The 72089-nt window shown below is 37.7% G+C and overlaps 2 protein-coding genes across 2 annotated transcripts; one reads left to right on the top strand and one right to left on the bottom strand.

Annotated features, from left to right (window-relative positions):
• The first annotated feature begins 24520 nt into the window (after nt 1-24520).
• LOC145053966 (gamma-glutamyl peptidase 5-like) lies at nt 24521-33067 on the top strand. The gene is made up of 4 exons (XM_079002096.1): nt 24521-24986; nt 32130-32285; nt 32398-32568; nt 32697-33067. Exons 1-4 carry the CDS (start codon nt 24687-24689, stop codon nt 32793-32795), a joined length of 726 nt encoding a protein of 241 aa, XP_078858222.1. The 5' UTR covers nt 24521-24686; the 3' UTR covers nt 32796-33067.
• Nucleotides 33068-33324: 257 nt separating this feature from the next.
• LOC145053967 (uncharacterized) lies at nt 33325-34861 on the bottom strand. The gene is made up of 4 exons (XM_079002097.1): nt 34713-34861; nt 33953-34081; nt 33667-33833; nt 33325-33564 (listed from the first exon to the last, which is right to left on the bottom strand). Exons 1-4 carry the CDS (start codon nt 34732-34734, stop codon nt 33472-33474), a joined length of 411 nt encoding a protein of 136 aa, XP_078858223.1. The 5' UTR covers nt 34735-34861; the 3' UTR covers nt 33325-33471.
• Nucleotides 34862-72089: the final 37228 nt, after the last annotated feature.

Raw genomic sequence — 72089 nt, 5'->3', positions numbered from 1 at the left:
AATAGCCAAGACAGGAGCAGCGAGCGGATTGGGAGTAGGTGCAACAGACTTGTCTTTGAAGTTGCTCTCAGCAACCCTCAAGAGACCTTGGAGCTTGCTTAGGGTGACCTCTTCTTTGTTCATGTGGTAGGTCATCCTAAATTGATTGTACATCGGAGGCAAAGAGTGAAGCACCATGTCGATCGCCAAATCCTCACCGAAGTCAACATTTAACTTGCGAAGGCGGTCGACATACCTTTGCATCTTTTGCAAGTGCACGGTAAGAGGTTCTCCATGACCCATCTTCGCGGAAATCATGTTAGTGAAAATCTCGTACCTCTCTTGTCTCGCGTTTTGGTGGTACCTTTCCAATAAGTCTTGGTGCATCTCGTACGGGTACATGTCCTCGTAGGACTTTTGGAATTCGGAGTTCATGGTGGCGATCATGATGCAATGTACCTTCGTTGCATCTCGCTCATGAGTTTCAAAGGCGGTGATTTCGGCTGGAGTAGCGATTTCGGTGTTGATTTTCTCGAGCTTCTCATCGAGGACATACTCTTTGTCCTCATAGCAAGCAATGGTGCGAATGTATCTTATCCATTCGCTAAAGTTCGTTCCATCGAAGGTGACCTTTTGGCATAGGCTCATCAATGTGAAAGAACTAGCAGCAGCGTTGTTTGCGTTCGACATCTACAATTAGAAAAAGGACAAAGATAGATTAGAATAAGAATCCCTAATTATCACCCAATAAGAAAATTAGGGCTAGGATCCAACAATAACATTTACATACTAGAAAAGGGATGCCGTAATCTAACATGCAAATAAATTGAAGGTAAGTGAATGACGATTCACTAATTCTCCATTACGAAACTTAAACTATTAGTCCTAAGTGTTTTTGAGAATTCCTAGGTTCGGATGAGATTCATTGAAACTATTCAATGGCATGTTTAAATCTCGATATGCCCCTCTTGTTTGTGACTGGGATGCCGAGGATCACAAAGCGGGTGTGAATTACCATGCAAATTCACATGGCGCCTTCATTGTAACAATCACCTATTCGATGTGCCGGTAAACCACACACGCTCCATCGAACTATGATAAACAACGAATCACCCTCTGCCACCTTCGCTTAGAACCAATTAGTGTGTCGGTAAACCACACGCGCTCCACTAACATCTTAGCAAGGTGCAAAGTGTAATTTCATGGGATTGCATCAATTCACTTTTCCTAAAGTAACTAGGATTGGGAAATTTTTTAAGAAAATGTGTAGTTACTTTATATTTCTTATTATACTTTTAATGAGAGGATGAGGTTGCCCTATCCTACCCGTTCGGCTAACGACCCTCCACCAATCAAGCAAGCGGTAGGTGTAAGTGTACACCTATTAAGCGCCATTTTATAGGCCGCAACCTTATACCCACCTTATAGATCGGCTTCGTGAATGAGGCCTACTAACGGTAAGACTAGCATTTAGTTATACATATATATATTATTCTAGTAATATCATATTAGTATAGGGTTGTATTTTAAAACTTTTAAAATCTAGGGTTTTTGAAATTTAAGTTGTCTAAATTAAAACTTTTAATCACAAAAGTAAATTTCAAAACAAAAAGGGTAGGTTTTAAACATTTAAAACATGGAGGATCAAATAACAAATAATTCCAATTAACAATTAATATCCTAATTATCTATATTTGATTTATTCAAGATTTCTTTTTGAGATAATTACCAAAATAATCAAAATAATCAATTAATTATCATATAAGGAAATTAAATATTTAATTAGTTGATAATTACCTTTAACTAGATCAAGATAATAGTTATATTTATCAGAAAAACGAATTAATATTGATCTAATTAGTTTATGGTAAGTTAAGATAAGATAAACACAAAGAAATCCCGAATCTGGCCATTCCTGACGCCTGGACTCGCCGAATGCACAAAGGGACTCGCCGAGTCAGGCCTACTCGCCGAGTCCACTTTGAGACTCGCCGAGTCCATGACTCAGAAACCAAAAAAATCGAATTTTGCAGGTTTGTTTCAGTTAATCAAGCAACAATTTACAGAAAACCAAGCTAGGCTCTGATACCACTGATGGGTTTTAGCCATAAGAACTTTCCTATGTGCGCATGCAAAACCCTAATGCTTGGATCTAGGCTTTCTAATAAACATGCTTTGAATCCAAGACTTCTAATGACTAATTAGGCTAAATAACAACATTGAAACAGATCTAGAATCATACCTTTGAGTTCCTTGTTGATCTTGAGGTCTTGGAGCTTCTAGAGTCACAAATGTCACTCCTCTAATGGCTTACAAACACCAAAGCAAGGAGGATGATTTGGGACAGAGGAGAAGGGAGGAATTTCGACCAGAGTTCTCTTACTTAATCAGAGGTGTCGAATTCCCTATGCCATGGGGTCTATTTATACTTGTAGACTCCTTAAGGGTTACAACCTAAACCCTAATTGGATAATCTTCTCTTAAGGCTATCCAAATCCATTCCTAGATAAGCATATGGACGATTTTAGCTTTCCTAAAGCTCTTAGAATCCGTCCAAACCATATCCTAATGGATTTACAGTCTAAAGCTTAACTATCAAACAATTGACAGTTTATACCCCTTTATTTAATTAATCTCTTTAAGTCACCAAATTAATTCTAATTAATTCTATGACTTATATTAATCAAATAACAAATATATTATTCATTATATTATTCCCATAATATATTAATAATATTTACTCTCTCTTATTAAATCATCCTATCAAGTTGCTATGGTGAAGGCAACCCAAAAGGACCATGCACAACCGGATATAGTTACAGCCTTAGACACTATTCCAATAGATACATCCCGCTCCATTCATGGCTACCCATAATTAGGACAAATATCCTTATACATCTTCGTCGCCTCGGGACGGATGGAGAACCTCGACTTGTAGGCCTCCTCCATCAGCACTTGGCGCACATCGTCCCAATATGGAACCCAAACCCTCCGATTCAGGGTTAACAATCTGCAGCTATCAAAATCAAAGGAAGCCACCTGACCCACAATGCGCTCACTCTTCCGATCTTTTCCTTCATAACATCGATCCGAGCCTCGTGGATTTGCTCCAACAATAGAGTAATCACTATCATCCTCAAAAATATATCTCTGATCGAAGCCGCGATTGCCTTGTGGGTGAGAGCACCAGCCACCACATTGGCCTTCCTCGGGTGGTACAAGATCTCACAATCATAATCCTTCACCACATCTAACCATCGACGCTGCCTCATATTCAGATTCAGCAGGTCCATCAAGTGCCTCAAGCTCTTGTAATGTGTGTAGATGGTACATCGGACCCCATAGAGATAATGCCGCCAAATCTTGAGGGCAAAAACGACAACCCCTAGCTCCAAACATGTGTTGGAAAATTCGCCTCATGAGGCTTCAGCTGCCTCGAAGCGTAAGCAATCACGCGACCCCGCTGCATCAACACTGCCCCCAAACTTGTGATCTAAGCATCACAATAAACCACAAAATCATCAACACCCCCAGCAGGGTCAGAATCGGTGCCTCACACAACCGTTGCTTAAGAGTCTGAAAAGTTGCATGCTACTTAGGCCCCTAGCAAAAATTCACCGACTTCTTCGTCAGTCGGGTCAAGGGAACAATGATCATGGAGAAAGCCTGAATGAACCTCCGATAATAACTAGCTAAAAAGCTCTGAATCTCAGTTGGAGACCTCGGAACCTCCCACTGCATCACTACCTCGACTTTGGCCGGATCGACCAACATACCCTTCTGGTTGACAAGGTGCCCAGAAACTACACTTCGCGTAACCAGAACTTGCACTTGGAGAACTTTGCAAAAAGTCTCTCCCACCTCAAGGTCTCTGACATCTCCCTCAAGTGCTCCTCATGCTACTCATGAGTCTTGGAATAAACCAAGATATCATCAATGAATACTATCACAGACCAATCCAACATCGGTCTGCACACGCGGTTCATGAGATCCATGAACACGGCTGGAGCATTGGTGAGCCTAAAAGGCATCACCACAAACTCATAATGACCATATCGAGTCTGGAAAGCCGTCTTCTGCACATCCTCATCTCGGACCCGCATCTTATGATAACCCGATCTCAAATCAATCTTGGAGAACCAAGATGCACATTGGAGTTGGTCGAAAAGATCATTAATCCCCGGGAAGGGATAACGGTTCTTCACTGTTACCTTATTCAACTCCCAATAGTTGATACGCATCCAATGCGGCCCGTCCTTCTTCTTCACAAACAGAATCGGGGCTCCTCAAGGCGAACTGCTCGGCCTAATAAATCCCTAGTCTAACAGCTCCTATAGTTGCGTAGACAACTCTTGCATCTCAAGAGGAGCCAACCGATATGGTGCTTTGGCTATCAGAGTCTTACTTGGAACAAAATCAATCTTGAACTCCACCTGTCTCTCCAGAGATACCCCAGGCAAATCCTCCAGGAACACATCCGGATAATCCCGCACGATCGACACATCATCCACGGTCGCCTTACCCTTATCCCGAGTATCCATAACATAGGTAACAAAACCAGAACAACCCTGATGAAGATACCATCTGGCCCTCGCTGTAGAACACATAATTAGCCCACGCTGCAGTCTCTCACCCTCAATCACCAACTCTCCCCCACTTGGGGTCCGAACCCGAACTAACTATTGATCAAAGTCGATTACTACCCCATTAGGGCTCAACCAATCTACGCCCACGATAACCTTGTTCCCACGCAGAGGAATGGGAACCAGAACAACCAGATATTGCTAGCTGAATAACTGAAGACTACAACCTCGATGAACCCTCGCAACCTGAATAGACCTATCATCAACAATCTCAACACGTAGAGGACAATCCAGCTTCCTCGGAGCTCTAACAAATCTCTTGCTAAGCGGAAGAGATACAAATGATCGGGTATCCCCCGAATCAAACAATACTAAAGCAGATATACTGTTCACCAGAAAAGATCCTAAAATAAAACACATAAACATAAGCAGCAATTCAATATAAATAAAGAGATAAGGAGAAGATACATACCCATCACCACATTGGGAGATGCACGCTCCTCCTTTGCCGTCAGCTGGAAAGCCTTGCTCTTCGCTACAGGCGCATCCGCCCGGCCTTGACGGTCGTCAATAATCCTCAATGTTATAGGAGTGTGTGCTGAAACCAGTCCTGCTGCAGCCAAACATGAACATTGGGCCTTCTTGTGGTTCCTCTAATTATACTGGAAGAAAATCAGATCAGATATCGGGGTGATGGTGGTGGTAGCAATACAATCCCTACTGATATGACCAGTTTGGCCGCACTTGAAGCAGCCAGAACCAGCCACCTTTCACGTCCCCTCGTGCGGCCTGCCGCACTTGCAACAACGGCCTCAACCCTGTTGGCCCATCCCCCCCGTGTCAACTACCTTGGGCCTCTTGCCCAAAACCTCAACACTGGACACATAATCTAGCTTCCTCTTCTTCTCCATTTCCAAATCAATCTCCCTCTCCATAGCCCTTACTATCATGTCTTCCAGTGTCTTGCATTTGGATCGGCTAACAAACTACCAAGTGTCACTCCTCAATATCTCATGGTACCGGGCCTTTTTCATCTCCTTGTCTGACACATATTTTGGAACCAGAAGTGCCCTCTTCCTGAACATAGCAGTGATATCAGCAGGCGTCTCAGTAGTCTGACGGAGATCCTGGAACTCTCGCCTCAGTTGCTGCACCTCAATCACAGATGCAAACTCAGCTTGGAACCTGGTAGAGAAATCACTCCAGGTCATCGAACCAATAGCAACATCATCTCCGATAGCACGCCCTACCCCCTCCCACCAATCACGTGCCCTATCCTTCAATAGGCAGGAAGCTAGTCTGACTTTGTCCCCCTCGGGACAACGGCTGGTGCAGAAGGCGTTAGCAACATTTGCCAACCACCTGCTGCTCACAATGGGGTCCCTCACCCCATGATAATCTGGCGCTCCATATGGATGAAACTCCCTGAAAGTCAGAGAGCATGTCCCGACCAAATCCATAATCTTAGCATGAAAGGCGCTCAACCGTTCATCAAGAATCTCCAGAATGCCCTCCTTGACCATGCCAAAGATCACAAGAGTCTGCTCAAGGATACTACACGTAATCTCAGACGAGATGAACTCCCTCGTCTGGTCATTGAGCTGCCCGAATCCAAAACCTAAGCCCGAGCCCTCCCCAACACCGGAACTGCCCACTGTTCTACCTCGAAATACCACCATACTGAAATAGACGATATAAACCATCAGAATACGCATCAATATACACACCGAGGAAATTATAACTCTATAAGCTCCCCGGCTTCATTGAAACCCTCATTGAATTTAGTACGGATCCTCTGCTTCCAGTAGTACGGGCCCATACTACCTTCCACATATATCCGTACTTTCCTCAAGAAGTGCCTTGACTTAGGCAAGTTACTTTATATCCAACAATTCCCTCACAAATAAGGCTCCCAACACTAAATCTCATCCTAGGCTTTTCTAGGGATACTCCACACCACTCTCCGCCATCAGGTGCAGAAGAAAATCCCACTAACTTCCTATAACTGTCTCACGAATACAATTACATATGACAAAAACTAGATAATTCTTCGAATAAGAGGTCTCACACTACAACGGTTGGAATCAAACAAGCTGCACAATAGAGTTAAAACGTAACCCTCTAAAATTATTTAGTTCCTATAATATGTAACTTAGCATATTGGATTACTAGTTAGATAAAGCTAGTTATAACTCCTAAAAGCACAAAGCAAGCAACATTCAAGCATCAAGTAATCAGAACCAACCATACTCTAATCATGCCTTCCTATTACTAACTGATTAGTACTAGCATGCAAATCTATAAGCTCATACAATAGGCATACAACAACATCTCTCCTAGTTCGCTTAAACTAATGCTCTGATACCAACTGTGACATCCCCATTTTTACGGCCAGAAAATACCGATTTTTTTTATGCTTTATAAAAATCAGAGTACCTCTTTTAATAAAAATGTTGCGGAATTTGTTCCCAGTAAAACATGATAAATACGTTATCAAATCATTTCCAAAGAAAAGTATTTTTATTCATTTTAAAACATTTAGGATGTCATCGTCAATATAGAAACATAAGCATAAACAGAACTTACATTCATTATCACTAGTGATTTAAATCTCCATAATCTCTCAGTGTAATGTGACTTCATATCAACACCTGTGATATTAATAAACTGAGTGGGTTAGGTTGGGAAACCTGGTGAGTACATAGGGTTTTCAACCCACAATAATATAATTATCATGTTAAACATCAAGCAATCAACCCAATTACTCATCCCCATTATCTTCTTTACTCTTAAGGATCTGCCCTAAGATTCAGCTATTCCTCGTTCGTTCATTCCTAAGGAGTATCCTAAGGAGTCGACACTAAATCTGCATAGTTGCCAGGGTTTATCTCCTTTATTGACAGTATCCTTTTTTGAGAGTCCACTCGCAATACCTGTCAATGGGTTTTAAGAGTACACCGGGTGAACAAATCGTTCACAACACCTACAGATTGTGAGCCTGCTAGTGTTCCACTAGACTGTCTAGAATAGTCCGTGGTTGTCATCCATACTCTGCTAAATGACGGGGCCATCGCTTGGCTCATCGTTTGGCTCATCGTTTTGGCTCATCTCTTTGGCTCATCGATTAGGTCATCGCTTTGGCTCATTACTAAGGTCATCGCTTCATACCATATTTTATCACTCATATATCCTCGCTCATCATTCATCTCATCTTTCATCGCTCATCATTTATCTCATATTTCATCGCTGATCATTTATCTCACCTCTAATCTACCCATGTTTTACCCTAACACATTTTGTAGATATAAAATACATATACAGTTTAGATCATTTAAAACATGTATAAAACATTTCATCTAGCATAGACAACAAGTATTAAGACAGTATACACACATAGCATGTAATTTATATAAAATACTTCATATCTATGTGTAAGATGAAAGTAACCATGCACTCACGGCATGTAATTTATATTAAATACTTCATATCTATGTGTAAGATGAAAGGGACCATGCACTCAGTTGATAAGGTGGCGACTCGGCACTCGGACAGCACTTCGTTACTGTTAAAACAATTTCCCTCGGACAAAACCTAGTATCTTTACCACTAGAGTTTAGTCCAATGTTTGACGAGACTAATTAATAGTCTAGCTATTATTAATATTATATCAACGTTAAACAATACTCTTCACCCACTATGTACAGACAGAGCCATACATGGAACACCAGAGGGCAGGATCATTTTGGCATATAGCACTTCTGAAATCTAGCAACCCAAGCGGCCCTCCAAACCAGATTCCCCGTACCGCGAGTGGTTAAAAAGATATTATAACGACACTTATATAACTCATAATAATAGCCCAAATATTTATTGTAAGGTCATAATAACATTACTATATTGAAACACAAGCTATACTAAAGATATGTTAGGCGTAGCTCACTTACAACAGGTTTTTCTCAAACCGGGCTCCACTGGAGCAACGATCCCAAGCCGAAAGGCTCTTTTTCTCGGCGTTGTCGGGCACTCTGGGTCTTTCGCCTCGTGCTAAGGAGGTTCCCTAGGCTTTTCGGGGGGTTTTGGGGATTAGAGAGAGGTTCTAGAGAGAGAGGGAAGTGATGGGAGGTGTAAGGAATGAAGAGGGCTTCACCTATTATTTATAGGGGGCTAGAGGGTCACTCACATTGTGATTTTTATGATGCTCGCGTCGTGAGCCAACTTGGGCTCCAAGTCTGAGCCTGGTGCTGACAAGTGGCATTGCTCACATGGTGGAAATCAGTCGATTTTAAAAAATTCATAACTTTCGCATATGAGCTCCGTTTTCGACGTTCTTTATATCCACACGAACTTAAAATAAGATCTACAACTTTCATTTTGACTCCATTGGCTAATTCTCGACCGATCTTAAATTGAACAGTCGGAGGAGTTTAGACTGTTAAAGGACCGCGAAGAATTCATAACACCTTCATACGGACTCTGTTTTCGTCTGTGTTTTTATCTTTAAGTTCCTATTAATGAGATATTCAACTCTCATTTAGGTCGCGTATGCCAAAAACCACTCGAACTAAAATTCGAGTTTCGGGTCGTGCACTGCTATGCTAAATCTTAGAAAATTCATAACTTCCTCATACGAAGTCAGATTTGGGCGTTCTTTTTTTATATGTTCTCGGTTTAACGTATACTACAACTTTTGTTTAGATCACTAAGGTTAAAAAGTCCTCTATCGTAAATTCACTATTTACGTCTCCAAGTGTTGTGTTGGTTTTGCCGTAAAACTTCGTCGGGCCATAACTTCTTCGTTATAACTCGGATTTCGGCATTCTTTATATGTAAGGAAACCTTGTAACATATACTAACACTTGGTTAAGATTATTTCTTCTAAATAATCTTCCATCAAAAACTCATTTTTGATGCTCATTGTCTCTAAATTGGCTATCCCGGCTCTGCGGGCGTTACAATTATCTCCCCCTTAGGATGATTATGTCCCGAAATCATCAACGAAACAGGGCAGTATAATGACTCCATACGTTATCTCTTCATCATAGGTAATAATCATAACTTCTTTGTTCCTTCAAATGAGTATCTAACTCTTGGACTCCTTGACTGTAGGCGGTGCTCGATCTTGCACTTGCTCCCTATCTCACGTTAGACTCCAAATTATGACCTTCAAGTCACAATCTCGATCCTCACTGGATATGAACTTAAGATAAGTTCTTTTATTACTACAATGGAACGATGTGTCATATTCTAATGACCTATCATCGTATGTTGCAACGCTTAGACTTAGGTCTCTTAGAGTCTTCCAGAACATATTATACCTTCCTTCATGTTCTAATGTGATATAATCACATCTTAAAAGGTAGCATTTTTAGCTACAAGCAACTATCACGATACCTCTACTGATCGCTTTGATTATCTTGTTTTTCCAATCTTCCGGCTTAAGTCAGATGCTACATCGAACTTGGTTTTCTGAAACACGTAACATACTCATCGTAGTCGGAATCAATTTGATATGACCACTAGGGTCAAAATAACAATCATCTTCTTAGTCATTACTGAAACAATGGTAATGACATACATGAACAAAACGGAATCAACTACTAGCTTCATGGTAACCTTGTGACTTTCCCCGATCCAAGTGTGAGTCTTGTGCTTCCGGTAGTATAGGCCTCTACTACCATTCACACCTACTCATACTCTTCCCAAGTATTTTCTCGCAGTTCTCCAAGTCAATATAACAAAAACAATTTTAACACATACAAATGTGTCCAAACAATCATATAATTTTCCATAGAATTTACTAGGAATTCTTCCATGCGTATCTTCAATTATTAATTCGTTAACACGGTCGGTGATGGAAATGTCAGACAATGGGATAACTTCATGGATTATATCAAAATTCTTTCTTTCCGCCAGTCAAAAGTGTACTTCTCCTGTACTGGAGGTATTACCTATTTAGATGCATTCTAAAGGCAAGATATCACTCTTACGATATCTTCCGATAGGTACCACTCAGTATCGTAAGCCTTCTCATTTCCTCCATTTACTCAATTCACTACGATTCTTCACCATGGTGTTCCTCCTTATTACTTCGAAAAATTACATGACATTTCTAATATCGTAATTAAACATTTAGAAATCTGAGCACATAAAGTTTCTAGATCTGGTTGGCAACAAACCATAGATCCATTCAAACAATAGCATCATAAAGCATCACAAATTATTTAGCACATAAAAGCAATTTATACATCTTCCCTAAATGAGCTAGTGCCCGTGTCTATTCAGGTGCACTTCCTAAAATATATTATACACACTCCTCACGATCATCGCTTAGCATTCTAAGTTTAAGTCTAGAAATCAATCCTTATTCCTAGTTCACTTAAACTAACGCTCTGATACCAACTGTGACATCCCCATTTTCACGGACAGAAAATACCGATTTTGTTTATGCTTTATAAAAATTAAAGTACCTCTTTTAATAAAAATGTTGCGGAATTTGTTCCCAGTAAAACATGATCAATACGTTATCAAATCATTTCCAAAGAAAAGTATTTTTATTCATTTTAAAACATTTGGGTTGTCATCGTCAATACAGAAACATAAGCATAAACAGAACTTACATTCAATATCACTAGTGATTTATATCTCCTTAATCTCTTAGTGTAATGTGACTTCATATCAACACCTATGATATAAATAAACTGAGTGGGTCAGGTTGGGAAACCTGGTGAGTACATAGGGTTTTCAACCCACAATAATATAATTATTATGTTAAACATCAAGCAATCAACCCAATTACCCATCCCCATTATCTTCTTTACTCTTAAGGATCTGCCCTAAGATTCAGATATTCCTCATTCGTTCATTCCCAAGGAGTATCCTAAGGAATCGGCACTAAGTTTGCATAGTCCCCAGGGTTTATCTCGTTTATATTGTTTTCAAGAGTCCACTCGCAATACATGTCAATAGGTTTTTAGAGTACACCGGGTGAACACATCGTTCACAACACCTACAGGTTGCGAGCCTGCTAGTGCTCCACTAGATTGTCTAGAATAGTCTGTGGTTGTCATCCATACTCTGCTAGATGACGGGGCCATCGCTTGGGCCATCGTTTCGCTCATCGTTTTGGCTCATCACTTTGGATCATCGTTTTGGCTCATTACTTTGGCTCATCGCTTAGGTTATCGCTTTGGCTCATTACTTAGGTCATCGCTTCGCACCATATTTTATCACTCATATATCCTAGCTCATCATTCATCTCATCTTTCATCGCTCATCATTTATCTCATATTTCATCGCTCATCATTTATCTCACCTCTAATCTACCCATGTTTTACCCCAACACATTTTGTAGATATAAAATACATATACAGTTTAGATCATTTAAAACATGTATAAAACGTTTCAGCCAGCATAGACAACAAGTATTCAGACAGTATACACACATAGCACGTAATTTATATAAAATACTTCATATCTATGTGTAAGATGAAAGTAACTATTCACTCACAGCACGTAATTTATATTAAATACTTCATATCTATGTGTAAGATGAAAGGGACCATGCACTCAAGGTGGTGACTCGACACTTGGACAACACTTTGTCACTGTTAAAACAATTTCCCTCAGACAAAACCTAGTGTCATTACCACTAGAGTTTAGTCTAATGTTTGGCGAGACTAATTAATAGTCTAACTATTATTACTATTATATAAGCATTAAACAATACTCTTCACCCACTATGTATAGACAGAGGCCAGACATGGAACACCGGAGGGCATGATCATTTTGGCATATAGCACTTCTGAAATCTAGCAACCCAAGCGGCCCTCCAAACCAGCGGATTTTTTATAAGGTCCTAATAACATTACTATATTGAAACATAAACTATACTAATGATAGGTTAGGTGTAGCTCACTTACATCGGATTTTTATCAAAACTGGGCTCCGATGGAGCAGCATTCCCAAGCCGAAAGGCTCTTTTTCTCGGAGTCATCGGGTACTCCGGGGCTTCCGCCTCGTGCTAGGGAGGTTCCCTAGGCTTTTCGGGGGGTTTCGGTTCTAGAGAGAGGGGAAGTGATGGGAGGTGTGAGGAATGAAGAGGGCTTCACCTCTTATTTATAGGGTCTAGAGGGTCACTCACGTCGTGAGTTTTATGATGCTCACGTCGTGAGCCAACTTGGGCTCCAAGTCTGAGCCTGGTGCTGACACGTGGCATCGCACACAGGGTGGAAATCAGCCAATTTTCAAAAATCCATAACTTTCGCATATGAACTTCATTTCTGGAATTATTTATATCCACATGTAGGTAAAAATAAGATCTACAACTTTCATTTTGACTCCATCAGCTAATTCTCGACCGATCTTAAATTTAACAGTAGGAGGAGATTAGACTGTTAAATGACCGCGAAGAATTCGTAACTCCTTCATACGGACTCCGTTTCCGTCTGTCTTTTTATTGTTGAGTTCCTATTAATGAAATATTCAACTCTCATTTAGGTCGCATAGGCCAAAAACCACTCGAACTAAAATTCGAGTTTCGGGTCGTGTACTGCTGTGCCAAATCTTAGAAAATTCATAACTTCCTCATACGAAGTCAAATTTGTGCGTTCTTTTTTTTGTATGTTCTCGGTTTAACGTATAGTAAAACTTTTGTTTAGATCACTAAGGCTAAAAAGTCCTCTATCATAAATTCACTATTTACATCTCCCGGTGTCGTGTCGGTTTTGCCGTAAAACTTCGTCGGACCATAACTTCTTCGTTATAACTCGGATTTCGGCGTTCTTTATATGTACAGAACCCTTGTAACATATACTAAAACTTAGTTAAGATTATTCCTTCTAAATAATCTTCCATAAAAAACTTATTTTTGATGCTCATTGTCTCTAAATTGACTAGCCTGGATCTGCGGGCGTTACACAGTTGAATACATTAAGCTACCTTCATCGAATATAAGAGCTCCAAAGCTCATATATCAACCAAAATGATATATAAAATGGTAAAGTTTCCAAATTTACCCTAGGAACCACCAAAATGGGTCCAAAACCCAAACCCTAGTCTTACTAGAGTGAGGGCTTAACCATTAAGCACTTAATCTTCAAAGTCATAGCCCCAAAATGCAGTTCTGATACCCTAGATCTAGAAGACCACGTAAACTTGTCAACTATACATTCATGCATACCAAAGAGAAGCTCTACAATTCAAGAAGGGCTTAATAAAGGACTTAATGCATGCATAAGACCTAGAATCTGATAAAGCTTGCACCTGTAAGCCAAAGGAGGCCACAAAATACTCAGAGCTAACAGGACGACCCATGAAATAACTTAACTCCTTAGACAAACCAACAATGAGCCAAAAATCATAACAAAACCCCATAAGAGATGATCTAATTAACAACAAAGCAAGGTATGAACTTGATACCACAAGGAGACTACCACAAGTGGTGAGATTCTGGATCTATGACCTTCATTCCAAGCTAGGCACCTTCAAACTTCAAAGCTCCTTCAAATGAGCACCAAAATCCACAAGAATCCACTTAAAACTTCAACAACATCACCAAGAAAGCTCAATACTCGATTTACGGTTTTATATAGCAAATGAGGTTGGTAAGGAGGCCGATCAAGGGGACTTAAGGTCTTTAAATAAGGTGCAACACCCTAAAAATTAGGGTTTCCTTTCTAGTTCCCAACACGCCGTGTTGAGGCACCTCAACACGTCATGTGGGCTCATCAAACTCTGCGGCCAAAGACATATCGACACGCCGTGTCCCAAAACAGAAGCATAACAACTTGGAAATATTTTCATACCATAAAATCAAGCGTTACAAGTAGCCGAGCAGTTAGTATTTACCAGTAGACCGAAGTGAGTCTCCTCCCTATATCCATGGGTCGAAGGCACCAATGTTGCCCATTATTCGGTTATGCAGAATGCTAGTTGTTGTGTGATATATATATATATATATATATATATATATATATATATATATATATATATATATATATATATATAGTGTTTGCATGATCGGGTTGAAATATTCGCCAGGGCGGGGACCATACTTGCTTATTGTGTTAAAATATATCCCAGGGCTAGGCCCAATTGTATGTTTGGTACGTGGTACTTTGGGAAAACTCACTAAGTTTTTGCTTACAGTTTGTATTGTGGATTTAGGTACTTTCGGTACTAAGGGGAAGGGCCCGACTTGATGGTTCAACATTCACTCCCCACTATTTTCCGCACTTATTGATATTGTCACTATGATGATTTGATATGATGATTATGTAATGGATTTTGGAATCAAACTTATGATTGTAAATCTTAATTAAAAATGAAAAATCTTCTCCTGGTTTTTGGGATGTTACACTAACAAAATAAGTAATAAATATAAAACCTTGACATATTCAATCGTGTAAATATTTAAATCATCATATATCATAATTTTTAGACTAATTGAAGATCTTTTACACAATTTAAGTCATCAACCATCATAAATTAGTCGTCGATTATCACAAATTTGACTAATTGATGAATTTTTTTGAAAATTTTGATTGTTTGACTTTTTAACTAGCTAAGACTCTAGACCATCCAAGCCTGCCTAGGACCGCCCACGACCGACTTCGATTAAATCGAGCGACTAGTAATAATCATAGACAATAAGAAGCTGTCTGGCACTTAGGCGGCCACTTAAAGTGTTTTTTACAATATATATATATATATATATATATATATATATATATATATATAGAGAGAGAGAGAGAGAGAAAGAGAAAGAGAGATGTTGGGATTAGGACGTCCCAAATGCTTATTCCTTCGGATCTAAAATCTTCCTGGACTCCTTTGGCATAAAGGTGCAAACTTTATGGAGTTTAAGGGCTTCATGCATTCATTATGTCCTTTTTGAGCTCTAGAGTTTCTTATGGTCATGCATGGACGTAAAGTTTAGGTTAAAGGGGCCAGATCTGCATTCTAGAGCAAAGTCTTAATGGATTATGAGATTAATCTCGAAGTTGGCTGAATTGGTTGAGTACGTTGGGCGTATAAGCCTGTACGTGCAACGTACATGCCTTCGATTCAGTACGCTTAGCGTACCAGTTGAGTACGCCCACCGTACTCAGTCTGATGGCATTTCGATTATGGACTTTCGATTTGGGCTTGGAAGGTTAGGTTTTAGTTGGGCCATCTATTTTCGGTAGTTTTTGGGCCAAATACGTTATTTGGCCTTGGGCTAGGGCCTATGTGGAAAGATGGGGCCCGATTGGGAATTGGGCCATATTTTGGGCCTTGTTGGATTATTTAGCTTTGGGCCATTAGATTGTGGTTGTGGACTTCATTCTTAGATCAAGCTAGGTTAGGGGTAAAATGGTCTTTTTACACCAATTATGGATTCTTGGTTATGATGTAGATCCCAAATGTTAATTAGCTTTTATTTGGTAATTGATAGCTCGGGGAACTATAGGACCAACAGTCAGGGATCATTTGTTTCATTCAGCTTTTCGAGGTGAGTTTTCCTCACCAGGTTTAACGGGTCTAAGGCACCACGCCCGACCCTTATTGATTATGTTGATATTCTTGTTGTTTGTGTGATACTGGTATGTGCTTGTATATGTATTCTTATTGGGCAGGGCCCATATTTTGAGTGTGGGCGGGGACCATATCTCATTGGGCGAGGCCCGTTATGCAAGTGTGGGTGGGGCCCATTATGTGATATGTTTGGTATGCGGTATCTTGAGAACTCACTAAACTTTTTGCTTACGGATTTTAGTTTGTGTTTCAGGTACTTCCGATTCCAAGGGGAGCCCGAGTTGACTACATCACACATACCATTGGGATTCCGCATTTGATATTTACTCTGATTTTGATAACATTTGATACATTGGTTTTCTTGAGATGTATGGATGATATTTGAAAAATACTGTTTTAACTATTATAAAAGCGAAATTTTTGGGACCATATTTTTAGATGTTACAAAAAATCATTCTTTTGGAGGAAGGATAGTTGGAAGATTAAGAATTTTAAGATCCAATCATCACATTCGGTTTGCATACTTGAATCATGTCGATTTCTATCGAATATGTGTGTTTAATTTAAGTTATGAGTAGCTAAATTCGTTTCGTTTAAGTAGATGAAACCTTGAATCTATGGTTTATTTTATTATTTTATGGACTTTATAAAGTTGGGTTTGTGCTTGTGTTTGGTTATCATCCTAGCATGTTAAAGTTTGTGACTTTGTTGCTTAAATTTAAGTTTAGTGTAGCTTAGTGACCATTAAATTACATGAACTTGTTTATCTAGCAACTTAGTGACTATTAAATTGCTAGAGCAAGGAGTGACCACATATAGATCAAGTAATAAAAGTAACAAACTTAGCTGTGCTGGAGAACATAATTGTGACCATAATTGTGTTTGCTTAATCGCCTAGATAAATCTTACGTAAATCAATTACAGTTAATAACTAGTTCTATGTTTGCTTGTGTATGACTATACATAATAGTACATGAACTGGTGAAAATATTAGTTTATTGGACCAAAATAGCTAATTACATAATAATTGGTAACCAATTTTATTAATCCATAAATAGTAACTAACCATAGGAAAATGGTGGATTCGAAACTAAACGAAAGTGTTTTTAATATATTGATTAAAACCGTATTAGTTGAGTGCTTTAGTTTTTCTAAACTTGAAAAACCAGATAAAACCGATTTTTAATTATTGCCAACTTTTAGATTAATCTTTTAGTAGTTATGTTCGTATACTAAATCCGTTACCTGAGTTCGATACTCGACTGTTCGTGTTATACTATTTGTGAGTAGGTTCGTCGTCTTAGACGTAATAGTTAGTAGGGGTGTTCATTTGGATTGATCGGTTCGATCCGATCCAATCAAGTGAATCCAAGTTGATTTCGATTTTCCAAACATTGATCCAAATAGTCCAAACTAAATTCAAAATCCAATCCGACCGATCCAATTACAATTCAGTTGGATCAGTTTTTATAATTCGGTTTTCAAAATCCAAAACATTTTAAAACAACATATAATTGTAATATTACTCAATTTCACATAAGAAGCAAAAACAAATTATGTAGTTTTGATTTAAAATATATAAACTACTAAAAATATATATTATAGTTTAATAGATAAACTCTTTTTGAGAGAAAATGCATATATATGTTTTTTATTAGGTGAAACTTTTTAAATCTATTTGAAAAAATATACTACAAAATTAATAAATATTTATAGATATATTAAAAATAATATATAATAAATTGTTATTCGGTTTTTTTTGGACTATTTGGTTCTTATTTTATAAACCAAAACCAATCCGAAATCCAAAATAATAATTCGATTTTGTTGAAAAACAATCCAAAAATCTGAATATCTGGATCCAAATTGTGTAATTGGACAATTTCGGTTTTATCCAAATAGTGAACAAGCCTAATAATTAGTTAAATAGTTGATAAAACTAGAAGATATAATATTACATACATCTAGCCTCATAAATCATAGGCAATCAAATTTTGATGATTGTTTTCTCTCTCGCTCTCTCTCTCTCTCTCTACATATATATATATATATATATATATATATATATATATATAGGCTTAGGTTATTTTGTTTTTCCTAACTATTATGTGCCAGAATGCACAGATCTGGACCAACGGATGGAATTAATCAGTGGACATGATTTGAGAGTGTATGATATTACAATAGGATTGCATGTACCATATAATCACATAAATTTTAGCAAAATGGTATTTTGGACAATTAACTACATTTAAAAAAGGAAAATTTCGGATTTTTAGGGATAATTAATTCTCCAAATTTTAAAAATCTAAATTTTTTTAATTAATTCAATTTTAATTCTAACGTAATTAATAAACATAATCGATTTTATTCTGTCAGAATATTTTTTTAGAATGATGTTTTTCAGAATTTTATTCTATTAGAATATTATTGAAGAATAACAAAATTCTTGAATCCGATGTTGAAAAATAACGACATTCTAATATATTCTTATACATCTGAAATTAAATACAAATTCATACATATTCTTAAAGACTAAAAGCCTTATACATTTTAATATAATTATACATATTCTAAAAGAATATCAACAAAAATGAATAAAATTCTTAAAAAATAACAATATTCTTAAAATTGTGAGTATGATCAAACTTTATTCTTTCTTCAAGTTATTCCTATTAGGTCTTCAACGCATTCTTCTAGCCATCCTATCATAAATACAACAAAAACTAATAATGGTTAAAAACATGTTACTTGCAATTAACCATCACTTTATACATTCTGGCAGAATAAATAGATTTTATTCTGGCAGAATACATTTTAACCGAATACATAGAATACATTCAAAAGTATCGTATTTACCGTTAATATAACGTTGTTGAACTCGATTCCAAATCTTCATCTAGTATGATCAATTTTGAATTCTTTCTCCATGCTATTCTAAAAGAATAAGATGCGTTACTCATTAGTACTACCAGTTAAGAAAATATATATGTTGTTAACAAAAAGTATTCTGACAGAATGCATTTATACATTCTATGATTTAGAATGTTTATACATCAACTACATTATGCTAGAATATACATTCTATGCATTTATACATTCTATGCCCTAATTTTAGGAGCATTTACTATGGCTGCAACATCTACACCAGGAGGATTCCCATGGTTTATCCATCTACCCATTGTGAAAAGACATAAATACCCTTTACCCATGTTTATGAAAAGACATAAATACCCTTTTCATATATTTTTTTTTAAAAAGATACCCTTGGATGATCAACCTAAGTAAGCTCCAATAGCAGCCCATTTTTCGTGCAGAAATAGATCCTCTTGTATTCACATTTTATAATATGAATTTGATCTAATTAATTTATTGGTTTGAAAATAAAATTATTTGATCTTACTCACTCCGTATTATGTGATATAACAACAGATTTGATGAACATGGTTGTGCTAGAATCTTGAATTTGTGTGTACTCGATCCGTATCGGCTGTGAATTCTCACTTAGTTGCATCTGCATATTAGCAAATTAGCAAATAAAAATGTATTTTTTTGATATAATATCAGTTTAATGATTAAAAACACAACAAGACAAGAATTAAGATTCCATGGAAGAACTTGGTATAATATTCCTGCTTCAGAAAGAGCAAGAACTGTGTGATTGATCAAGAACACAGAAATTGCATAACCAACTGGTACAGGGAGTTCATGAGGTGCAATCACCCACTGCACACCATTCCAGAATCTCTCATAGATCGAAGAACACATCCATGGCTATTGCCAAAGTCATACGTGAAGAACAAGCCGATCGATTTCACGAATTTGGGGATTCCGATGAAGACGATTTTAGATTCTCGTTGGATTTAAGTGAAGAAGGAGTTTCAGCAAAAGAGATCGATTCGTGAGGCTCGACTGTTTTTCCTATTTGTGTGTGTGGGTACTGTATGAGATGAAGAGGGAGCGTAAAACCCTAATCTGGTGGGGGGTGAGGTTTTAAAACTGATATCCTAATTTAAAGGGGGATATTATTTGATTTTATCAATTTACCATAATTAATTATAGTATAGATTACTATTATACCCTTATAGTTATTATTAATGATTTATTTTTTCCTAAATTCCTATTGGTGCATTCATGCACACAATAGTTGCTGAAAACATTTGAACCTAGCTCTCTCTCTCTCTCTCTCTCTCTATATATATATATATATATATATATATATATATATATATATATATATAAACGGTCCAAGTCAAATCTGAGGCTCGGGGAAAAATAAAAAATGAGGCCCTTTACATATAAAAAGATTTGGAAAAGGAATAAAAAGCTTTCTCAAACAATTTTAGTAATTAAAAAATTATATAAAAGTGCAAAGATCTAACATGAGTTAGCTACAACAAATTTTGGCTTACTCTTTCTTTTACATATTTAGGCTGTGTTTGGTGCGCCACAACTAGTTGATAAGCTAGATTATTTTTCGAGTTTTTTTATGTGGTTGTGTTTGGTAAGCCAAAAAGTAGCTTATAAGCTAGCTTTTTGAAAAACTACTTAGACTATCTTTTTAAGAGCTTTTAAAAGAAATTCAAATACACCTTTTAATTAATTATAGAAACACATACTCTTACATGTCCTTTTATGTAATTTTATATATTTCAGCTAGCTTTTCAATTATTTTTACCAAATATTATTTTTTATCAACTAGTTTTTCAGCTATCAGCTAGCTTGTTATTCAACAACTAGCTTTTCAGCTATCAGCTAGATTTTCAGTTAACAACTAGCTTTTCTGCTAGTATGCCAAACATAGCCTTAGTTGAAGACATAACATGAGTTAAGTTAAAAAAAAATGAGTCAAGTACGCCTGATCTTCAAAATTTCATATTGTATGTAGTATAATCCACATGTTATATCACTTTATAACATATTCTTTTATTTTCTAAAATATATTCCTGTCAAAATATCACCATTTTACATGGTATGATATTAGACCTAAGGTTCAACAACATGCACTTTAATGCTATTACGAGAAAGGATAAAAAGCAAAACCATAGAGTTTAAACCGCATCTTGTTAATAACATAGTAAAAATAATTTATTTTCCTAAGCTTCCCCCTCATAATGGTTAGAACCGGAGTTAAAATAACATAAAATAAAACAAGTGGTATACAATCTAACATATTTGTGTATGTGGGTGAAACATTAAATTCACATGCGAACATCATATTTCACGAAAAAAATCTTTGTCATTCATTTCCCGATCCAATCACTAAACAAAAGAAAGCGGTCCCTTAAGGAAATTTGTTATGATGGATCCGGAAACGCCATTTGAGCTTTTCACATTCATCTCGTTGAGATCACTATCTAACATGACATTCCAACACCCACGAATGTCAAGATGCATAAGAGACTATCAACAAATAAATAAGATGCTAAGACGGTTGATTCACTTCATAGAAAAAAATAGAGGAAGTAGATGACAATTTTTTGGTATTTTCTTACCTATTTACGAAACAAACAAAATGCCACGATGATGGTTGATTCTATGAACAAACAAATAGAGAAACAAGATGGCAAATTTTCGATTTTTTCTTACCTATTTAGTATTTATGAAACAACCAAGATGTTATTATGGCTAATTCACCTCTTGAAACTGATTTAAATCGTGTATAACGAGGAGAAATATTTATGATTGCATCTTGAAAAATGAAGTGCAATCTATTGAAATGGCACACCCATAATAAAAATAAAAATAAAAAGTTAAATTCATAATGCAAGAATCGAAACTAGAATCTCTGGGTCGCTAATTTCAGGACCTAACCAACTCAACTACATGCTTCTTTTTCCTATGATGCATATTTTATTTTATATCATCACAAGACTATATATACATATCTGTATCGTAACTCTTAGGGCCCCGAATTTCGGCGAGGCCTGGAGCGGTCGCCCTGCTTTTCGTGCTCTAGGGTCACTATGTATGCATATATATATATATATATATATATATATATATATATATATATATATATATATATATATATATGACAAAACTGCAACATTAGTCTATGTGGTATTCAAAAAACTTTGGATAATGTCCAAAAAGTTTACAACTTGCATGGAAGGACCAAAATCAAAACATTTCCGTGATTTTGGTCCAAAAAAACTTGAAAAGACGATTCTGCCATTTTATTTTGTTTTTTGTATTTTTATAATTATTCTAATACTATTTTATTTTAAAAAAATATATATATCCTCACCCCCGCCCACCGTTCTCTCTCTCTCTCTCTCTCTCTCACACACACACACAAATGTCATTATGACGAACACAAACACCACCATCCCCTGATTTTTTCCACACCACCTATCGATTTTGTTACCGCCACCGGAGAAGATGAACTGAGATCTAAGGATTTAGGGTTTTTTGGCGGCTAGATCTGAACACATAAAGTTTTCTCATCATCACCTTGAGATCGCCACTGCTCGAGTGAGAGGGTGCTAATTGTAAGCTGATGGGGATACTTAGAGAATAAAGAAACAAGTTTTGGAAAGGGATCGTCACTAAGGATGATGTTTCTGAAAGAGATCTGCAAATCGGTGCCTTCATCTAAAATGATTTGGAAACAAGATGTTCATAAATCCGTAACTAGATCTAGAAATCAATGTAGTTTTTTTTCATCTATGTAGCTCTGAAGGCAAAGAACGGAGCTTCACTGGAGTTGCCAAAACCATATTCAGAAAAGATGTGTTGTCACATAGTGTTGATGTAGATCATCCTTGTGAGCTCTAAAGAAAACGAACGGAGCTCTGAAGAAGACGAGATTGGATGACATTTTTTGTCGAAGCTATCTTTTGAAAGAAAGTAAGACAGTGGGATATGTATCTTTATTTGAGCTTATGAGAAGTGTGACTTTTAAATGTGATATCTGTGTATAGGTTGATTAAGACAAAAAAGAATTGAAGGTAAGGTGAAGAAGACAACAATGGAGATAGGTGAAGTTTACTTCACACACACAAAGAAAGAAAGAGAGAGAATGTGAGAGAGAGAGAGAGAGAGAGAGAGAGAGAAAACGGTCGGTGGGATGGAGGATAATTTTTTTCTTTTTTCTTTATTTTTTAATTAAAATAGTATTAGAATAATTATAAAAAAAATACAAAAAAGAAAATAAAATGGCATAATCGCCTTTTTCAAGTTTTTTTTACCAAAATCACGGAAATATTTTGATTTTGGACCTTCCATGCAAGTTAGAAACTTTTTGGATCCTATCTAAAGTTTTTTGAATACCATAGAGACCAATGTTGCAATTTTATATATATATATATATATATATATATATATATATATATATATATATATATATATATATATATATATAACTAGTTTATAATGTGGATAGACAACTATTGTGTGGACTTGTGGATAATGCTATTTTATGAAAATTACTAAGAGAATATGTTGTTTTGTAACGTGAATACATTCAATTTCACAGAACTATTGTTATTTTAATAGATTCTCTCTAATTCTAATTCATTTTTGTTCTCATTCATCGTTTTTTATTAATTTTAATTCTTACAAAATACGACTCAATAAACATCCTGATAACATTCTGACAGAATGAGAATAATTAAAAAAAATGTATAATAACCTTATAGACGATTTAATTAGTGAAAATGCTTAATAATTAAAATAATTGTATAAGATTGAACGTATTCATATTATCAAAAAACATATTTTTTTTGTAATTCTCATAGAATAGCATTATCCATACGTCCACACAACATATTAGTGAAAATACTTAATAATTAAAATAATTATATAAGATTAAACGTATTCATATTATCAAACAACATATTTTTTAATTTTTTATTATTAAAATATTCAAATAAATAAATAAATAAAAACATATTAAAATGGTAAAGATTGTTTTTAGGTGCAACAAATGGAAACCATATAGAGCATCTACGTCAAAAATCCAATAGAGTGAACAAGTGTGTGAACTTGGACAAACCACAGGGGGCCAATGTGTAGTTTACTCTCATTTATATGAATTTAATATGTGAGGCATTAATTTAAAACGACTAAGAGACTAAAAACATAACAAAAGTAATTATTAAAATAGTTTTGTAGACAAAAAAAAAAAATTACGAGACACTTTTCAAAGGCCATATCATTTGAATCAATAAAACACGTAGACAGAACTGCATTTTACCTAAAGAATAAAGAAATAGGTTTGTACTATTAGAGTATTAGATAAAATCATTTAAACATGATATAAAAAATAATTAAACTATAAGCAAAAAAATTTAGAAACTAAATAATCACATTTTAAAAATTTATCATGAAAAAAAAATGATTTTATGATGACCAATATAAAATTATTTAGTTATGGATGCATGCCCATGTATGTAATATGTATCTTGTACCCTTTATATATAAGCACCTAGTGTGTATGAAAATGAAATATCTCAGATTCATTCTCACGCTAGACAAGAATCAATCTCTCTCTCTCAAGTCGAATCCAATCCGATTCCAGTGAGATACGCGAGCAAGGATTCAGTATAGTGACATAAAACAGCGTTAATTTGATCATCGGAGGAGTAGTGAAAAGTGAAAAGGACGATGAGATTCGGCGTTCTCCAGTGCGCAGAGGACACTGATTACGTGAAGAAGAAATACGGAGGTTACTTTGGGGTTTTCCTGAGAATGCTGGCGGAGGAAGGCGAAATTTGGGACGTGTTCCGTGTTGCCGACGGAGATTTTCCCGACGACGGGGAGATCGGAGTTTATGACGGTTTCGTGATTACCGGTAGCTGTAAAGACGCATATGGCGATGATGCTTGGATCTGCGAACTTCTCACTTTACTCAACAAATTACAATTAATGAACAAAAAAATTCTCGGCATTTGCTTCGGTCACCAGGTAATTAAGTTTCATCGATTATATATTCTTTTGATTGAATCAAATTATTCTTTCTGCAAAACTTATTCGTCTACCTCAGTTATCAGCTAATTAAACTCTGAGCTCTCGTTTCAACTTTCAAACATGAAGATATCAGATATCATGTTCATGTGTCATATTATTAAAATACATAATTAAACACAACAAAAGGTTATTTATGTGTTAATTTAGAAACCAAAAATATTTAAGTTATGTGTTAAATCTGTTCAGAGTCGTGTTTTATTAAAATTTGTTATCGATCAATTAAGAAACGGGTAAAAACAATTAAATGAACATATTTTTTTAGTTTAATTTTGATTTTAAGAAAAGATTAAACCACTATACATATTATGTATCGTAAACATACCTATGTTTTTATACAACAATAACATCAAACTTACCTTTGTTCAATCTTGATGAATTTCGGACAAGAGATTAATCATAAGAATAATTTAACAAAGCAAACAATATTTTGTTATTGATAATTTAAATAAAAAGTTAATTAAAACTGAAGAAACATTTTTCGTGATATATCTATAATCTATAACAATATAATAAATAAGCTTGTTGTTTGAACATGCAATTGCAAAAAAATGTGAAATTGCAACGGACAAAAAATAAATAATTAAATGTTTGTTTTGTTAATGATCTTTTTCCAAAGTTCATACTTAGACTCATAAATAAACTTTTTACAAATTTTATTTTGATTTAATCCCAATAATTAGTAAAGTAGTTGAGATTTGAGAATGGTCCCATGGCATATGATTTATGAGTGGATACACAATATATATAATAGGGTAAAAAGACTAAAGAGTCCTACACTGATAAAAAGTTGTAGCCTATAATGTTCAAAGTCCCATAAATATGGTAGACTTGATTTATAAAAATTGTCAGGCTAATCTATTCTAATAAATAAGAATAATTTTGTCACATATCTTTTTCTCCTTTATTTTAACATTTGTTATTTTCTAGATTTTTTTGAATTATTTAATATTCACTTGTCATTTTTATAGTTTTTTTTTTCCATTTAAATCTCACCTATTAAATGTCACCTCATATTAATTAATTTTATAAATATATTCATTAATGTACATAATAATTTTCTATTTTTGAATTCCTCCTTCTATTAATATATTAATTAATATATATGTATATTAATGTAGATAGTAAATTTTATTTATGAATTTATATTAATTAATTTTATTAGTATAGATTAATTAAGAACAAATTATATAAATAGTCCATGCGGTTTACCAAAAGGTTACAAACTCAATCGTTACTTATTTTTTTTTATGAACATGGTCTTTGTGGTTACCAAAACTTGGTTTTAATAAACCCGTATAATACACGGATTTCACACCTAGTTTATAATGTAGTTGATACATGATGTTTAAGTTAGACGAACAAAATTAATCACTGGATCAAAAGAGTAAGTTGATGATTCTGTGACAAGAGATTCCATTATAGACCAAGTTATTTGCTTTTTATCCATCTTTATTATTTGCTTTTTTTGCTTCGTTGTACTTTGTATAAAAACATCAATCTATATACTTTTTTTATTAATACATGGTTATCTATATATAGAGATTGCTTTTTTGCTTCGTTTGCATAAACACATTCTTTTTTCATAAAATATATCTATAAGGAAATATGAAAAAGAAAGAGGTATGTGTTCCATGAGTCAACCTATGGCCCAACTTATGATTAGGCTTTTAGGAGTGGGCACGACAAAGACGATGTGACATGTTTTTGTTGTGACGTACAACGCCAAACCTCCATGACAAGGGCCTTCAACATGTCGAGCTCAGCATATCTCTCTCTCTCTCTCTCTCTCTCTCTCTCTCTCTCTCTCCCCATGGTAAAATGGCTCCGCTCCTGGGTAGCTGACGTGGAGTTCGACACTCACAATACTAGCCCTGTCGAAAATACCCGATACCCGAATCACCCGTCCGATTTTTTCGGATATCGGGTCAATCGGGTCGGATAAATTTTTCCGGGTAATCGGGTTACCCGATTTTTTCGGGTCGGGTAAAGGGTACATTTTTTGGGTTTCGGGTATACCCGAATTAACCAAATTATTTTAAAAATTCATTTTTTTTTGTAGAGCTTGTACTATATAGCAGGTATTTGATCACGCTTAAACTAACTATCATTATTGTTAAACATAAATATATTTATTATGACAATACGACACTAACAATATTAGAAGTAATTTTTATATATCATCACGTTCTTTAAAACTTAATTGTTTTCTATATTATAGTTTTTATTACAACTAACAAACTCATTATCTTGACGAAACTTTAGAACATGGCAAAACTTATGACTACATTTATCTTAAACATTTTAAACTTTTAAATTAAGATCTTTAGGTATTTGTTTTTTTAACATCTTATTAGATTAGATTAAGTTGTTAAAAAAATATTTGATATCTCATGTATTATTGAGTAGAAAATCTCAATTTTCAAAGCTTGAGTAACTTCGTTTATGTCTCGTTTGTTTATATAAACAAGACTAATAAAGCATGACGTATTTATTTCATTAAATTTATTTTTAGGTGAAATTCAAAAAAAAAATCATATATTTCGAGTAATACCCGAATTACCCAAACCCGACCCGATACCCGAATTACCCAAACCCGAATTACCCGAATTTAGTTTGGGTAGGGTAACGGGTAATTTTTCTAACATGAAAAACCCGAATTATCCGACCCGAATTACCCGAAACCTGAAAAAATTACCCGTTCAACACCCCTACACAATACCACTGCGGCCGACTTTATTTCTTATTTATCTTTTTCTTAAAACAATTAGTTGTTTTTGATATCATGTATTTTTTTTTGGATATGATGAGAACACAAAACACCAAATAAAATCCATATTTTAATAATTTATCTAAAATTCTCGATAAACTCTCAACCTTAATTCTCAAAATGATTAAAACACATTGAAATTTTGATCCCTATGTTTTACTAAAAACCACAAGTTCAATCCAAATTTTGTAATTATTTCAATGTTGTCCTTAATTTTGTATTTCATTGCAAGTATAGTCCCATACCTATATAAAATGACAATCAAATTTTTGATTGAACTTATGTAAAACACTTGTACCATATTTCTTGAACTTATTATACTTGTTTGTGTAATTTTGGATTGAACTTGTAATTGTTTCATTGTTGTACTTAAAGTTTGTATTTCTTGAACTTATTATACTTAATTTGTACTTGAAAATTACATATATTTTCTAAAAAATAATTGGTATTTGACAAACATAACTTCGTGATCATAATTAAAAAAAAAAAAAAAAAAAAAAAAAAAAAAAAAAAAACAAATTTGTAATTTTAAATTAATTGATTTTGAATCAAAATTGTCAAAATCACGATTTTGATCGTAGGATCATACAATCCTAGGTGTGAAGAACGAGTTAGATCATATAAAAATCGTATTTTGGGTAGGATCGCAGGTAAGATTGTAGGACCGTAGGCAGGATCGGGATTCGATCCGATCCTACCTTACCTTTTTTTTTTTTGAAAATGAAAAAAAATTTTACAACTTTATGTCTTTTTCTCTTTACCAATATATCGTTTATCATTTTTGTTGTGAGTTGTGACTAATGTTTTGTATTATTTTTAGCTTTTAAACAGAAAAATGAATATTTGAGATATTTTTTATGCTTTAAAATTATGTTTTATTTTGTGGGATCTTACGATCTTAATTTTGCAACCTCAAAAATGATCCTATGTAGGATCCGGATCTTGACAAACTTGTTTCCGATAAGAATAAAGTATAATTTTAGTCCCTATGGTTGACGCTCGTATTCACGTTTAGTTCAAGATTAAAAATAATAATACAACTAATCTTTATAGTTTGAAAGTTCATCACGATTGGTTTTTTGGCCAATGGCCAGTTACTATCATACTCATTTATTTATTTTTTAATTTTTTTATTGATTTTTTAATTAATAAATTAGCTTTAAATAATTAAGGAGCCACGTACCCACCACTCACATTTCGTCGACCATATTTTCTAATCACTCCTATGGTACCGACCATTTTCGTTGCACTAAAAAACAGAAAACATAATCCCTTGGTTCCCTGATTTGATAATTGACACCAACCACCTTCGCCCCCACTAAAAAATCAAAAAACTCACCATGTCTCTTCTTGTCCCAAACCATCCTCAGCCCCACTAAAAATCAAAACCCGATCAACTCATCCAGTCTCAACGCACCTTCGTTCCCATTAAAATTCATAAAATCTTAAACCAAACAAAAGTAGTTACTATCTCACAATGTAGGAAAACTCACTCGTGTCATTAGGCTGGAGGGTGTGGTGTCACCAAAACCGCACTTCCTTCCTCGCCATATAAACATCATGTCATTTTTTACCACTCAAGTGTGGTTTCTTGTCACATCAAGGGAGTGGTGTCACACATTTTTTTTTTTAACTATTTTAATTTAATAAAACTTTTTTTTTTTAACTATTTTAATTTAATAAAACTTCTATTTTAATAAAAAAAACATAATTTTTCATTACTTGAAAATTAAAAAAAAAACATTACATTGCATTACCAAAAAAAATAAAATAAAAAAAACACGAAAACCACATACATGACATTTTTAAATAATCCTAGAAACTTAAAAAAACACAAATAAAATAACTAAAGCAAACTACATAAAGTCGTTCTCCAAAAACTCGTCTTCGGGGTCATCTGGTGGATCCAAATTAAGGTTAATGTTTTGAACCCCGTAAATGTGTTCCACCAAGTCATTGCAAAGATTGTGAAATGTATCAGTGCAACATATCTCTGCTCTCCTGTTTATATACTCTTCGCCATTTCTTGAAGTTTTTCCTCACCTAAATAAGCTGCTGGTTTTTTCAATATGAACTATCGTTTCTTCAGAGCTCTAAAAGCACGCTCAACATCCTTCCTAGCTCTATCTTGAGCTCTCTTGAATTTTTTCGTCTAGAACCATGTGGAGCTGTAAACGATTTAACAAACACAGCATACTCATGATAGATTCCATCGACCAGATAATAACCATACTTATATGGCGTTCCACGCACTTGAAAAGAAGAATCTGGTGCGGATCCATCGTATATGTTGTTAAATATTGGTGAACGATTAAGAACGTTGATGTCGTTAATCGAACCAGGAGAACCAAAAAAAAGCATGTCAAATCCACATATCTTGTGATGCAACTGCTTCAAGTATGACCGTTGGGTGACCATGATCACCTCGGGTAAATTGCCCATGATATGCTGTAGAGCAATTTTCTCATGCCCAATGGAGACAATCTAAGCTCCCTAGCATTCCTGGAAACCCATGCACACTAGCACGATGAGCTTGCAATTGCAGGATGTCATTACGTGTAGGCTTACGTAAATATTTTGGACCATAAAACTGAATCACAGTTTTGCAGAAAAATGGAGACTATCTCGTGCGATCCTAGCAGACATCCTAAAACTTTCGTCAAACGCATCAGGCGGAATGTCATATGCTAATTGACGAAGTGCGGCCGTGCATTTTTGTAAGGGAGTGAAACCGGGTGTACCTCTAGCATCGTAGCGTTGTTGGAAAAAATTGCACTCCCTCGTTACATCTTCAACTATACGTTCGAATAAACCTTTGAGCATTCTGAAACGCCTACGAAAATAATATCCTTGATAAGTGGCATTCTCTGCAAAATAGCCTTGCACCAAACGTTGGTTGACTTCTTCACGATTTCTGCAAATATATCTTCGTGTTCTTCGTTGAGAATTTGTAGTTGCGTTGTTACATACAACGTTGTTTGTTTCGTCATTTGAACACACGCAATAGTGGTATCAAAAATAGTCTAAAATTCTTCAGAAGATGAAGAAGATGACATTTTTGAGAGAGTGTTGATTTTTTTTAAAAAGTTTTTTGAAAGAGAGAAGATATTGTGTTGTGAAAAAAAAATGAAGTTAGATATGTATATATAAGAAAGAAAGAGCAATATATATATATATATATATATATATATATATATATATATATATATATATATATATTAAATACCCAACAACAGTGCGATCCTCCCTTTTTCCCCTCAACCAATCAGAAAACGTGGCACTTAAGGACCGCACCAGACCACGGTCTGGGGGCGGTGTTCTTGGTCGACGTGGCACAAACTACGATCTGGGGGCGGTGTTCTTTCACTGAAAACCAATTCCACCCCAGAGAAAGACAACAATGCCACTGGCCATGTCGGGAGTGCTCATGACATTAACAATTATTTGTGTAAACACTCGAGTATATGCTTGGTTGCAATAATTGCAAACACCAGACTTCTAATTAACCGATAAAAAAATACAAACCACAAAATATCTAAAAAAACAAAATTCACCAAAAGGATGTAACGGCCCTTCGTTGGCACACCAAATAATAAGTGAAGGCACAATTATACCAAAAAAAATGTCAGAGTGGTATCTTTTCGATTTTATCTAAAATTGGGACATTAAAATCTGGAACCTTATATGTCTGCATTGTGTAGGGATATTAGGTTGGAGGGAGTGGTGTCACTGAAACCGAACTCCCTGTTATGTCACATAGACGCCAACTCAGATTTTTTCTCATTTCATCAATTTGATACCACAACAAGGGAGTGGGAAAATGGTTAGGAGAGAGAAAAAAAATGATTGGTTGAGAGAGAGCAAATAAAAGATGAGAGAGAGAGAGAGAGAGAGCAAATAAAAGATGAGAGAGATAATAGGGAGTGTGGCACAATTTGGGTGAGGAGAGAGAAAATGTGGTAGAAACTGCAGTGACGGGGTGGTGTTTTGGGTGATGATGGCGGAACTCACCCTAGTCTTAAACATAGATGGGAATGGGACAACTTTATTGTCCTCTTGGTGTATGATTGCATGATTAATTCCATCATTCCATGCTGAATCGGTTCATATTTTTCATATTCCAAAAAAAAAGATGATAATCTTACAAATCTTACAAGAATTTGACTATGAGTTAAATCATTCACATGATCATTATTGACAATCGTAACCAAGTTACGATCAACACTCTTACAATTCTACGTCATAAATAAATGATTTAATTTAATCATTTTGAATCTGTAAAACGTTAAATTGTAGTATTATCTTATGTGTAGATATTGGCACGTGCCTTGGGAGGTAAAGTTGTGCGTGCGGAATCAGGTTGGGACATTGGGGTCCGAAGCATTAACTTGTCATCATCATCCATGAAAATCTTTTCTAATCTAGAAATGCCAGAAACATTGTCTGTGATCGAATGTCATCGTGATGAGGTACCTATATACTATCATTTTAACTTTTCAAGCCTCCATAACTACTATCGATTTCTATGATGATATGAATTAAACAACATTTATAAAAAAAAAAAATAATAATAATAAACAGGTTCACGAACTCCCATCTGAGGTGGAGGTGTTGGCATGGTCAGACAAGACTCGAGTTGAGATGTTCAGGTACAGGGACAACATCATGGGTGTTCAAGGTCACCCGGAGTACTCCACTGATATTCTTAAACAACTCATTGATGATCGCCTTCTTCAATGCAATCTTATTGAGGTGCGTTTTTGAAACATCTTGTTGATTTTTTTATTTTTTTTAAATATAATAGGTTGATGAGAATTTTGTATGCCTTTTTGGTGATTTTGTTGTGTTGATAATTGAAATATAAATAAATATATGTGCAGGAGTCTTATGCTGTGGAAATCAGGTCTAAGTTGGAGATGGACCCAGATATGAAGTCTTGGAAGGAGCTATGCACCAGCTTTCTAAAGGGCAGATTATAATTATGATGGAGAGGAACACAAGTTGTTATATATATGGTTGATTCAAGAAAAGCATTGTTATATCTTTTAATCGACAGTAATCAAAACGATAATATTGACTTGTAAGATGTGATGCAGTCGTTTTTCAAGGCAGATTCTCAATATCTACCTCTCCTACCCATCTATTAGATGGCTTCCATGGCCTACATATTATTGTTGTTGTTTGTTGTGTTAATTGTAATATAACTACTCGGAATACAAAAATGTTATGAAGTGGTTCATTATATGATGAAGTTATTCGTCTTTTTGGAATAACTAAAAAGAAAGTCGTTAAAATCATGATCTTATCATATGACATTTATTCATGATTTCCAACCTCTTGTCAACATATTTTTAAGTGGAGAACCCCAAATATTAACCATTGGGGTTTTCTCAAAGAAGTTCAGTAGATATTTTCAAAACATCTACAGTATGTCGAAGAAAACCAATCAAATATCAATGTCAATGAAATGAAATAAATTAATATGTTTTGTTTTATAGAAAAAAGACATCCAAAAAACATGATGACATCCATATCATTTATTGGCCAGAAAAGAGTTTTTTAGTTCATATTTCTTATAAAACCAGCAAACAATCAAATTAAAACCATAGCCACCAAATGACCAAATCAAATTCAATCAAGACAGACAGCTTTTACTTAAGCCGTAAGACCTGAGCTCCTCCTGCACTCCGCCAGCATATCCATGTAAAACTGGCACTTGCTGATGTCACTACCAGAGCTGTTAATGCACTGCATATGCATCCAAACAAAACAAAAATATACATCAATCACATTTAACAAAACATTCATCAACAACCTTTCAACATATTAAAAATGAGAAAGTAGACATACATCTGTGAATGCCTTGGAGTGCATTCCACAAGCATCAGAGACAGAGGTGTTTGTAGCAGAGGCATCTGGAACAGCAGCACCAACAGTCTCATGTTGAATTGTGCGAGGACCCATGATAGAATCCACAGCTCTGTGAGCAACAGCACTTCCAGTACCAAAAGCCAAGCCTAACATACCAAAAGTGTCAAAATATAACTCAAATTCATAAAATTAAGAAAGAAAGAAAGAAAAGGTGTATTAAGTATAATAGTATTATAGGAATAGAATATGGTTTATATTGAGGTACCTTGAGCTATGGTTGAACCAATGCCTCCAAGCATCGACCCACCACCGCTAGACTGAACAGGGGCAGGAGGGGGTGATCGGTTAACTGGTGCTGGTGGTGGAGCACGAGCAGGTGCACGAGCTGACCTTCCTGCAACATGGTATTTGTCATATGGAATTGCGAACACCACAAAACATATAAACATAACAGTCATAAGAGAAGTGCATCTTGTCTAACATGATTAAAAAAATGCTAAAAGCAGTATATGATTTGTTTTGCAAATTCAAAGCCATGCTATTGGTTAATCTTACAAATTAGATTGTCTGAATGTGCAACACGAAGCCACTAAAGTTTACTTGTCCAAAAAGACATGTCAATTCTAGGGTTCTTCAGAACAGATTGATGCAAACATCGATTAGGAACTCATATAGCATGCACAGAGAAAGGAATACACGTATATTGCTGAAATGACAACGATACGACCATCGGACCACAAATGACAATTTCCCTAATTCTTACAAAGCAAAATCTAAATATCTACAACCCTACTATTCCTCGATTTCAAGAGATCTCTATGGTGCAGGTAAACAGAAAACAAACACAAACGCACGGCACTACAGTCAAATCTCAAACAAATCTTTCATTCAAAAACAAACGCACGGAACCCTAGAAAACGGAAATGGTGTAGTTACATGGACAAGATATTTCCCACGCATATTGAAAATTATTGATGGATAGAACACGAACGATGGAACAGTGGATAAATGGTTAGGAAACTTACCACCGGAGCTTCTGCGAGGCATGTTGATTTCGAGAGAGACAAAGAAGCGGCGAAAACTAAAGAGAGAAAATTAATAGATTGGAGACAAAATGCTTCGGGTGATTTACAATAAAACCCTGATGCCGTATCGGGGCCTCTTTATAAGGAAAGGTGTACCTTGTCATGGTTGTACGTTACGAAATCCAAGTTGTACCTTGTTGTGTTGAGAGGTTATTGTTGACTGAGCAATCGCGATCGTGTGTTTCTCTAGAAGCGTCTTATTCCTCCGTGTAAAAAAATCGTTGGTTACTCGACCAATCAGAAGCCTAACGCCCTAACCTCACTATCTGGGTCGGGTCGGGTCAATTTGAATTTCATGTTAACTTGTTTTTCAAGTAAAAGAACCCTTTTTCCTTGTCAAGATTTTTTTTTTAATGTTAAAGGCTATATGATTATTTTTAACAAATTACTAAAATTGTTCTTATGGTTTATTAAAATTCCTTGTTTGGTCTCTTTCTTTTGTTTTGCATTTGAACCATCTCTAATTTTTTATTTTGTTACGTTATATGCCCCTGCCTAATTGGAAATGACTAAAATACCCTTATATTTTTATCAAATTATTTAAATAATTTTATAATTTATAATTGAAAAATAAAATAAAAAAGGTCCCACAACCCATCACCTCCACTCACCTCTCTGGACTACAGCTCACCAAATGTTGTCGGAGCCACTAGACCACCGTCGGAACCCACTAAAAACCCCACCAGCTTCATCTTCTTCGATTTTTCTCCACACATACCTTCGTCGAAAACTAACTTGTTCACCCCAATGCTCAAACCTGCTCCATCACGTTCCTATCTCTTACTCGTTCTATCCCTCTGTTCGAAGCCATGACGTCGACGACATCTTATTCGTACTCCTTCACCATCGAATGCATTTCATCCCTCCTTTTTATTCACCGTTGACCTACATCTCCTTCTGTTTCCCTCTCCACCATCGTTGATGGAATTCTGACCCAGACTTTCCCCTTTGTGACCTAAATGTCGTTGCAACTTAACCATCAGTTTGAATGGGATTGCACCAAGCCTAGAAGTCGACCCCTAACGAGGTTCATTTTTTGAGCATCTAGTTTCCTCTATGTTCAATTGATTTGGGTGGTGTCGGCTTTGTGGATTTTGGTTGCAGTTGGGTTTCATCTATGTTGGTAGTCGGTGGTCATGTTAGTGTGAGATTTAAGAGAAAGAAGGCTTGATACATTTCAACATTAGTTCATGCTAAATCCCCACTATAACCAAATTTCAAGCTAAATCTTGGTTCTGAGTTGCAAGTCTTGCCGAAATCTTGGTTCTAAGTTGTAGGTCGCACCAGAATCTTGGTTCTGAGTTGCAGGTCTCGCCATAATCTTGGTTTCGAGTGGTGGTTGTTAGTGTTTAGTGGGGTTTGTCAATGCCTGGTAATTGTTGTTAGGGGTTGTCGTGTGTGGTGGTGGTAGCTGGTGGTTGTGACCGGTTGTAACACCCCGACTCTCAGGTATATGTTTTAAAGCATTTTATACATGTTTATGGACTCACTCGATGAGTTGGTTGCCCCCAACTCGTCGTGTAGAGGCGAGTTAGCCCGCGTGGATTATTGGATCTACTCGACAAGTCGGAGGACCTGGACTCGACGAGTAGGAGTTGGAAGATGAAACCATGATTTTTAGGGTTTACACCATATTTAAAGGACCTTAAGTCCTTGCCTCCAGTCCCTTACCACCTCTTGACGGCTAGAAGAACCCCTAATCAGTCTAGATCCTGTTCTTGAGTGTTTGTGAGGATTAAAGAGTGTTTTGATGGGTTTTATGCATAAGACCAATCCTATGTTCTCATACAAACCCTAATGCTTGGATCTAGGTTTCTCTATTGTACATGCTTTGAATCCAAGACTTGCAACCCTAGATCTATCAAATATAATTCGAAATTAACATTAAGAAAACAGATCTAAGTGTTTTACCTCTTTCAAGTAGCTTGAAATCCTTGTAATCTTCTTGATCTTGAGCTTAGAGTCACAATTGTAACTCCTCTAATGGTTCACAAACCCCACAAGCAAGAAGGCAATATGAGAGAGGGTGAGAGATGCTAAAATCGGCCCTAGGGTTCTCTTGGAATCCAATGTAGCCGATTTCCATAGCCTAGGGGTCTTATTTATACTGTAGGCTGCTAGGGTTTCAGTCTAAACCCTAATGGACAGCTTAATCATCAAGCAGCCCATAGAACCTTCTAGATTAGGGCCTTTGGACGAAAATATGATGGATACCCATAATTATTTCGTTCCCCCTTAGTCCATTAGGTTTTCCAGCCCAAAACTCAACTATCATACATTTGACAGTTTATGCCTCTTTATTTCATTAATCTCTTTTAGTCACCAAATTAATTCCTAATTAATTTGTGACCAATACCAATTAAATAAATATGATTTCTCCTTTAATATATTATTCTTATAATATATTAATAAACCATAATTTTTTTTTCTCTCTCTCTCTCTCCTTAAATTACCTTGTCAAGTTGCTTTGGAGAAGGCAACCCAAAAGGACCATGCACAACCGGGTCAAGTACAGACCAAATATAGTTACGGGATTAGACACTAATCCAACATGTTTTTGGTGCATTTTGTGAAGAAGGTTTGAGGTATAAGGAGCTTGGGGAAAAGAGGAGTTTGTGGATCTAACTCTACTTCATCTTGGCATCATTCTGAAGATATCAAGTCTTTACCTTGACTTATCTTCAGCTAGATCTTTTCATGCTTAGGTTTAGGGCCATTTATAACATATATGTGAGCCATTGCGGGTATTAGCCATGATCTGAAGTTGCAACTTAAGATCTAGACTCCTTTAGGTCTCAAACTCATAAATCTACCAACTTTATCTCGTATGAACCCTCACCATGCCCTAAACCTCATTCTAGACTTGGTTTTAGTGTTATAAGACTTTAAGACCTTCCATGCACGTAAAAATTACAACTTTACGTGGGAATCTATTCCTTAGGAAGCTGGATCTACAATATGGAGCTTTGGGGTGGCTTAAAAATGTCTGGATAAGAAATGGATTGCATGAACTCGACGATTCGCATAGCCGACTCGGCGAGTCGGATGAAGATTATTTGTATTTGATTATGCATGAACTTGGCAAGTTAGTAAGAGGACTCGACGAGTTAGTTAGGGTTTTCCCCGACATCTGGACATGCAAGGAATCGACGAGTTTGTTGGAAACTCGGCGAGTCAATTAGGGTTTTGGTGATTTCTGAGTTCTTAAGGAACCCGACAAGTTGCTAGGTGCACTCGACGAGTCGGGTCAACATGGATTGTTGACTTTGACTTTGACCAATGGTTGACCAGTTTGACTTATGGGGGTATTTTGGTAATTTGGGAATTATGGAAGTGAATCATTGGTGGATGTAGGTGTTGGACTTGGAGCTGCATTTGGTGGAGTTTGACTTTATCACTTCGAGCTACTTATGAGGTGAGTTCTCCTCACTATATCAACGGGGTCTAAGGCACCAATGTCGGCCCTTTTGGATTTGTATCCGAGTTTATTGCATGATATGCTTTATGATTTATATATTGGTTATATGATGGTTGCTATGTTAGTGTTATGTTAGATCGGTATCCTGGTTATAGGATTGTGTTATGTTAGTGATCGGTTAGATCGGTATCCTGGTTAAAGGATGGTTATTATGTTAGTGATCGGTTAGATCGGTATCTTGATTATAGGATGGTTGCCATGTTAGTGATCTGTTAGATATGTATGACTATCTGTACATGCTAGCTAGCGTATGATATTTATGTGCACATGTTTGGTGGTTTGGGGGATTGAGATGAGGCAGGTCATGCTTTGTGTTGTAGGCCAAGATAACCAGGGCAGACTAGATAGACTGTAGACCCGATTATGGCATACTAGCTAGGCCGAAGACCCGGCGAGTGGTCTGGATAGACTGAAGGCCCTGAGAGGTTGTCCAGATGTGCCGAAGGCTCGGGAGCGATCCAGATAGACTGATGACCTGTAAGGCGGTCCAGTCAAACTGATGGCTCATTATACATGTTGTATTTGTTTATATGATATGGTTATATATGTATGACGTTGGTATTTTGGGGGTAACTCACTAAGCCTTCGAGCTTACATTTATCGATTATTGTTTCAGGTACTTCTGATGATCGCAGGAAGGCGAATGCGTGATCGTACATCTCCTCATGTTTACATGTTTTGATTATGGGATACTCTGACATTATACTAATTTGAAAATAAGTTTTGTAATAATCATTGGTTTTGAAATGTTTTAAAAAGTTTAAATTTGGCATGATTTTTATGGATGTTACATCGGTGGTCAGTGGCAGTTGGCGATGGTTGATGGTGAACGGTGACTGGTGGTGAGAGTTTGAGCCGAAGGAGTGGTAGTGTAAGTGTTGAGAGAAAAACTTTGATAAGAGTTAGAAACAAGATAATAAGTTGAGGTTTTTGGTTTTCGGGTAATAACCGAACCGAACCGATTAATACCTGAACCGAGTTAAGCCTGTATTCGTTAATCGGTTCGGATTTCGGTTCATGTAATTATCCTTATTCGGTTTTCAGGTTATTCGGGTTCGGTTCGGTTCGATCCGGTTCCGATCCGAATAACATTCATATGTCTGAGTGTACGAGGCAACGCCCGGACGCAAGAGGTACATTAGGCTTCGATTCAATTAAAAAATGTACTGCTGTATTTTGTATGTTAGCATATGCCACCCCCCGATGCACTAGACGAGAGTTTTAGGATGTCTGCACGTATCGCCTGAGAAAGTCTTCATGAATTTCGCATAGTTGTTATGTCTTTGTATGGTCCACGATATTTGCATCATCCTAACGTATATCAATGACAATACATAAAGGGCAAGTATCATTATCCAATGGTCGTACTTAAAGCTGCAGCCTCAAAGGATCTACGGATCTAGCATGCCTTTTTCGGTAGTGCCAGTTCGCTTAATGATATTATTATTCTTAATAACTCACCAATATTCAACAATGTGTATGCCGGTATTGCCCCAGATTCGTCACTTGTACTCCGATGAACGCAATACAAATTTGGGTAATATCTTGTGGATGGGATCTATCTAGAGCTTTCTGTTTTCGTTAAAAGTTTGTCATGTCCGGATGACCCTCAGAGGTCCAGATTTAAGAGAGTCCAAGAAAAAGCAAGAAAATATATCAAACGAGCATTTGGAGCACTTAAAAAGCGTTGGCAGATAGCTGCAAAAACATTTATGTTTCATGATATTTCTATTATGACAGAGGTGATGTATACATGTATCATATTGCATAATATGATAATAGAACATGGAGGAAACGCGATATGTGTGTACAACGAGAACGAAGTCATCCCAGAGACACAAGCACTACAATATGGTGGTCAAGAATGGATACAAAGAACGAGGATAATTCACAGTGCGGTAATCCATACCGATCTTCGCCGACATTTAACCGATCATCTTTGGACGATGGACAATGTAACACCAAGAATCAGAAAGACCAAGAAAATAAAGGAAAAACCCTAAGTCAAGGGGACAATGCTCGGTAGTATGGTTCGGGTGAGACCCGTGGGCGAGGCCCGTGAGTTTATAGTAGCACAGGTGGGACCTGTGTGACATCCCCAAATTCACGGCCAGAAAAGACCGTTTTAATTTATGCTTTTAAAATAATTTCAGAGTAAATCCATTGATTTAAAAGAGCTGCGGAATTTGTTCCCAAAACAAAATATGATAAAATAAAGTTTATCAAAGCATTTCATCAAGAGATGCATTTTCATTATATAACAATATTCGGGATGTCATGTTCCGATAAACAGACCAAAAGCATAAACATCAAAAGATAGACCATATGACAGTTACATATAACAACTGGTCTAATATTAAAAGATCTTGATAAGTCATCCAACTTATGCTCTCGCGCCACTACCTGTAATACAACAAAACTGAGTAGGTCAGGCTTGGGAGTCTGGTGAGCATATAGGGTTTTCAACCCACAATAAATAATTATATTTAATTTCACCAATCAACAATAACTCGATTACCCATTCCCGTTATCCTCACTTTACATCCCTAAAACAACATCTATCTCAAGGGACCTAATCTAGGATTTTCATCGGGACGGACATTACTGATAAGGGATTTCCTCAACAATAGATGTCCTAAAGGCAACCATGAGGGGGATAGAGTACACCGGTGAACACATCGTTCACAACACCTACAGGTTATGAGTCTACTAGCGTTCCACATGACTATCTAGAAAGAGTCTGTGGTCGTTATCCATACTCCGCTGAATAACTAGATCAACAACAACAACATCGAGGCCTCTCATCTGTTTATCACACGTCAACTATCTACCCATGTTCTACCCAACATATTAGTAGATAAAAATATATATTTTTATACATAGTTTAAAACCTGTATAGCATTCTCATTCAATACATATTCCAAACAACAGATGAGACACATACACATAACACGTATTTCATAGAGAATAAATCATATCTATGAGATAGAAGAAAATGAATATACATTCACACATATAACAACAAAATATACACATAACACGTATTTCGTATAAAATACTTCATAATTATGCGTTAGAAGAAGGTAACTACACACTCACCTGATCAGAAGATGATCAGACAGCACTACGACTTGTAGAAGTAGTATTCTTCGGTAGATCTGGAAGATCTTCACAAAAATTGGCTTCTCGCGGGCAGAGTTTCGGCTCGGGAATCTCACTTCTCGGGAACTTCGGGGCTTCGAAACTTGCTTCGGGGCTTGGTATTAATACCGGGGCTTCGGGATATTTCTGGCACGCAAAACGATGCAAAATGGGAGAAAGAGAAGAGAAAAAGAGCAAAAAGATCGGCTGCCCTCGCATGCTATTTATAGGGGCTGAGCTTCGGGGTTACGTTGGGCGTAACTTCGGAGTACGTTGTGCGTACGCGACCAAAAACGTCACTGCTTACGTCTTCGGAGTACTCAAGTGCGAGGCTGGTCACGCTTCGTTGTACGCTGGGCGTAACCCGGATAAGTCCGGTGACTCCCCTTCGGATAATATCGGGTTTAATAATTAAATTTATATTTTAATTATTTAATAAATTTCAAAAATTCATATCTTCTTCATACGAACTCTGGTTTCGACGTTCTTTATATCCACGCGAAAGTGAGACTACGCTCTACAACTTTCGTTTAGACTCCGTCGGCTAATTTTGACTTTTTTTTAGTAGGCCGGGACAGAAAATTTTATTAGAAATTCATAACTTCTTCATCTGACGTCCGTTTTCGTCCCTCTTTCTATCGTTGCACTACCAGCGACGAGATCTTCGATTTTCGTTTAGAAAGTTTCGGCTAAAACTCGCTCGATCTCAATTCGAACTTTTGGGTTGTCTACTGCTAAGCTGAAACTTCGAAAAAATCATAATTTCCTCATACGAAGTCAGATTTGGGCATTCTTTTTATGCACACTCTCGGTTCAACATTATCTTCGTCTTTCGTGTTGATCACTAAGGCCAAATATCACTCCTTCGTAAATTCACTATTTACGTCACGCTGTGCCACACTGGTTTTGTCGCGAAACTTCGACAAATCATAACTTCTTCGTTATAACTCGGATTTCTACATTTTTTACCTCGTCTCAACTAATACAACATTATCCATAAATATCGGCTTTATCTAATATTTCATTTTGACGCTTATTTTTATTATTAATTAAATTAAGACACATAATTAAGCACAAAACACATAATACTCAAATAATACATCTTTATTATTTCCAGATGGGTTACAAAGGTTAACATAGACTATTACATTGCTTTTAATGACAAGCCCGGAAACACGGGCATTACAACCTGGTAAGGACCTTAGGGTCAAGTTAGGGGATCAAGAATCTTAGGACTTGTAGCGCCAGAGTGGCAGAGTAGATGGAGCAGTATAAGGTAGCCGAAGTTTCTTCGGAAGTCGTTGGGAGCGACTAAGAGATTGTGATGGGACTAGAGACCGGTAATCCAGATGTTAATAGATTAGTAGAGACCAAGGTGGTCTCGGTTCATCCAGAAGGCGGATAAGGGACAAGAGAATTTTCAGTCAGTGGCAGTAATGGTAAGAAGATTATGGTATAAAACAGCTAGTTGACCGAGGAGTGTTATGCATCTCACAGTAGAGATGGATAATCTCAAAGGGAAGGGCTTGACCCTGTTTCGCAGCTCTTTTCTGCGTCTAACCGTTGTAGGGATGAATCTTTTACTCGAAGGATTATCTGAACCATTCGCTGTGATGGGTGCTGAGCACTAAGTTATAGTAGTAAGAAGTATCCAGTGAGTACTGGCAGTAATACCCGCATTGGAAGTAGCGGGAGTAATGGATTTGGTGAAGGATAAGTCCTTCACAGTGATAGGGGAGGTAGTTGGTTATGGAACGTTGCCTTGGGAAGGCCAGAAAACGCACAAGGAAAAAGGGTGTGGGGTGAACCCCCTAGGATGTACAACATAAGTACTCAGGGAGTACCGGAAGGATTGTCAGTTGAGTAAGTTGTGTTCCCAAGATGGATAGGGTTAGGGTGAACCCGAGAATACTATCCGCAAGGATCAATGGTCGTCAGAATGACCAGGCGAAAGGTCAGCGGAGGTAGGCAGCTGGTATTAGATTTTAAGCAGGGTGTTGAAAGAAGACTGCAGGGCGATTGGTTGTAGAGAAACTTCGAGGACGAAGTTTAGTTTAATTGGGGGAGAATTGTAACACCCAGAATCAGAAAGACCAAGAGAAGAAAGGAAAAACCCTAAGTCAAGGGGTCAACTCGTCGAGTCCATAGGTGAACTCGACGAGTCGGAGCGGGATCCGGGTTATGGAATAAGTGACCGACTCGACAAGTAGGCAAGTGGACTCGACGAGTCTAGTCTGATCGAGGAAAGCCCTAATCTGAGGGTTTGCACCCTATTTAAAGGACCTTATGTCCTCTCCTTAGTCCCCCTTGTCGGCCAGAAGTTGTTATACACGATTCCAACCCTAAGTTGAGTGAGAGAAGGAAGAAAGTGAGTTTGGGGTTTTTTCAAGAGGAAGATTTGGAGGATTTGACCACTAAGGAGCTGGAGGATCCAACCCTTTTGTTGTGAACATCAGTTTGAAGGTAAAAATCGGTCACCTTGCCTTTGTTGCTTCTAGATCTTCTCATGGATGATGTTTTGGGGCCATTATGGTATGATAAGGAGCCTTTTCGAGTTAGAAGTCCAGATCTGAGGTTGCTACTTCAGATCTAGGTGTGTCTTGGCCCAGAGATCCATAAAGTATCAGTTTTTGGTGTGTTGGTAAAGCATGTTTGCCCCAAACCCTAGCCCTAGAGTGTTTTAAGCCTATAGCTCCTTGGTTTCACGTAAAGTTTGCAACTTTACGTGAGGAATCGACTTTGGAAGAGTGGATCTACAAGATGGAGCCCCTGCATGGCTCAAAAAGCCACTGTATGGATTAAGAACTGAAGCTACTCGGTGAGTCACATGGGTGGACTCGACGAGTTGGATGAAGATAGGCAGGAACTCGACGAGTTGGAAGAACAACTCGGCGAGTCTGTTGAAGATTGTTGTGGACTCAGCGAGTTTGTTCTTGGACTCGACAAGTTGGATCGCAGAACCTCAACCTTTTCTGGTTAAGACTTAGATCAGTGAGTTGAGTAGTGACTCAGTTAGTTGGACAGGATGGGACTCAGAGATCGTTGAACTCGACGAGTCGGCGGGGTGACTCGGCGAGCTGAGGTGTATTGTGAGAGTTTTAGAGTATAAGGACTCGACGAGTCAACAGGTTGACGGCGAATGGAGTCAATCAAGAAGTCTGACTTTGACCAAGACTTTGACTTTGACAAAAGTGGACTTAGTTGGCTTCTAGAGTTCTGTTTGGATCTAAGTGTTATGTATATTGATATTGGTAGCTCGGGGAGCTAGTGGAGCAGCGGTTCAGAGAATTGTCGGTCAACATGTAACGACCCGTTCCCGGTATGTTAATTCATTGGTAATTGTTGTGAGTTTTGCAAGAGGGACTCGGCGAGTTCATAGCCTGACTCGCCGAGTAGGGTCGCGGCTGCGAGCACGCGTGAGCCGGGGACTCGGCGAGTCCATATCCTGGACTCGGCGAGTCCATCCGTCTGGGTGAAACCCTAAATCCCCGGGTTGCCCACTATTTAAACCACCTTATAGCCCCATTCTCGCCTCCCTCACCCTGTGAACACTGTGAGAAAGAACCCTAATCCACCCTTGTGTGAGCTAAGTGTTTTGTGCCATTTTGTGAAGGTGTGAAGAAGGAGAAGAAGAAAGAAGCAAGGAGAAGAGTTGGAGTGCAAAGATCCAAGGGCAAATCTGAGTTATTTGAGGTATTTTCGGAGTTCCCTCTTGTTATATGCTTTAAACTTCCATTAGGGCTCTCCTAAGAGCTAGTTGATGCTTGTTCCAAGCCTTATGTTTGCATGAATGCCTTAATAAGTCGGGATATCTTTAGACCTGAATGATGGGGTGTTGTAGAGCCCAGATCTACTGTCTTTTTGGAGTTACTTTGCATATTAATCATAGATCTACCCATTTTATGCATCCTTTAGCCTTATTTCCCTTATTCATGAGGTTGTGCACGTAAAGTTGGAAACTTTACATGGTAAATCAGCTTAATGGACTCAGATCTATCAATTGTATGTGTTGGATTCAAACAAAATCGAGTAAAAATCAGTTGCATGACGGCAACTCGGCGAGTCGGGAAGAACGACTCGGCGAGTTGGGTCGCGAGTTCCCGAGTCCTTCATTTTGGTCAGTGTCGAGTGAATCCAGTGGGTTAGAGAGCGGACTCAGCGAGTTGAGGGTAGACTCAGTGATGGAGGGACTCGGCGAGTTGTTCATACAACTCGGCGAGTCCAAGACAATCTTCTTCGGATCATGAACAACTCGTCGAGTTTGTTCATACGGCTCGGCGAGTCGGATGAAGATTGTCTGAGTTCTTGGATCAAGAGGGTACTCGTCGAGTCGATGCCTCACTCGACGAGTAGCAGCGTGTAGAACTGAGAAGTGAGAGTAGGACTCGGCGAGTTGGGTGACCCAACTCGGCGAGTCAGCCCAAAGAGAGTTGACTTTGATCTGGGGTAAAAGAATCATTTTACCCAGTGCAGTGTTTAGTATTTGATTGAGTATGTTTATGGTCTTGTAGCCGGGGAGATACCGGAGCAGCAGCAGTTAGCCCTCAGAGCTATTCACTCAGCAGCCAATTCACGAGGTGAGTCTCCCTTCAGTAGGATCGGGTCTACGACCACAATGCCGGCCCGTGTAGTTATCAGTAGTCTAGCCTTTAGTTTGATGTAGTAGCTAGCTGGCTTGACGTCTTTGTGATTCAAGCGTATTTGTGTTATGTGTTCCGGACTTTGGTCCGATGCAGTTAGTTCCGGACTTCGGTCCGATGCAGTCAGTTCCGGACTCCAGTCCGATGCAGTCAGTTCCGGACTCCGGTCCGATGCAGTTAGTTCCGGACTTTGGTCCGATGCAGGGGACAAGGTCCCGGTCAGTTCCAGACTTCGGTCCGATGCAGCTAGTTCCAGACCTCGGTCTGATGCAGTGGGCCAGGCCCAGTATGTGATTTATATGTATTGTATGGTATGTGGTAGTTTGGGGGGGAGCTCACTAAGCTTCGTGCTTACAGTTTCAGTTTTGTTTCAGGTACTTCCGCTTGTAGAGAGAGGAGCTCGGGATGATGGCATCGCACACACCACAGCTTCAGCTTTTATCCTGGGAGTTGATTGGTTCTTGATTTTTACATACATGGATATGATACAGTTTTTCCGCATAGTGTTTTTATTATGATTTTGAGATACATCATGCATGGTTTATGATATGACACTCAGATTATGGTTTTTGGTTATGTTGAAAAACGAAATTTTTGGGTCGTTTCAAGTTGGTATCAGCGCCCTGGTTTGAGGGATTCGGATACACTTCCGGGTGTATCTGAACTCAAACTAAGGGGAAATAAAAAGATTTTTAAAAGGAAAATGTTTTCTAAAAGAATTTTGAAAGCACTTAGAAAGAAATAAAAAAAAATAAAAAAAAAACAAGATAAGGGTGTGGTGCATGCGATCAGCCGAGCTCAAGTAAGTACTCCCAAATTACCCATACAAGTTATTTGTTCAGTTTCAGTTTAATAGAACAACGTGCTAGTATAGGACTAAGGATCTAGGAGGATGCCTTATGTGCCTGCTTTATGTGTTACATCCTTATGAGTATTGCATGCTAGTAATGAGTAGACAGCAGTAGGATAGCCTGTTTAGGTTATGCCTGATAGTATGAGCTTAGCACTGTATGCTAGATCAGTTTCTCGTTTGAGAATAGTTCTGCCTGAGTATGTTTCCTTGTTCCGAATGCTGCTTGCTTCGTGCTTTGTGGGAGTTCTGAGTGATGGAAGTTAGCCATTAGGTGAACACGTTACACCACATGTGATCAGGATTGAATAATCCCAGAGTACTGGAACTGGCCCTATTGCGCAGCTCTTGTTTGAGTCCAACCGTTATAGGGACGGGTCTTTTACTTGAAGGATTATCTGATCTTTGTCACATGTGATGGTGTTCAAGTGATGGTTAATTAGCATTATAAGGAGACCTGCAGCAGCTGAGGACTAGTTGAGTGGAGTTTGAGGTTTCCCTGGGGCAAGCCTAGGATGAGAGTAGCAGAGATCAGTAGTAGTAGAAGTGACTTGGTGGAGTCAGGGCAGTTCTTGAAGAAAGTACGGATAGATGTGGAAGGTAGTATGGGCCCGTACTACTGGAAGCAGAGGATCCGTACTCGAATCAAGAAAGGCTGAGACAAGACTAGGAAGCTAGTTGTAGTATCAATGATCCCTCAAGATATTTCTGTTTTATGATGTAGTTGTGATGTGTTTCAGAATGGTGGTTCTGCGTTCGAGACCAGCAGCCGGCAGCGGAGGTGCCGGGGAGGGATCAGGTTCAGGTTCGGGGGATGAGCGCATGGATGAGCAGACCCGAGAGTTTCTTTCTTCGGAGATTACGCGCATCATTATAGAGCAGACTCCTGTGATCTTCGGTTCGATCAAGGAGGGGATTCTAGAGCTGATGGATGAGAGATTGGGCACTTTCCGTGTCGAGGTGGCGGCCATGATGGGGTCGCGCACCCTTACCTTCAGGGAGTTCAGGGCATGTGGAGCTCCGGACTATCATGGGGCGCGAGACCCCATAGCGAGCAGCAGATGGTTGGCGGATGTGGCCAATGCTTTCCGCACTAGCAGATGTCCCGAGGGGGACAAGGTCAGATTGGCGTCCTGTCTTCTGAAGGACAGGGCACGAGATTGGTGGGAGGAGGTCGGACATGCCATTGGGGACGATGCAGCATTGGACGCCATGACCTGGGCTGATTTCTCTACCAGGTTCAGGGCGGAGTTTGCACCGGTCATTGAGGTGCAACAGCTAGCTAGGGAGTTTCAGGACCTCACCCAGACTACAGAGACAGTGGCGGAGATCACCGCCAAGTTCAGGGAGAGGGCTCTTCTCGTTCCTCAGTATGTAGCTGATGAGGAAATGAAGAAGGCCCGTTATCATGAGATGTTGTGGAGCGATATCCGCCAGTTTGTGAGCCGGTCCAACTGTAAAACGCTGGAAGATATGATTGCTAGAGCTCGGGAGAGGGAGATTGATCTTGAGATGGAGAAGAAGAGGAAACCGGAGGCGGTTTCGGGTTCAGGCGGTTCGGGCAAAAAGCCCAAGGTTTCGGATCACAGATCTAGGAGTCAGCAGAGCCACGGTCGATGTGGCAAGTGTGGGAGATTGCACGAGGGAGCGTGCAAGGCAGGGAGTTCCGGCTGCTTCAAGTGTGGTCGGGTTGGGCATTTGAGTAGGGATTGTACGGCCCCTGCTACTGCCGTCGCAGCATCAGATCTGATTTGCTTTCAGTGCAATCAGAGGGGACATAAAAAGTCCCAGTGTCCGAGTTTAGCTTCAGCGGGGAAGGTGGCTGCACCTGCCCCTGCTACTTTGAGGATTACAGATGGCCGGCAGGGCCGAGCTGACGCGCCAGTGGCGAAGAGTAGGGCGTTTCAGATGACAGCAGAGGAGGCGCGAGCGACTCCTGATGTGGTGACGGGTATGTATCTTCCCTTTTATCTATTTATTATTATTGATTAAATGTTGCTTATGATGGAATGTTTTATTCAGGGTCGTTCTCTGTGAACGGCATTTCTGCTTTGGTATTATTCGATTCGGGGGCTACCCGATCATTCGTATCTCTTGCGCTTAGCAAGAGGTTCAGTAGAGCTCCAGGGGAGCTGGATTGTCCATTAGAGGTTGAGATAGCGGATGATAGGACCGTGAGGGTCGGCAGAGTGCATAGAGGGTGTTCGCTTCAGTTATTTGATGAGCAGTTTTCAGTGGATCTGGTACCTATTCCCCTGCGAGGGAATAAGGTTATTGTGGGTATGGATTGGCTAAGCCCCAATGGGGCGGTGATTGATTGTGAGCTTCAGCTAGTGAGGGTTCGCACTCCCAGTGGGGGAGAGTTGGTGATTCAGGGCGAGAGGCCACAACGAGGACCGACCTTTTGTTCTGCCGCAAGGGCGAGGCGCTATGTTCAGCAAGGTTGCGCCGGTTTTGTAGCTTATGTTTTGGATGCCCGGGTGAAGGGAAAGTCGATAGTGGATGATGTTCCTATTGTTCGAGACTACCCGGACGTGTTTCCCGAGGATTTGCCGGGGATACCTCCTGAGAGACAGGTTGAGTTCAGGATCGACCTCATTCCTGGTGCGGCTCCGATAGCCAAGGCACCGTATCGACTAGCTCCCCCTGAGATGCAGGAGTTGTCTACACAGCTGCAGGAGCTGTTAGACAAGGGCTTCATTCGGCCGAGCAGTTCGCCTTGGGGAGCGCCGATCCTGTTTGTGAGAAAGAAGGATGGGTCGCATCGTATGTGTATTGATTATCGGGAGCTGAATAAGGTAACGGTGAAGAACCGTTACCCACTCCCGAGGATAGATGATTTGTTTGATCAGCTTCAGGGAGCGTCTTGGTTCTCCAAGATCGATCTACGCTCTGGATATCATCAGATGCGGGTTAGAGATGAGGATGTACAGAAGACTGCTTTCAGGACCAGGTATGGTCATTACGAGTTTGTGGTGATGCCATTTGGGCTCACCAATGCTCCAGCCGCGTTCATGGATCTCATGAACCGCGTGTGTAGGCCGATGCTGGATCGGTAAGTGATAGTGTTCATAGATGACATCTTGGTGTATTCCAAGACGCAGGAGCAGCACGAGGAGCACCTGCGGGAGGTGCTAGAGGTTTTGAGGAGGGAGAGACTTTTCGCAAAGTTCTCCAAATGTGAGTTCTGGTTGCGCGAGGTGCAGTTCCTTGGTCACCTCGTCAACCAGAAGGGTATTCTGGTAGATCCGACCAAGATAGAGGCCGTGATGCAGTGGGAGGTCCCGAAGTCTCCATCTGAGATTCGGAGCTTCCTAGGGTTGGCAGGGTATTATCGGAGATTTATTCAGGATTTCTCCAAGATAGCAGTGCCGCTCACCCGACTGACCAAGAAGTCAGTGGTATTTCGTTGGGGTCCGGAGCAGCAGACAGCATTCGAGACCCTCAGGCAGAGATTGTGCGAGGCTCCGATCCTTACCTTGCCAGAGGGAGTAGAGGACTTTGTAGTCTATTGTGATGCCTCGATCACAGGTTTGGGAGCAGTGCTGATGCAGCGAGGCCATGTGATAGCTTATGCCTCGAGACAGTTGAAGCCTCACGAGGCTAATTATCCTACCCATGATTTGGAGCTGGGGGCAGTTGTGTTTGCCCTCAAGATTTGGAGGCATTACCTTTATGGGGTCCATTGTACTATATACACGGATCATAAGAGTTTGAGGTATCTTATGGATCAGCCGAGTCTGAATATGAGGCAGAGGAGGTGGTTGGATGTGCTAAAGGATTACGACTGTGAGATCCTTTATCATCCAGGGAAGGCTAACGTGGTGGCCGACGCCCTAAGCCGCAAGGTGTCGGCGGCCCCGATCAGGGATCTGTGTATGAGGATGACAGTGATCACTCCACTGTTGGAGCGGATCAAGGAGGCTCATATGGAGGGCCTCAAGGAGGAGAGGCAGAAGTGTGAGAGGATAGTGGGCCGAGTAGCTTCATTTGATTACGACAGTCGGGGTTTGTTGACGCTTCATGGTAGGGTATGGGTACCGTACTGGGGTGGGGTACGGCAGGTATTGATGGACGAGGCTCATAAGTCTCGATTTTCAATCCACCCAGGAGCGACGAAGATGTACCGAGATCTTCGACCCGATTATTGGTGGCCCTGCATGAAGCGGGACGTCGCCTGGTACGTCGAGAGATGCCTGACCTGCCGGAAGGTCAAGGCGGAGCACCAGAGACCTCACGGCAGGATGCAGCCGTTAGACATTCCCGTGTGGAAATGGGAGGACATTACCATGGATTTTGTCACCAAGCTTCCCCGGACCGCACGTGGGGTGGATTCGATATGGGTAGTAGTGGATCGGTTGACGAAGAGTGCCCATTTTATCCCGATCCAGGAGAGTATATCGGCGGAGAAGTTAGCCAATATTTATGTGCGTGAGATTGTGGCACGTCATGGAGTGCCGGTATCAGTGGTGTCTGACCGAGATGTCCGTTTCACATCCAGATTTTGGAAGCGGTTCCACGACGAGATGGGTACTCGTCTCCATTTCAGCACCGCTTTCCACCCTCAGACAGACGGGCAGAGCGAGAGGACGATTCAGACTCTAGAGGATATGCTCAGGGCATGTGTCCTAGATTTCGGTGGCAGTTGGGATACGTATCTTCCGTTAGCGGAATTCTCGTATAACAACAGTTACCATGCGAGCATTGACCGACCTCCCTTTGAGATGCTGTATGGGAGGAAGTGTAGGACCCCGATTTGTTGGGGCGAGGTCAGTCAGAGGGTCATCGGGAGCACGGAGGTGGTGCTCAAGACGACTGAGTTGATCCAGCAGGTCCGTAGGAGACTACAGACTGCTCAGAGTCGGCAGAAGAGCTACGCCGATAGGAGGCGTTCGGACTTGGAGTTCCAGGTGGGGGATATGGTCCTTCTGAAAGTCTCACCTTGGAAGGGTGTCATCAGGTTCCGGAAGAGGGGCAAGTTGGGCCCCAGATTTATTGGTCCTTTCAGGGTTTTGGCCCGGGTGGGTCGGGTTGCTTATCGGTTAGATCTTCCTGAAGAGCTTAGTCAGATCCACAACACTTTTCATGTGTCTCAGTTGAGGAAGTGTTTGGTGGATGAATCAGCAGTCGTTCCCCTAGAGGATATTCAGGTTGATAGTAGCCTGAATTATATTGAGAGACCGGTCGCGATTCTGGACCGGAAGACCAAGACCTTGAGGAACAAGGAAATTCAGTTAGTAAAGGTGCAGTGGCAGCACCGGAAGGGGTCTGAGTGGACGTGGGAGGCTGAGGAGGAGATGAGAGAGCACTACCCAGAGTTGTTTGCAGATCCAGCCGTAGCAGACTTCGAGGACGAAGTCTGAGACAAGTGGGGGAGAATTGTAACGACCCGTTCCCGGTATGTTAATTCATTGGTAATTGTTGTGAGTTTTGCAAGAGGGACTCGGCGAGTTCATAGCCTGACTCGCCGAGTAGGGTCGCGGCTGCGAGCACGCGTGAGCCGGGGACTCGGCGAGTCCATATCCTGGACTCGGCGAGTCCATCCGTCTGGGTGAAACCCTAAATCCCCGGGTTGCCCACTATTTAAACCACCTTATAGCCCCATTCTCGCCTCCCTCACCCTGTGAACACTGTGAGAAAGAACCCTAATCCACCCTTGTGTGAGCTAAGTGTTTTGTGCCATTTTGTGAAGGTGTGAAGAAGGAGAAGAAGAAAGAAGCAAGGAGAAGAGTTGGAGTGCAAAGATCCAAGGGCAAATCTGAGTTATTTGAGGTATTTTCGGAGTTCCCTCTTGTTATATGCTTTAAACTTCCATTAGGGCTCTCCTAAGAGCTAGTTGATGCTTGTTCCAAGCCTTATGTTTGCATGAATGCCTTAATAAGTCGGGATATCTTTAGACCTGAATGATGGGGTGTTGTAGAGCCCAGATCTACTGTCTTTTTGGAGTTACTTTGCATATTAATCATAGATCTACCCATTTTATGCATCCTTTAGCCTTATTTCCCTTATTCATGAGGTTGTGCACGTAAAGTTGGAAACTTTACATGGTAAATCAGCTTAATGGACTCAGATCTATCAATTGTATGTGTTGGATTCAAACAAAATCGAGTAAAAATCAGTTGCATGACGGCAACTCGGCGAGTCGGGAAGAACGACTCGGCGAGTTGGGTCGCGAGTTCCCGAGTCCTTCATTTTGGTCAGTGTCGAGTGAATCCAGTGGGTTAGAGAGCGGACTCAGCGAGTTGAGGGTAGACTCAGTGATGGAGGGACTCGGCGAGTTGTTCATACAACTCGGCGAGTCCAAGACAATCTTCTTCGGATCATGAACAACTCGTCGAGTTTGTTCATACGGCTCGGCGAGTCGGATGAAGATTGTCTGAGTTCTTGGATCAAGAGGGTACTCGTCGAGTCGATGCCTCACTCGACGAGTAGCAGCGTGTAGAACTGAGAAGTGAGAGTAGGACTCGGCGAGTTGGGTGACCCAACTCGGCGAGTCAGCCCAAAGAGAGTTGACTTTGATCTGGGGTAAAAGAATCATTTTACCCAGTGCAGTGTTTAGTATTTGATTGAGTATGTTTATGGTCTTGTAGCGGGGAGATACCGGAGCAGCAGCAGTTAGCCCTCAGAGCTATTCACTCAGCAGCCAGTTCACGAGGTGAGTCTCCCTTCAGTAGGATCGGGTCTACGGCCACAATGCCGGCCCGTGTAGTTATCAGTAGTCTGGCCTTTAGTTTGATGTAGTAGCTAGCTGGCTTGACGTCTTTGTGATTCAAGCGTATTTGTGTTATGTGTTCCGGACTTCGGTCCGATGCAGTCAGTTCCGGACTTCGGTCCGATGCAGTCAGTTCCGGACTCCGGTCCGATGCAGTTAGTTCCGGACTTTGGTCTGATGCAGGGGACAAGGTCCCGGTCAGTTCCGGACTTCGGTCCGATGCAGCTAGTTCCAGACCTCGGTCTGATGCAGTGGGCCAGGCCTAGTATGTGATTTATATGTATTGTATGGTATGTGGTAGTTTGGGGGGGAGCTCACTAAGCTTCGTGCTTACGGTTTCAGTTTTGTTTCAGGTACTTCCGCTTGTAGAGAGAGGAGCTCGGGATGATGGCATCGCACACACCACAGCTTCAGCTTTTATCCTGGGAGTTGATTGGTTCTTGATTTTTACATACATGGATATGATACAGTTTTTCCGCATAGTGTTTTTATTATGATTTTGAGATACATCATGCATGGTTTATGATATGACACTCAGATTATGGTTTTTGGTTATGTTGAAAAACGAAATTTTTGGGTCGTATTTTTGGGTCGTTTCACAACAGTCAGAGGGTTATCAGCAAAAGTTCAGCAGTGCAGATGAGTTTCCCTTTGTGTGAATGGGTCTACGGCCACAATGCCGACCCATGTAGTTATGAGTAGGAAGACCCGGGGGTTAGCCCTAGGCACTGTTTGCTTGTATGATATTCAGGACCAAGGTCTAATGTCGGGCGGGTACCCAAGGAATGGTTTGCATGATAGAGTATACTTGTTGTCTGTGTGATGCATGTATGTGCCTGGTAGGGAGGTGAGTGTGGGCGAGGTCCCGTATCTCACCAATAGCAGAGTATGGACGGTGTTTCATATCTTATTAGTAGCAGAGCAGGGGCAAGGCTCGAGATAGGTATGGAGTGAGTGTGGGCGTGGGTCCGTATCTCACTTACAGTAGGTGCTTGGACGGGGTTCCATGATTCGCTAGTAACAGGATAGGGGCGAGGCCCAAGACATGCGAGGCCTTAGGACAGGAATACAGTAGGGTATGTTCAATTATGTGTTATATGCTATTTTGTATTATGTGGTTAGCGGATGGGGCCCAGAGACAGGCGGGGCCTAAAAGAAACAGATTTGTATCCGAGCGAGGCTCGAAGCCAGGCGGGGCCTGGAGCGCAGGGGCCGTTGTAGCGGGCGAGGCCTGGAATAGCGGGTGTGGCCCAGTATGTGCAGTATGTGTTTATACAGGGTATGTGGTAGGTTGGGGGAACTCACTAAGCTTCGTTCTTACGGTTTTCAGTTTTGGTTTCAGGTACTTCCGGTAGCGGAGGGAAGAGCTCGGGGTGATCGCATGGCACACACCATTGATTAGTCAGCCTGGGATGTTTTACTCTGATAATGAAAATATGTTTTGGAAATGATACTCTGAATTTATGTTATGACTTATGATATGTTTTTATGAATATGGCTTTGGTAATGATTTAAAGAAAAAATTTTGGTATGGATTTTTGGGACGTTGCAGACAATCTTGATCCAAATATGCCACTAGAATATGAATTCACTACTAGAAAAACAGCCTTTAACGACGCGCAAACCACGACACACATTGATTTATGTTACGCAAAAGAGAGTGATCTTAAAATAGTGTCATTTCTTCAAAAAATTTAATAATTTACGTCACGCATTATTGCGTGCCCTTAGATTAGTGTATAAAGAAAAAAAATTAAAAACATATACCTATCGCTTTATAATTTTAATGAAACGCGCGTTTAGACGGGAAACGAAATCCCCAAATTTTTGTAAACCCGCCTTCTACCTTTTTTCTATCATTCATCTTCTAAATCGACTCTCCCATCTCGGTCCATCTCTTTCCTCTCCAATCCGCTTCTCCGCTACTCCTGACCTCCTTCTTATCGGTCTCATCAAACATCTCGTTCCTCACTTTTGCTGTTGACCACCGGTCCTTCCCCATCGGCCATGCTCCTACTAAATGATCATATGTCCAAGCACAATCGGTGGTGTCTATCTACTTTTCTTCTCCTGTTTTTGCACCCTGAAGACGATGACGCTTTTGAAGCTGTTTTCTGCACCTCTATATCATCAGTATTACAACCCTCCTGGTCAAAATCACTGATTATTGGATCGATTGTGATTTGTCTTTTTAGGGTTTTTTCAGAAGAGACTGGAGGTCCTATACTACCAGAAAGATCAGAGCTTTTTGATGATGATAAACCGGACCCATCCACACTCATTCTGTTATCTACTGAAGTTAACTTTCTTTCATTCTGCTGATATTCTTAGAAAAGAACCAGAGCACGAAACCTTTGTAAGGCTGAGAATCATCCCATCTGGTAATCTTCTCTCTCCCTCTCTCTCTCTCCCTCCCTCTCTCTCTCTCTCTCTCCAATTTCATCTACACAGAAACACATACACACACAAGTATATGAAAAATGAATAATGCTCCCATAAAAATGGCAGTTTGTTGAAGATTACTCCGAGTGGGAGTCCTGGGTACCGATCGCCTTTAGAATCATTCATGCTAACTTCATCAATTGGGAACCTTCTACAGAATGGATCGGTGCTTGTTGACATCTCATTGGTTGATGAGAAATTTACAGCTCAAGGTACCTGCTATGACTGTATATAGATCTTTCCAAAGTTGTTTGAGTATCATTTTTAGACTACAAGAACTCAATTGATTTTACCTTGTTTCCAGTTTAGTGTGATGCATGAGATCATATATTTATAGAGTGTTTGTAGATGTTGTCATGTCTATGTGTGATCTTCACTCATTGAGCTGTACAAGTGTTTCAGTTGCATTAGTTTAGTTAACAGAGACACAATAGGTGAAACTGAGGCAGACTTTTGTTTATGTTTCAAACTAATGGTACCGATATGAAAGTTCTTATAGAAAGAGCAACAAAGTCCAAGAAACTCAGTATACATGTATTAATGTATATGGGATTGTAGTTATTATTGATTATCTAACAGAAGACAAAATCATTATCCTATAGGTTATAGAGATCATCCACTCAGGGGCCAGGGGCTGCCTACATCTTACTTCTTCCCTTCCTTTTACACCATTCATGTGAGATGTAGGTATTGATATTGATATTTATTGATAGAGATAAAATAATTTTTCATAGTAATGGGTAAGATCATATTTATAGTATACTAATTTCACTACTTTTATTATCTTAAATGTGTAGATTTACTCCCCTGCACCTTGTGCACCAAGGCAAAGAAACAGAAGAACGGGAAAGAAAGATGAAGCTAGTTGATTTACTTGTGGCAACACCTGGAAGATTAGTTGATTTACTTGAAAGGGCAAAAGTGTCATTACAAATGGTAAGGTATTTAGCTCTTGATGAAGCTGATCGTATGTTGGATATGGGATTTGAGCCTCAAATAAGAAAAATTGTGGAACAAACAAACATGCCTCCACCTCCTGGAAGACAAACAATGCTTTTCAGTGCCACTTTTCCTAGAGAAATCCAGGTTTTTAATTTTATTTTATTAATTTGAATCATTTTAATATATAGTTTTTTAATTTATATAATGTTTTCCCGCTACTATAATTCATGGAGACAAAACACAACCGATAAAAAAAAATTAGAGTTAAAGTTAAAAAAATGAATAAAAGTTAATTTCTAATTTTTGTTTTTTTATTCATAGGAAAGGGAGTTGGCATTGAGGTCATTTAAGAGTCGGAAGACTCCAATTCTTGTTGCTACTGACGTGGCAGCATGTGGGTTGGAGGTGATTGATGTTGGCTCAAGGGTAGTTTGGTCATTACTGTAAGTGGAGTTTGAGATTATAGCATATGTTCATGTCTTATAAAATAAAAATCTCCAATGGTTGTGGAACAATATTTATCTCTTTGGTTCAGGTAAATATCTACAAGATCTGTGCTATGAAAAAAAACATGTTTGTTTGGATCAAGGGGTAAAGTGTAAGTTCTCATCGTTTTTGCAGTTTAAAATTGCTACAAATAAACAAATTCTAAGTGGATTCGATCATATGCCTACCAAATGTTCGATAAAATGTAAGTTCTCATCATTTTTGCAGTTTAGACATAGCTGTGAAGTGGATAAAGTAATGATGGAAGATGTTAACATTTTTTTCTTGATGTCTGCTTTGTGCCTTGTAAGGAACCAGACATATGAAGTTAAAGGTTAATGATATTTTACTTGTTTGTAATAAAATATCTATTGAGTCGCCGAACAAATTCTTATTTCCGTATATGATTGTAAGATGTAGGATGAGCATAGGCGGGTACCCGGCCTAATTGTCTGGAACCGAAACCGGAACCGCCGGTTCTTGAAACTTTGGAACCGGAACCGCCGCACCGGTTCCGATACCGGGTACCCGGTTTCTAATTAAGTTTTGTAAAATGAAATCATTAAAAATTATAAGACTAACAATCTGTTGTGAATTAAAAAGTATTTGTGAGTGGTTATTAATAACCATTATTAATTCATAAGCAATATATATATATATATATATATATATATATATATATATATATATATAGTACTCTTCTCGTATTCACTTTTTATTCTTGATTTTGGCAGCTATATATGAATTGAAATAGTATGGGAAAGAAATTTAAAAACCATTATGTTGTTATAAAATTAGTAATAATGCATACACTCGGGTCCAACTTCATTGACATTATAAAACTCAGTTATTAACAAACTCTGATTCCACATCGCTACACTAGCTTTTCAAAAGCACTGAAGGGTCCTCTGTGCTACTAGAGGATCCTTCTGTCAAAACATTCAAACTGTTGCAGTGGTCTAGATTCCTTCAAAGGGGGGTTTTGAATTGAAATTCTCGTCAAAACTCAAAAGTCAAACAGAGTTATTTGGTGGCAGTGTTGCTAAATCATTCCAGCAATACAGAAGCTTTATAACGTTTGCAGCTGAAGGAAATGCCTTCAAGGACAATGTAGAGAAGCTGGTAAGATTCCAGAATATAATTTACAAGTTATTACCCCATGAGCTCGTACTCCATTGACTTAACTCCTTAAGTACTATATGTATGTTCATTTAAAGTGATTATTAGTTTGTTACAGTTTGCTATTACTAATAAATGATTTTTTTGTAAGTTACTTCATTCTATAACTCTTCATATCCAACCATTTAAATGCAAAATATGTTACAACTTTAACTCCAATTGTTAGATGTCATCAACCGAAGATAAAATATTGCTTTGAAGACAAAAAACAATTCATGAAAAGGGTTGAATTTGTACATTTAGAATTCTTATTTTTTCTTGTGGAACAGAACCTTGTGATTATTAGAAGCAATGAGGATTATTGCGGTTGCACTGTCACCTGTTGCACCAAATTTATTGTCAACATTTGGGCATTAGGAACTCATGGTACCCGTGATTTCTATGTTCCCTGTGTTTTTTCTATTTAGGAAGCAAACATAATTAGTGCTTTACACATAAAGTTGACAAAATGTTTATGCATAGAGTGATTGTATTCAAGTCTATGTTAAAAGGCTGGGGATTACATTTGTTAAGCACCTTTTTCTTCATATGAGTTCAATAACCTACAATAATTTAGAATTCATATCATTAATATAATACTTCCCTATATAGAAAAATTCTTTAATTATCGACCATTATAACGAATGAAATACAGTAAGAAATTCTTCCTTAATCGTATTAAATGACTTGAAGTTTATATGTTAAAGTCTATTTTAATAACTAATCCATCTTTTTTCATCACTTTCAACAAGCTAAGAAGCACAACATATACAGGGAAAGAACCATATACAATTATCAGGTAATATATTTGATATATATTTTATATTTTATATGTTGTATAATCAGCAATCACTGATTTCCTTTTCCTTGGTTTTCAGCCTCTTCATAGAGAACTATATGAACTGAATCCATCAAGCTTCTTTGTGCCCTCTTTCATAAATGCATTCATGGCTAATGATGATGTTAGCAGAAATCAAAGTATCAGAAACATAATGTCTGAACTTGTTCCGGGAGTTTTCACATTCGATATGCTCCACCCAAAGTTCTGTGCAAAGATGCTAACTGAGGTGATACCAATAGTCTTCTATTTCTATTTTTATATACTTTACTTTTTATATTCTCTTATGAAATTCTAATTTCTTCGGTTGAAAATTATGAAAAGTGGATTCTGGAAACAAAATCATCCACCATTCGCCTAAACACCATGAACAAATAGCAGATACTAACAAATCACATGGTGCTAATAGTCTAGAAGTTGTTGTTGTTCGTGTCATGGCCCTGTGATGGGTACTATTGAAACCAGAATGTATGAACAAGGAATAGGAGGTTTTGTAACACACAAGTTTTGGGAATGTGGGCCACACAACAATGATTTTACCTTGTCTGTTGTTATATATGTTCCCATAGGTTCTTTTTTTGTTGTTTATAAAATCTTTTTATTTAATATGTATATAGATTTTTTTTTCCAGTATAACATTTTTTGAACATGTGATGGTTAAAGTGATCTTGTAGTTTCTGCTATTATTTTCCATCCAAGTCGTGTCATGGCTGTTAGTGCTTCTTATGGTGCTGATTTCAAGTAAAGTTTTTTAATTTATTTTATAATTATGAATCTATGTTTCTATAATTAATTGTTGTTTGTGGCTTTGTTTGTTTGGGTTAGCAATGGTGAAGATAAGTTGATTTAGAGGAGCAGATGTAGATGGGCATGAAATGATGTTGGTTCATACAGGAAGAAAGTTATGATTGCTGTTGCATTAAGTGAAACAGGTAGGCGCGTTACACAAATCTCAAGTAACTAAAGGTAACCACCAACTACATTATTCATTTTGTTGCTAGATCCAAATACCAAATTTACAAATGTATATCTGTTGTTACTTCTTAAATTTCACTTTATGTTTTATGCATTCAAGCTTTAAAATCCAAATGGAACATTGTTAAAAAGGATGCAACTCAAGATAATTGAAGGTAATTGAGTAAACTGGGATAAATGCAAAAAATAGCAGGGTACTTTCATTTATTTGTTTATTATAGCATCCTACTTTCAATAGTTTTTTTATGAAGAGATCATACTTTAAAAAACCTACAAAATTATAATATTGTAATTAATGAACTAATGATACGAACAAATATATGAAAGTACATTGTTATTTCTTGCACTAATGTAACAAACATTAGAATGTTGTTTTGTTCGTAGGAAAAGACTATTCCTGCTCGTAATCAAAAGACATCATCAGGAGAACAAGAGAGTTATTGTTTGATGTGGTCGTTACGCACCTTGTTTAACTATACATGTGAAATGTTAGGTACCTCGACTTTTGTCATAGGCTTCATTTATCGGTGATATTTTGTATCCACAAACAATATAATAGTGAAATGTTAGGTAACATTGTCTTTAGACTTGTGGTGTACAATGTTTTTATTATTTGACGTTTAGATGAAATTGAATGTTTGGTATTATATTTGTTTATGTATTATACGTAAATGCACACTGTAAATGTGTATCTTAAGTGCACGTCGTAAATGTGTATCGTTATTTGGTTGCTAAGTTTATGACACGCAAATGCGTGTCATCTTCATTTATGACAGGGGCTATAATGATACGCAATGTGTGTCCTAAATGTGCGTCGTAAGGTTACGACATGCAAATGCGTGTCGTCTTCCTTTATGACAGGGCCTTCCTTGATACGCATTGTTTGTTGTAAATGAGCGTCGTAAATGCGTGTTGTAACTGTGCGTCGTAAATGCGCGTCGTCTATAGACGACGCGCAAAAGCGTGTCGTCTCTCGTTATGACAGGGTCTTCCTTGACACGTATTTGCGCGTCGTCTGAGTGTTCTACGACACGCATTGCGTGTCGTAAAAGGCTGTTTTTCTAGTAGTGATTAGAAGGCTGATATTCGGAGGAAGACACGTTGCTTTAGTGTGTTTTTTTATGAAATGTATTTTAGTCGTGAAGTGTGTTTTTTATGTAATAAGTCGTGTTTCTAGGTTCGTGTCCGTCGGTGTTAAGTCGTGTTTGGTGTGGTTTGAATTATTAAATCGTGTTTTTAGGTATTTTAAGTTTTAATTTATTGTAACTTTTTTTTTTAATTTAATATGAGATGTTTGTGTTTTAAAAATTATAATTGATATTATATCAATTTTTGTGGTTTAAAAAAATAAATGTGTAATATTTATGCACAAAAATGTTTCTATATTAAATTAAATAATTTAATTAAATTAGGAAAAAAAAATGGAGTGGTAGGAGTGTTATCACTCTTTACCGAATGCTAATATTATATACTAATTGGTCAAAAATGAAGTGACATTCCAAAATCTGACGTGACAAGATGTTAAGAGTGTTACCATTCTCTTTATCCTAACTTTGAGGTATTCTATTTTGAATTTCATGCAATTAATAGAAACTTGAACAAAGGCCAAGAGTTTAGATACATGGTAGATAAGTACACCCTATAGAAGAAATGTATAAATATAGAAATCTTTAGAAATTAATTATATTTTGAATTGAAGTAAAAACAGATCCAAAATAAAATATCTTTACTACTTATAAAGCATTTATGGGAAAACTCTTAAATACAAGTTATCATGCACAAAATACATGCTTTTTAAGCAAAAGCTCTTAAATACAATTTAATGTGCACAATATACAACAATGTGCAACATAACTGTCTTAAAAGACAAAATGACACATATTGCTTACATGGTAGTTACATGGATTGCCAAGTGTTTAATATGAATCGTTGATTTGCAAAGGATTCATGGACTCCTCATTGATAACATAAAAACACACCTCATAAACCATAACTCTTCAGCTTATGTCTCCTTCATCACACCATATACAACCGGAGTCGTCACCATCATCCATCACCATGACTAACCACCGTGTGAGCACCAGATCCAACTTCGTAACCTCTATCTTCCATCTTTGAAGTCGAAGACCGAAAGTCCATATTTATCTCAGATATACGTCTTTCCCTCTTCAATCCCGTCTCCTACAGTCGTTGAAGTATCCATTGATGCCACAACCACCATCACCATTTTTTGAACAATTTTTTAGAGCACCCAACACATCCTTTCCTCACCGCAATCAAAAGATTTCATAATTATGAAATGTTCAAATTTGCTTCATATAATCAAGGTATAAAAGCAACGCTTATTAATACAAAGTATCTTAATTGTTTCTTTATATAATCAGGTCATGGTTGTTTTCTTTGCTTGTAGGGAACAAGAAGTGGGAGTAGCCTCATCGGTGTTTGAACCCCTCATGTTCAGGTAATATTTTATTTCATGAGACCCCAAATTGCCAAGTAAACCCAAATTAGTATTATATTTGGGATTTTTAGAACATGGAGAAGGCCATCGTTGGTATCGTATTTTTGGAGCTTCGTTCTTTAACATAGGGTTTTGCATGTTTATCAGATTGTGTGGTATTTTGCAGATACCTATGTCGATCTGGGTAAGTAGGCATCTTCATGTTTTTCTGATATGAGAAAGGAAGATACATGACGAGGAGGGTGGGAGAGACAATATAGACCGGATACAGATCTTTGAAGTAACTTTCACATCTTCTTATTTTTGTTGTTAGGGTGGTTCTTATAAATATCTTTGTATGTATGTGTATTAATCTGATAAATGTGTTTTAGATCTATATATATGTGTTTAAATGTTTGTGTGTATTATTTTTGTTGGTTGTATTCCCTGATCTAACTGTTTATGTCCTTACTTGTAGTTGTGATTATAGTTTTATATCTACATATCTATCAGGAATTGTTTTCAAATTTTTATAGAAATATTACTTTGTTTATATAAAGATGTTCTTATCAATAGATATGAAATTTTCTCTGTCTAATATGATAAAATTTTCTTAATACTGTTACATGTTATGGTATATATTTTTATCAAATATTCATATGTAAATGAAAGTTTATTGCATAAATAGAAGATAAATAAAAAAAAAGGTAATTAGTGAGTTGAAATTAGAGATAACACTATAAAATATAAAAAATGCATGTATAATAGATGGTAAATTGCATTAATAATTATGAAATCTTTTGAAAATATACAAATGATTTAGTATATATTTCTTTTTGTATATTAAAAAGTTATATTGTTCTTTAAAACACTGAATTTAATAAGAGATATAATATTATGAGTGTATTTCCTATGCGATTGAGATTATAAAACGATAGCTTTTATTTAAAAATATTTAAAACTAAACTTTTATATTATTATAACATTGTATTTTAACCAAGTTTTGTAGTGAAATGTTTTATAAATTATAATGTAGAATATAGTTTCATTTACAAAAGAAATTTGATACTCTTGACAAATAAAATTAATATATTTCAATTTCACAATATATGATAAAAGAAGATAAATAGAAGATAAATAAAAAAAAGACAATTAATGAGTTGAAAGTAGAGATAACAATATAAAATATTCCTTAATCTATAATGATCAGGTGGTATAAAGTTTGAAAATAAGCATATGGGTTCCTATAAAACAATATGAAGGATATATTCAAAATAAAGGAGATATTGTTAAAGTAGGCTATCATAGTTATATATATATATATATATATATATATATATATATATATATATATATATATATTAGATGCAATATAATAATCATCCAGACTTATTTTGTTGTGCTAGAATGATTTATATGGTGATACCTTAGAATCTTAATACATATGGAAATATCATTAAAATTCTAAGGATTATATGTTGGAGTAATTATTAGTAAATATAATTAGTGTTCATGTCTTTTTTTCATTTAAGGTGTTAGATGTATACACGACAAAAGTTGTTTTTTTTATTATACATTATAAATTATGGATGTTTTTGTTTTCCTTTTTTTTTATTATGATATGTTAAGATACTCACGAATTTATAAAAAAAAATAACTATTTAAGATGGTAACTTTATTTTTGCGGTAGTTTTTTTTTTTGTGCAAGTGAAATAACATATTTGAATGTATAATCAATAAAAGTATTTACACAATAACATGTAAGTTTTTACATACTAATATAATATGGATCAATTTTGTAGAATATGAGTTCACCTTTTTGTGTTAGAAGATTTTGCATCACATCAAGAGGAGCAAACTATTTATTATCCTTCTTGATAAAGTTGTAAGTTGTAATTATAACTTAATTATAAAAACATGTATATTAATATGTTCAAAAGTATCATTTATTATTTATTTAACTATTATATCATATATCAGACACACAAAATGGCTGCTATTGTCCTGTCAAACCTTATCCAGTTATATGAGAACAAGAATATGATTGGACAAGTTTTTTTCTCTTGGTCATTTCCAAGTTGAAAAAATCATAGAAGATTATCCCAAATTTAAAACTTATAGCTTTGTCCATAGAGATTTGGAGATAATTATCAACAACAAGACAAAGTTTAATCGCTTGACAACCGATATTGAAAAGGGGTTTGCACTTTATCCGTTGGTGGCTACTATTAAAACTTTACAGGAAGATAGGACATGTCGGAAAATGATGATCGATATATCTATATATTATATTTTAATATTTGAAGTAATCACACATAATAAATATAAATCTTTCTATTTTTAGATGTGGTTGGAAAAATTATCATGAGCAGAATACAATATGTACATGTTAAAAGATGGGTCCGACTTCGTTCATATAATATATATCTTCATGATGGGACGTAAGTGTGAATATATTGTATATATGTAAGATATATTAAAATATAACAATTTTAAATAACTTTTAACTATATTTGGTTATAAATATGGGGCATATATTAAATATGAAGTTGCATGAAACACCGCGAACAAATGTTGTAAGGACCTTTTGTGCGATGAAGAAAAAATCCATAATCTATGCCTCTCGAGTAAAATTAGTCAATCTAAATTCAAGTAAGTTATTATTATTTTTTAGAATATTTTATGTTTGCCAAAAAAAATTAAACTCATTAATTTAATATGTGTTATTAATTACATATTATTTTATTTTCAGTGAATATTTTGATTTCAACCGAATTAACAGACATTGAGTTCGAATCGGAAATGCCAGAAGCGGATAACATTAGGATTATGCATCGTAACATCTTTAATTTTTTGTGAGACGTTTTATGGTGAATGTTATATCTATGGAAAAGTTTTTATATTAAGGTCATAGGGTGTAGTCCAATTTATTAATATGAGCGATTTTGTGGTAGACGTTTTAAATATGTATTTAGTTTTTAAGTATGTTGTGCTCAACTTGATTTAGTGAGACTTTGTGTTTGTGGTGTGTAATGTTTTATTAAGTTTTTAAGTTTGTTGTACTCGACTTGATTTATTAATGTCATCTTTGTGATTTTTTTGGTTGTATCTAATGTTGATTTTAAAAAAATAAAAATAAAAATAATAACAAAGGTCCTAAGTAATTTATTTGTAGCATCCCAACCAAAACTAACTAATGAAGAATATAAACCAAAACCATATATGATCATTTTGCGTGATGAAAAGTTAATCAATTAACTTTAAGTCCAAAAGTATAAATAAACGTCAACAATAACTACATATTAATCCAAAAAAATACATGCTTGTGCCTACATCTATAATGATAAAAAAAATTAAAACCAACAACTTTTGTTGTAAAATAGGTAAATATGATAACCAATGATGATAAATGGATTCAAATCTAAGATGAAGTTTTATTTTAATTTAGTTTTTTGTAAGCATAAAAGTCACTGACCTATCTCACTAGTACAATTTAGTATGATTAATAGTATTATTTATTATTTTTTTTAGGTTCAATGAGGACCGAAGATGAAACACGAAAGTAAGCGGTACAATGTGGTATCATTCTTTAATCTATATATACATTAACTTTTTTTAATTTTATGTTGGTTATGTTTCTAAAAACTTAGGATATTTCATAAACCCATCATTCTAAAACTAATTTTTTCATATGTCGTCAAATAATATTTGTAGCAGAAAAACGAAAAAACTACAATAGAAAATATTATGCACGACAAAAGGAAAACAAATGGAGAAGAATAGCTAATGGTGAAGGAAGTAGTTGATCTACGACAATTATGCCGAATGTTGTTGCAAATCAAATGAATATCAATGGAGGAACTACTAATGATGTTGTAAGAATTGAACAGATGTGGAAAATTCATAATAAAAATTATTATGAACGACGGAAGGAACTAAACAGAAGGCAAATTATGCGAGACAACATGCTCCAAGATGATCCATATACTTTTGTTTATGATGGTATGCATATGGAGCATAATGTATTAAAAGTCCAAAATGCACGTGTTCATTGCGGAGCAAAACGATTTCAATTTGAATTCCCCAGCTTTTGTTGCATGTCGGGAAAGACAAAGTTGGCATTCTCCGATATTCACGAAGAATTACGAAATCTTTACACATCCAATTATGAACTAAGCAAAATGTTCAGACACAACATGCGTGCATACAACACAGATTTCTCATCGACATCAATGGGTGTAGATGTGGATAAAACAATGACCAATATGACATCCGGAGTATATACTTTTTGTGCACATGGATCAATATATCACATAATCGATCAGTTAGTTCCAAAGAATGGAGACCCTAAGCACTTATAGTTGTATTTTTATGATGTTGACACTGAGATTTCGTATAGACTCCGAAAACCAAATCTTAAAACAAGCATCATTGAAATTTTGACCCGTGTTCTTGCTACAAATCCATATGTGCAAACATTTCAAAGACTTGCTGATCTAGGGTCACTTGACAATTACAAAGTCACTTTGAATGCATCAGTAGAACTTAACCAAAGGATCTACAACCGACTGACCACATCTGAGGTATCATAATAATTATTGTCTACTAATTATAAAATAAATATATCATGTATGACATACAATTGTGCATATTACATATCATATTTAATCATATCGTTTATATGATAAAAATCTCAAGTCGCGGGTATTTGGGGTGAAGGTAATGACAACATAGTTGCATATAAACGAAATATTATCGTGTATGACAGATTAGACAAATCACAAACAATTCAAGCTTACTGGGGATGTTATGATCCATTGTCTTATCCATTGTTTTTTAATAATGGTGAGTCGGGATGGCATTCTAATATTCCAATACATGGATTTCCCATCAATAATATTAGTAATTACGACGAAGATATCGAGGGGGATTTAGAAGGTACACATATCATAACTTTTTAAAATTTAGTTAAACTCACAAACATACAGTTTGTACATATCATTAATATTTTTTTTCACGAAATCAACATTGTGTAGACTCTAATACAAAAAGAGGGCGGAATATTGTAAGTATGCGAGAGTACTATTGTTATAAGTTTCAAATCCGGTCAAATTATAATGTAATTTTGTTGGGGGGGGGGGGGGGGAGATTACTACAACAATTTGTAGTAGATGTCTACATCAAGCTTGAGACTTCACGTTTGGAATTTTGTAGAAAAAACCAGTCCAAAATAAGAACAAATTTATACCAAGGTGTTATGGACTGTGTTAATGTCGGTGAGGTTCGACCGACTATGATAGGGCAACGTGTTGTGTTGCCAGCAAGTTTCATCGGAGGCCCATGTGACATGCGATGACGATTTCTTGATGTCATGACTTTAGTTCAAGATGACGGTAAGCCTGATGTATTCCTTACTATGACATTCAATCCAAACTGGCAAGAAATAAAAGATGAGTTACTCCCTTGGCAGACGGATCAAAATTGTCCAAACCTTGTGTCTAGAGTTTTTCGTGCTAAGTTATAGTAACTTAAGAAACAACTCTTCACGAAGCACATCCTTGGCATGGTGGGTGCGTACGTTTATGTCATTGAGTTTCAAAAACGTGGTTTGCCACACACATTTCCTCATGATAATGAGATCTCCATACAAGCTTACTAATGCAGACCATTATGACAAAATAGTTTGTGCTGAAATTCCAGACCCACAAAAGTATTCTAAAATGCACGAATTAGTCGTCTCACACATGATTCATGGTCCTTACGGTAGCTTAAACTCTGATTGTCCTTGTGTGAAGAATGAGCAAAAAAAATATTATTTTAGATACCCTCGGCAATTCAATGAAACAACATTACAAGGAAAGGACTCGTATCTTGTGTACCGAAGGAGAGATAATGGTATAGAGGTGGACATACGAGGCAATAAGATGGATAACAGATGGGTGGTCCCGTATAACCCAAAGTTGTTAATGATGTTTAACTGTCATATGGATGTTGAGGTCTGCTCGAGTATAACCTCTGTGAAATATGTGTTTAAGTATATTTACAAGGGCCATGACAAACAAGTTATCAATATTGATCCGGATGGACAACCTGTCGTAGTTAATGAGATAAAACGGTTTCAAGATGCACGATATGTCTCGCCTCCCGAGGCAATTCGGATGATTTTTAGCTTCCCATTTTCTCAGATCCACCCTTTGTGATGGCGTTGCAAGTGAATCTCCCAAATCAACAAATGGTTAGGTTCAGTGAGGATGATATGTTGACTAACGTTGTTGAAAAAGAGAAAGATAAGAGATCAATGCTGACTGTTTTTTTAAATAAAGAAGATATCAATGCGAGATAATATAAATACAAAGATTTTCCAAAACAATTTACATGGGATACGAGCTCACATCTTTGGAATTGTTGAAAACTAGGATTAATGCGAGGTCGTTTGGTTTCTGCTAATCCCGCTGAATGAGAGCGATACTACCTTCGCCTACTTTTATCACATATTAGTGACCCAACATGTTTTGAAGATCTCTACACAGTCAATAACGTAAAACACCCACCATTTCGTAAAGCAACTCTTGAAAGAGGGTTAATAGAGTCTGATGATGGTTTATCTCAATGTCTTAAAGAGGCATCTTCCTTTTAATTTCTAAATGCTCTTAGAAGGCTATTTGCAACGATATTGACTTTTTGTGAGCCAGGATATGTTTGTAAGTTATGGGATGACCATTACAATGCTCTTTCAGAAGATTATAGGCGACAATACGGAAGTGTTGAGAGAGTCCAGAATATGGTCCTCACCGACATCATGGTATTCATACAATCAATGAGGGACAATATTGATGATTTTGATCTTCCACAGATAAATGAAAATGTCGTTTTAGAATCTGGAGTTTTTCGTGAGGTGCAAGAAGAGTGTTCTATAGTGTTAGAATCTGAACATTTACAAGCAATAGGTTTTCTTAATCCTAAACAGAATTTTGCATATGATGAGATCATGCAGCATATCCATAATGATATTTCTGGAGTGTTCTTCATAGACGGTCCTGGTGGAATAGGAAAAACATTTTTGTACAAAGCTCTACTTGCTAATATTTGTCTGTGTGGTTATATTGACTTGCAACCGCTTCATCGGGTGTTGCGGCTAATAACATGTATGTGGGGAGAACAACTCACTCTCCCTTTAAAATTCCTCTTAATCTTGAAAACAACCCAGTCTGCATGATTTCAAGACAAAGTGGTATTGCTCAACTACTTCGGATTGCAGAGGTAATCGTATGGGACGAAGCGTCGATGGCTAAAAGACATGCATCGGAGGTGGTTGACCGTATAATGAAAGATATCACTGGGGTGATGCTCCAATAAGTAGCTCCTTTGTGGGTCAAAGTTGTTAATGGAGTAGCAATTGAAGAAAAACTTTGGATAAACCTTCGGTAATATCCGGCTAATCCTAAAAAGCTTCGGATCTCTGTGGGACTTTTCGGTTGTTCCCACTTCATTACAGCTTCAATCTTTGCTGGATCAACCATTATCCCTTCTTGGTTGACCACGTGACCCAAGAATTGGACTTCACGAATCCAAAAATCACACTTAGAAAACTTTGCATACAACTTCTCCTTCTTCAAGACTTCTAACACTTCTCGTAAGTGTCTGCCATGCTCCTCTTGGCTTTTTAAGTAAATCAGAATGTCGTCTATGAATACTATCATGGATTTATCAAGGAACGGCTTACAAACCCTATTCATTAAATCCATGAATGCTGCTGGAGCATTGGTTAGTCCAAACGACATAACCAAGAACTCGTAGTGTCCATATCTAGTTCTGAATGCAGTCTTCTCGATATCTTGCTCTCTTACTTTTAGTTGATGATATCCTGACCTTAGATCGATCTTCGAGAAATATATCGAACCTTGCAATTGATCAAACAGGTCATCAATCCTTGGCAACGGATATCTATTCTTTATTGTTGCCTTGTTCAGCTCTCTGTAATCGATGCACATTATCATACTTCCATCTTTCTTCTTCACGAATAAAACCGGAGCTCCCCAGGGTGATGAACTAGGTCTAATGAAACCTTTGTCCAATAACTCCTAAAGTTGCATCATTAGCTCCTTCATCTCATTCGGTGCTAATCGGTAAGGTGCTTTTGCTATTGGCGTGGTTCCTGGTAACAAGTCAGTTCTGAACTCCACTTGTCTATCAGGTGGTAATCCAGGAAGATCTTCGGGAAATACTTCCGGATAATCACACACCACTGGAATACTCTGCATCACCTTCTTTTCCTTCTTAGCATCAATCACGAATGCTAAATATGATGTACATCCCTTGGTCAAACACTTTCTGGCTTTCATTAGGGAAATGATTCCATAATTCACTCTGCGTTTGTCCCCATACACCACAAACGAATCTTTCCCAGGCGGGTTTACTTTAACTATCTTCTTCTTGCATAAAATTTCGGCATCATTGGCGCTAAGCCAATCCATTCCCAGAACGATGTCGAAACCATTAAGTTCGATAAGTAATAATTCCTCGTGAAACTTATTCCCATTAAGGTCGATTAAGATGTCTTTCATACGATGGCTAACAGGTACAAACTTGCCACTAGCAACTTCGACTAACAAAGCATTATCTAGTCTATTAACAGGCAAAGCTAGTTTCCTACCAAACTCATTCGAAATAAAGGAGTAGTTGGCTCCAGAATCAAACAAAATTTGAGCAGGTAATTCGTTTACGAGAAAGGTACCTGAAGCGACATCAGCTTCATCTTTCGCAGCTTCAAGTGTCATCTGGAAGGCTCTCGCCTTCGGCTTTGGTGGAATGTTGGGCTTAGCTGCCTCCTTCTTCTTCGGACAGTCTTTCAAAATGTGCCCCTCTTCATTACAACCAAAACACATCCTTTTGTTGTTCGGACACTCATTGGCAAAATGCCCAATTTTTCCGCACTTGTAGCAGGTTACATCCTCACTACAATTCACAAAGTGTTTCTTCTTGCACTTATCACACCACTTCGCTTCGCCTCCTTTTCCTCCACCAAACTTTTCGAATCAGATTTCGAAAATTTGCTTTTCTTACCGGAACCAGATGTTCCCTCAAACTTTCTCTTCTCACCAACCTCAACCTTGTCGGTGGTTCTCCCCTTAATCATGTTCTCAACAAACTTAGCAGCCCAGATAGCTGCCTCTAGAGTACGTGCCTGACGTACTGGCACCTCGTACTCCCATGGG

This window comes from Lactuca serriola, chromosome 5, assembly GCF_051521515.1.
Source record: "Lactuca serriola cultivar US96UC23 chromosome 5, Lser_US96UC23_V15, whole genome shotgun sequence".
NCBI lineage: Eukaryota > Viridiplantae > Streptophyta > Magnoliopsida > Asterales > Asteraceae > Lactuca > Lactuca serriola.
This window is presented reverse-complemented; position numbering and strand designations above follow the sequence as displayed.

Coding starts and splice junctions, on each gene's coding strand:
- LOC145053966 (XM_079002096.1), top strand. CDS start 24,687: ATGAGATTCGGCGTTCTCCAGTGCGCAGAGGACACTGATTACGTGAAG. Junction 24,987..32,129: donor GCATTTGCTTCGGTCACCAG/GTAATTAAGTTT, acceptor TCTTATGTGTAG/ATATTGGCACGTGCCTTGGG. Junction 32,569..32,696: donor TTCAATGCAATCTTATTGAG/GTGCGTTTTTGA, acceptor ATATATGTGCAG/GAGTCTTATGCTGTGGAAAT.
- LOC145053967 (XM_079002097.1), bottom strand. CDS start 34,734: ATGCCTCGCAGAAGCTCCGGTG. Junction 33,834..33,952: donor TGGTTCAACCATAGCTCAAG/GTACCTCAATAT, acceptor TTGGTATGTTAG/GCTTGGCTTTTGGTACTGGA. Junction 33,565..33,666: donor ACTCCAAGGCATTCACAGAT/GTATGTCTACTT, acceptor ATGCATATGCAG/TGCATTAACAGCTCTGGTAG.